The sequence below is a fragment of the Oryza sativa genome, chromosome 5, assembly GCF_034140825.1.
Source record: "Oryza sativa Japonica Group chromosome 5, ASM3414082v1".
NCBI lineage: Eukaryota > Viridiplantae > Streptophyta > Magnoliopsida > Poales > Poaceae > Oryza > Oryza sativa.
In genome coordinates, this window is record NC_089039.1 from 12,484,036 (window position 1) to 12,556,124 (window position 72,089).

At 45.3% G+C, this 72,089-nt stretch overlaps 2 protein-coding genes and 1 non-coding gene across 3 annotated transcripts; 2 read left to right on the forward strand and 1 right to left on the reverse strand.

Moving 5' to 3' along the window:
• Positions 1-11,904: 11,904 nt before the first annotated feature.
• LOC4338297 (phosphatidylinositol:ceramide inositolphosphotransferase) lies at positions 11,905-16,475 on the forward strand. Its single transcript, XM_015785030.2, has 13 exons — positions 11,905-12,165; positions 12,323-12,498; positions 12,626-12,715; positions 12,987-13,073; positions 13,203-13,271; positions 14,793-14,873; positions 14,955-15,026; positions 15,118-15,178; positions 15,281-15,383; positions 15,495-15,590; positions 15,667-15,713; positions 15,794-15,918; positions 16,009-16,475. The coding sequence occupies exons 2-13, from the start codon at positions 12,463-12,465 to the stop codon at positions 16,081-16,083; spliced, it is 942 nt and encodes a 313-aa protein (XP_015640516.1). The 5' UTR covers positions 11,905-12,165; positions 12,323-12,462; the 3' UTR covers positions 16,084-16,475.
• A 6,067-nt stretch (positions 16,476-22,542) lies between these two features.
• On the forward strand, positions 22,543-24,765 carry LOC136356632 (uncharacterized). The gene is made up of 3 exons (XM_066310878.1): positions 22,543-22,661; positions 22,736-23,121; positions 23,261-24,765. The coding sequence occupies exons 1-3, from the start codon at positions 22,543-22,545 to the stop codon at positions 24,763-24,765; spliced, it is 2,010 nt and encodes a 669-aa protein (XP_066166975.1).
• Positions 22,908-23,014, reverse strand: LOC112939119 (small nucleolar RNA R71). The gene has a single exon (XR_003242661.1). It is a non-coding gene; the product is annotated as a small nucleolar RNA R71 (small nucleolar RNA).
• Positions 24,766-72,089: the final 47,324 nt, after the last annotated feature.

The window sequence follows — 72,089 nt, forward strand, 5'->3', positions numbered from 1 at the left end:
GCAGTTCATGTGGGCATCCTTGGATAATTGCTTGATTACAATATTCCTTTCTGCTCAATGCATCGGCCACTATGTTTGCTTTTACCTAGATGATATTAAATATTCACATCATAGTCCTTTATTAATTCCAACCATCAGCGTTGCCTGAAGTTCAAATTGGGTTGAGTAAAAACATACTTCGAACTTTTATGATCTGTATAAACCTCACAGTTTTCAGCATGGTAGATGCCTTAGCTAATCTAATCTAGTAAGACAATTTAACCGAAACCAGCATAAACCCTAAAGCGAGCAGCAGCCGATAGAGCTAAATTGATAAGCTAAGAATATATTAACTAAGGCATATGATAGCAATTGTCACACCCGGAGATTTCCCCTTTTCCGTAGTTTCTAAATCATTGCTAAATCATCTATAGAAAATACTTTGTTAACATGGAGGAAACCCTAATTAACAATACGGTTAGTAGTTGGAATTGTCAGGGATAATTTTTTTCGAATTCTCTTTGCTTTAAATCATTAACAGGACATTTAGAGGAATATTCAGAGCAGAGGAAGTAATAAAGATTTTCAAGAGGAAGGAAGGTGACGGAGCTCGTGGCTCCTCACCGGGAGACCGCGCAGGCCCCCCTTTGCCGGTTCGGCCGGGGGCTTAGGGTGAAATCTCAAGCTCTCTCGGTATGTGGAAAGATCGTCAGCTAGGAAGAAACGTGTGACGCGGGCGATGTATACAGGTTCGGGCCGCTGGGAAGCGTAATACCCTACTCCTGTGTTTTTGGTGGATCTGTGTATGAGCAAGTTACAAAATATCAACCAGCCCTCTCCTCTCCCGGGAAAATCCCGTCCCCTCTCTTTGTGGGCATGGTCCTCCTTTTATATCTTAAGGGGATACCACATGTACCCTTCCCTTTCCAAACTGGACTTTTCTTCTCTTTATGGACAGAGATTGGTATGGTTGCCGTCCGAATGACACTTCGATGGGACAGCCCACACCTACCTCCACTCCCGGCGGAGACAGGCGCAACGTGGGATCGTGGCTGTCTGCTGCTGACGCGACCAGTGTCAGACCGGTCACAGATCGGTCATTCTTGTCCTCTATGCGTCAGTTCAGCGATCTGCATGATCACCCTTCTTTTTGTAGCATCTTGCCTGTAATGGTTGGGATGAAACCTGGTATTCATCTAACCAGGGCTAACGTGCCATCTCTAAGAGGTAACACGCTAGCTCCGGCTGGAGACGTGTGCCTAGAGGCTCTCGTCTTGACGGGACGGGGCGAGGCGTGCGTCAGACCGCCAGTCGCCACCTAACCGTTGATCCGACCGGTCTGTGACTGGTCACAGACCGGATAAAAGAGCGCGCTGCATTGCGCTGCATGCAGCGTGACACGCTTGACCAGACCGCAATAAATGCGGTTAGGTGAGCCCTACCGTGTTCACCCAACCTATGTACATAGTGCAAACCCCACAGGGGGTCGGGGCACCTCGGCCCTCGGGGCCGGGGCAGGAGCAACCCGACCCCCCCTCGGGGAAATCAGGAGGAGGGCGGACACCTCACCCTCGGGCCCGACGTCCCCGAAGGTGCCAGGCCACGTGGGCGATTCCATCTGCCTCAAGCCTCCGGGCGCAATACTCCCGGTCCCATATCACCGACAGTAGCCCCCGGCGTTATGTCAGGGCGATCATCCTTCTCAAGGGAAGCGGTCGGGCATGACGCCACTCATAAAGCCTGGTGACAGGTGGGACCGGTCTCCGTGATTGGGCATAAACCCAACGGTCTCAAACCACGCATATCGGTAACGGTGTCTTGGCCGTCGCAAACACCGCGGTGCTAGATGGATTCAGCGCCCAGGTGGAGGCCTTGCGAGCGGAACGAGCGGAGCTCGAGGCCGCATGGGCGCGCGTCGAGGAGGGGCGGCGCTTGGTGGACGCCATGGTGGAGGTGGGCCGTAAGGCTCACCGCCGCCACATCTCGGAGCTTGAAGCCCGCAAGGCGGCGCTGGCGGAGATCGCCCGAGAGGTGGAGGAGGAGCGAGAGGCCGCCCTCATCGCCACCACCGCGATGATTGAGGCGCAGGACTCCCTCCGCCTTCAACACGGGAGCTGGGAGGCGGAGCTAAAGAAAAAGCTCGACGCCGCCCAGGGGGTCCTTGACGCCGCCGCTGCCCGAGAGCAGCGAGCAACGGAGGCTGAAGCGGCGTCCCGGCGGCGCGAAGAGGCCCTTGAGGCCCGTGCCATGGCGCTGGAAGATCATGCCGGCGCCGTGGAGACCAGCTTGGCGGACCGCGAGGCCGCCGCCGCTATCCGGGAGGCGACGCTGGCGGCGCACGAGGCCGCCTGCGCCGAAGAGGAGTCCGCGCTCCGGCTCCGCGAGGACGCGCTTGCTGAGCGGGAGCGAGCTCTTGAGGAGTCCGAGGCCGCGACACAACGGCTGGCGGACAGCCTGTCCCTCCGCGAGGCAGCGCAGGAGGAGCAGGCGCGCCGCAATCTGGAATGCGTCCGCGCCGAGAGAGCCGCGCTGGAGCAGCGGGCTGCTAACCTCGAGGCGCGAGAAAAGGAGCTGGACGCGAGGGAGCGCAGCGGCGGGGCGGCTACGGGCGAAAGCGACTTAGTCGCCCGCCTCGCAGCTGCCGAACACACCGTCGCGGACATGCAGCGCGCCCTGGACTCATCCACCGGGGAAGCCGAGGCCCTCCGCTTGTCGGGTGAGATAGGGCCCGGCATGTTTTGGGATGCAGTCTCCCGGCTGGATCGCGCCGGTCGGGAAGCGGGCCTCTGGAAAGGCCAGACAATTTCGCGCTCCACCAATCTGGAAGGCCTCGCCCCGCACCTTAGGAGGATGGCCTGGGCTGTCCAACAACTCCCCGAGGAGCTCGAGAAGACCATCAAGTCATCCTCGAGGGACCTCGCCCAAGGAGCGGTGGAACTCGTGTTAGCGAGTTACCAGGCCAGGGACCCCGGCTTCTCCCCATGGATGGCGCTGGAGGAGTTCCCTCCCGGGACCGAGGACGATGCGCGCGCGCGGGTCCGGGATGCCGCCAACCACATCGTCCAAAGCTTCGAGGGGTCGGCCCCTCGGCTCGCGTTCGCCCCTAGCTCCGACGAGGAGGGCGACGCCAGCGGTGAGGACGACGGTGGCGACGAGGCCGGCGACCCGGGCGCATTGGAATGAGCCCCCAGGCCCCCGCCAATCTCCAATTTTTTCTTTTTCTTTTTTCTTTTTGTATAGATCAACTTAATCTGCAATCAAAAATGATGAAAAATTTCTATGTTAACTTTATTTTGCTATGCATATGAGTTGAGGATGATTTGTGCCGTGGTCCTTTTGCATTTTAGCTTGATTTAAGGGCTCGTGCTCAAGTCCCGATCCTCAAATGGCTCGGGTCGGGGCTAGTGCCTGGGAGATCCACATGTCGAGACTGGCCAGGCCGGGAACATGGTGACCGAGGGTTATGGGTGACCCGATTGTGGGTTTTTGCCGATTCCCCCCCGGAGTTCACCACGCCCCGGGGCACGGCTCGGTTCTGGGCCCCGCTTGGCGATTTTAGCTGACCGAACCGAGCCCCCGAGGGCAAGGTTGAGCACGAGTGACCTTATTTCAAGTTAAGATTCTTCAGAAGGAAAAACGGCACAGACACAACCTTTAGGAAATTGAAACTGCTTTTATTGAAATGCTGAAATAAGAAAAGTAAGGCTGTGCATGTGTGGTAGCCCCCGGCTAACCCTGCACACCCGAGGGGGGTGCGGGGTTAGCCCGAGCCCGAAACCTGACACCCGACCCCCCCCCCTCAGGGGTAGAAGCGACGAAGGTGTTCGATGTTCCACGGGTTTGGCAGCTCAGTGCCGTCGCCCGTGGCCAGCCGTACGGAGCCCGGCCGGGGGACGCCGATCACTCGATACGGACCCTCCCACATTGGTGAGAGCTTGCTCAGTCCAGCACGCGTTTGGACGCGGCGTAGGACGAGGTCGTCGACGCAGAGTGATCGGGCCCGGACGTGGCGCTGATGGTAGCGCCGCAGGCTCTGCTGGTAGCGCGCGGCTCGGAGGGCCGCGCGCCGCCTTCGCTCTTCCAAGTAGTCGAGGTCATCTCTACGAAGCTGATCTTGATCAGCCTCGCAGTACATGGTGGCCCGAGGAGACCTCAGGGTGAGCTCGGATGGGAGAACTGCTTCTGCGCCGTAGACGAGGAAGAAAGGCGTTTCCCAGGTCGCTCGGCTTGGTGTGGTTCGGTTTGCCCAGAGCACCGCTGGCAACTCCTCGATCCATGAATCGCCGTGCTTCTTGAGAATATTGAAGGTCTTGGTTTTAAGGCCTTTGAGGATTTCTGCATTGGCGCGCTCCACTTGGCCATTGCTTCTGGGGTGGGCAGGTGAGGCGAAGCAGAGCTTGATGCCCATGTCTTCGCAGTAGTCGCCGAAGAGTTCACTAGTGAATTGGGTGCCATTATCCGTAATAATACGGTTAGGCACTCCAAAACGGGCCGTGATGCCCTTAATGAATTTAAGAGCAGAGTGCTTATCGATCTTGACAACCGGATAAGCCTCGGGCCACTTAGTGAACTTGTCGATCGCAACATACAGATACTCAAACCCGCCCGGGGCCCGTTTGAACGGTCCCAGGATATCAAGCCCCCAGACAGCAAACGGCCATGACAGTGGTATGATCTGCAGGGCCTGGGCCGGCTGATGGATTTGCTTGGCTTGGAACTGACACGCTCTGCATCGCCGGACCAGATCGACTGCATCATTGAGAGCTGTCGGCCAATAAAATCCTTGACGAAAGGCCTTGCCAACCAGGGTGCGCGAGGCGGAATGGGCTCCGCACTCGCCCTCATGGATGTCAGCAAGAAGCTCAACGCCTTGTTCCTGAGGAATGCACTTCAGGAGGATTCCGTTAGCCGCGCGCCGATAGAGGGTCCCTTCTACCAGCACATAGCGTTTGGAAATGCGTTGTACGCGTTCACTCCCTTCGCGGTCCTCAGGTAGAGTCTTATCTGTGAGGTATGTTTGGATCTCAGAGATCCAAGCAATCAATCTAAGGGAGCTTGGAGCGCTCCCTTCGGGTCCCGAGGCCTGGACTCCGACGGGCCTCGGGGGCCGGTCAGGCGCATCCGTCTCCCCTAAGGGGTCGGGTCGCGCCGACGGCTGGGTAAGCCTTTCTTCAAAGGCGCCCGGTGGGGTCTGGGCTCGCGAGGACGCGAGCCGTGAGAGTTCGTCGGCTATCATGTTATCCCGTCTGGGCACATGCCGAAGCTCTATCCCGTCAAAATGGCGCTCCATACGCCGCACTTGGCGTACATAGGCGTCCATTTGCGGGTCAGAGCACCGGTACTCCTTACAGACCTGGTTAACGACCAGCTGGGAATCGCCTAACACCAGGAGACGGCGGATCCCCAGTCCGGCTGCCACCCTGAGTCCGGCAAGGAGTCCCTCGTACTCTGCCATATTATTGGTCGCTCGAAAGTCGAGGCGGACCAGATATCTAAGGACGTCTCCGGTCGGGGAGGTTAACGTGACCCCTGCACCGGCACCCTGGAGGGACAGAGAACCATCGAACTGCATCACCCAGTGGGTGGTGTAAGGCAGCTGCGAGGGGTTCGTGCTAGCCTCGGGGATTGAGACGGTCTCTGGAGCCGGGGTCCACTCTGCCACAAAATCGGCGAGGGCCTGGCTCTTGATAGCGTGGCGTGGTTCAAAGTGCAGATCGAACTCAGAAAGCTCGATTGCCCATTTTACCACCCGTCCTGTACCCTCTCGATTATGCAAGATTTGACCGAGGGGGTAAGACGTAACCACAGTGACCCTATGTGCCTGAAAATAATGGCGCAGTTTCCTCGAGGCCATCAGAATAGCGTAAAGCATCTTCTGGGCCTGAGGGTATCGGGTCTTAGCGTCCCGGAGGGCCTCACTAACAAAGTAGACAGGCCGCTGCACCCTTCGGTGGGGCCGATCCTCTCTGCTAGGGGCCGTATCCCCGGGGCGTTCTTCGTTCAAGTGGCCTTTCGGGGCGCACTTGTCTTCTGTGCCGATGACCTCGGGGTCGGAGGATGAAAGGGGCGGCCTTCCCTCAGTGGCCTCGGGGCCGTCCTGGGGGTCGGGGGCTCCTGGCATCGTCGGACAAGCGGGCAAAGGGCCAACTCCGGTCGTCAGGGGCCTCTGGCCTCCGTTCGGCTCGGGGGCCTCTTCTCCCTGCTCTTTCCCGGGTCGAGTCAGCACAGGGTTAGCCTCGGGGTCAAAGGGCGTTAAGTGCGGCCTTCCCGCAGTGGCCTTGGGGCCCTCCTGAGGGTCGGGGGCACCTAGCACCGTCTGACAAGCGGGCAGAGGGCCGACTCCGGTCGTCAGGGGCCGTAGGCCACCGTCCGACTCGGGGGCCTCTCCTCCCCGCTCGCTCCCGGGCCAAGTTAGCACAGAATGGGGGTGCACGAAATGAGGATTGTCTTCATCGCGCTCCACAACCAACGCTGCACTAACTACTTGGGGGGTCGCCGCTAAGTAAAGTAGCAGGGACTCATTTGGCTCCGGGGCGACTAGAACCGGGGGAGAGCTGAGATATGCCTTTAACTGAGTGAGGGCATGTTCAGCTTCCTCCGTCCAAGTAAACGGCCCCGAGCGCTTGAGGAGCTTAAACAAGGGTAGCGCCTTCTCTCCCAGCCTTGATATGAAACGACTTAGGGCGGCCATGCAACCGGTGACGCATTGCACATCCCTAAGTTTGCTGGGGGGGCGCATCCGCTCGATAGCTCGAATCTTCTCGGGGTTGACCTCAATGCCTCGGGCAGAGACCAAGAACCCGAGAAGCTTGCCCGCAGGTACACCAAACACACACTTATCGGGGTTCAGCTTTATGCGGGCGGAGCGGAGGTTCTCAAAAGTTTCCGCTAGATCTGAAAGTAAAGTTTCTTGGTTGCGCGTTTTTACAACCAAGTCATCGACATAAGCCTCAACATTACGTCCTATTTGGCTACCCAAAGAAATTCGAGTAGTACGTTGAAAAGTAGGACCTGCATTCTTTAACCCGAAGGGCATTGATGTATAACAATAGGTTCCTACGGGGGTAATGAACGCAGTTTTTTCCTCATCCTCCCTAGCCATGCGAATCTGATGGTAACCAGAGTATGCATCTAGAAAACACAAAAGGTCGCTCCCCGCAGTGGAGTCGACGATCTGATCTATGCGAGGCAAGGGGTAAGGATCCTTAGGACATGCCTTGTTAAGGTCGGTGTAGTCGATGCACATCCGAAGCTTGCCGTTCGCCTTGGGAACGACCACCGGGTTCGCCAGCCACTCCGGATGGATGACTTCACGGATGAATCCGGCCTCCAGAAGTCTCGCCACCTCCTCGCGGATGAAGGCTTGACGTTCCGGGGCCTGCCGCCGCACTTTCTGCCGGACCGGCCTTGCGCCCGGCCGCACGGCGAGACGGTGCTCAATCACCTCCCTGGGGACCCCGGGCATGTCCGCTGGTCTCCATGCGAAGACGTCAGCGTTTGCCCGCAGGAAGGAGACGAGCGCGTCTTCCTATTTGCCATCCAGAAGACCACCGATCCGTGTGGTCTTGGATGGGCCGTCGCCCAAGGCAACCTCCTTGACCGGGACCTCGTCGCATGTGGCAATCCGCTGCCTCGGGGCGGTGGGGGCGGAGGTGCCAAGCCTCTCGTCACCACCCTCGGGCTTGGTCGCAGCAGCGAGGTGGTCCGCGCGCTGCTCCATGCAAGCGAGCGCGACTTTAAGGTCGCCACGGACAGAGATGGGGCCACCGGGGCCCGGCATCTTCATCTGGAGGTAGGCGTAGTGGACCGCCGCCATGAACTTCACCAACGCGGGTCTCCCCAGGACCGCGTTGTAGGGCAGACTGAGGTCCGCCACATCGAAGTTCACCCGCTCCGTGCGGAAGTTGGCTGATCCACCAAAGGTGACCGGTAGGTCGATGTGACCTAACGGCCATGTGTGCCCCGGCGTCACACCGATGATCGGTTGAGACGGCTGGAGCACCATCCCCGGGGCCTTGATAGCATCAAAGGCCGCGGGGGAAAGGATGTTGAGAGCCGCTCCTCCATCTATGAGGACACGCCCCAACTTCACATTGCAGATGGTGGGGGAAACCACCATCGCAATCTGCCCTCCCCGGGCAACGCACGGTGGGTGGTCGGTCTGGTCAAAGGTGAGGGCCACCTCCGACCACCGCGCCCGACGCGTCGCCTCATGAGTAGGGGCCGCGGCGAGAAGCTCTCGCCTCATGGCCTTGAAACTCCGGCGAGAAACGTGAGCACACGCTCCCCCGTCGACAGTGGCAATGGTGGCCCCAGGTTCTTGGAAACCTAGGTCATCATCACCGTCATCGATGTCAACGGCGGGGGCCTTCTGTTTGGCCTCACTTCGCCGTTTACCGGAGGGAACTGCCGCGGACTTGCCCTCACGGCGTTCCTGCCTCCTGTCCTCCTCCCACTTCCTCGTTCGCTCAGCCAAGTTTTTGACTGCGCGACAGTCCGCGAGATCGTGGAGGGAGGTGTTGTGGACGGAGCACCACTTGCTGGCTGGGCGCTCCCTGCTGGGAGTACCAGCCTCTTTCTTTTTGTCGCTCGCAGGCCTCCCCTTTCGGGTGGCCCGCGGAGCGCCCTCGACGGCGAGGACGTGACCCTCGTCGCCGGAATGGACCGACCTTTTCTTGCTCCTCCTGTCACGCCGCCCTGTCTGAGCGGCGGATCCGGGGGCGGCCGAAGCTGCCACACCGGAACCGGAGGGGTTCCAGGTCCAGGCCTCCTCCTTACGAGCCACTCGGTCCGCGAGCTGAAAAAGCTCTGCGGTAGTCTGGGGCTCTTTGGAGGCAATCTTTTCGAGCATGCGGTTGTGCCGCACACCCCCCCTGAACGCGTAGATCACCGCGTGTGCAGGGATGCAAGGTATAGTATTGCGGACTTGGCAGAAACGCTGAATGTACGAGCGAAGGGATTCATCATCCCCTCGCTGTACTGCGTGCAAGTCCGCTTCTTCACCTGGGCGTGGATAGGTGCCTTGAAAGTTCATGGTGAACTGCTGGCACAGATCCTCCCAGGAGTGGACCGACGCGGGTGGCAGGTTCATTAGCCAACCCCGCGCCTGTCCCTTCAGGGCCATGGGAAAGAAATTCGCCATGACCCTGTCGTCTCCCCCAGCGGCCTCGATCCCGGTCGTATAGACCTGGAGAAACTCGGTGGGGTTGACGCTCCCATCATACTTCTCGGTGATGGTGGGCCGGAACCTTGGGGGCCAACGGACATTCCGAAGACTCGCCACAAAGGCTCTACAGCCAACACCACCAACCGGGGGCACGGAGGGCTGGTCCTCACGTCCATGTCGAGGTGACACCCTGGACGAAGAGGCACCCTCCGTTGCGCGGGGAGCACGCCGATCACTACGTCGGCGCTCAATGTGGAGGCGGGCATCCGGCTCTTCATGCTGATCCTCCCGAGTCGGAGGCGCCGACGAGGGAGTGGTAGCCGAATGGCGTGCAGCAGCCGCCGCTCGCCGCGCCCTCCGCCTTGATGACACAGAGCCGGAGGTGGCGGCGCCGGAGGTCCTGGTGGTGGCGGACCGTCCACCAGCACCCAGGCGCTGCTGTGCCGTCATGACCAAGTTGGCCACGTCGTCCAGCCATCGCTGGGCTAGAGACTCCGGGTCAGGGACGACGGGCGGGTGACGTAGGAGCGCGCCAGCAGCCTGAAGCGCTCCCTGGGGCGTGCTGCCGTCACCGTAGACGAGGAGGCGACGCTCCCCGTCTCGCCGCTCTCCTGCATCACCTGCGACTGGTGATGCTGTGGGTTTTTCAACCCTCTCGAGCGCCTCCCCCCGCTTAGGACTTTGGTGCGGAGGAGGTGGGGGAGTACGAGCTCGATGGCGCGGGTTTGGCTCCCCGTCGTCGCCGCTCACACTCGGAGAGAGGTCGTGCGCCTTTGCTTGCTCGGCCATTAGGCTGAACAAGGGAAACTTGGCGCACACGGAAGAGTATGAGAGCTCAGAAAACACACGCTGAGTCCCCTACCTGGCGCGCCAGATGACGGAGCTCGTGGCTCCTCACCGGGAGACCGCGCAGGCCCCCCTTTGCCGGTTCGGCCGGGGGCTTAGGGTGAAATCTCAAGCTCTCTCGGTATGTGGAAAGATCGTCAGCTAGGAAGAAACGTGTGACGCGGGCGATGTATACAGGTTCGGGCCGCTGGGAAGCGTAATACCCTACTCCTGTGTTTTTGGTGGATCTGTGTATGAGCAAGTTACAAAATATCAACCAGCCCTCTCCTCTCCCGGGAAAATCCCGTCCCCTCTCTTTGTGGGCATGGTCCTCCTTTTATATCTTAAGGGGATACCACATGTACCCTTCCCTTTCCAAACTGGACTTTTCTTCTCTTTATGGACAGAGATTGGTATGGTTGCCGTCCGAATGACACTTCGATGGGACAGCCCACACCTACCTCCACTCCCGGCGGAGACAGGCGCAACGTGGGATCGTGGCTGTCTGCTGCTGACGCGACCAGTGTCAGACCGGTCACAGATCGGTCATTCTTGTCCTCTATGCGTCAGTTCAGCGATCTGCATGATCACCCTTCTTTTTGTAGCATCTTGCCTGTAATGGTTGGGATGAAACCTGGTATTCATCTAACCAGGGCTAACGTGCCATCTCTAAGAGGTAACACGCTAGCTCCGGCTGGAGACGTGTGCCTAGAGGCTCTCGTCTTGACGGGACGGGGCGAGGCGTGCGTCAGACCGCCAGTCGCCACCTAACCGTTGATCCGACCGGTCTGTGACTGGTCACAGACCGGATAAAAGAGCGCGCTGCATTGCGCTGCATGCAGCGTGACACGCTTGACCAGACCGCAATAAATGCGGTTAGGTGAGCCCTACCGTGTTCACCCAACCTATGTACATAGTGCAAACCCCACAGGGGGTCGGGGCACCTCGGCCCTCGGGGCCGGGGCAGGAGCAACCCGACCCCCCCTCGGGGAAATCAGGAGGAGGGCGGACACCTCACCCTCGGGCCCGACGTCCCCGAAGGTGCCAGGCCACGTGGGCGATTCCATCTGCCTCAAGCCTCCGGGCGCAATACTCCCGGTCCCATATCACCGACAGAAGGGTTTTACAGAGGCCGGCAAAAAATCTTCCTACCCTAGGGTAGGGAATGCTCTTTTGCATGCGGCCCCCACCCAGGAGGGGCGCGCCAAGCAAGTTAGCAGGCAACCCCCACTTGGCGATAATTCGCCCAAGCGTAGGGCGAGAAGGGGCCACCTGTAAAAATGCCGCGGCACGCCTCTTTCCTGACCTATCACGTCACTTTCCCGCCCTAGGGCGATTTTTATTCCCCACCCTACGGGAGGGCGGGTGGAGTATAGTTTTGTAAAATTTTGTAACGGGAATTGAGTTTTGTAAATCTTTTAAAAAAATTAATATAAAAATAAAAAATTCTGCATCTTTCCTTGTGTCCCTGCTGCAATATTGCCAGCCAAGTGCTGGACGATAATCCTAGAAAATGGTGTGTGTGACCGTAATAACGAATTATGTCTATTAACTTAACATTGTGTGTTGGACCGGCATTATGTTTCTGCACAGGCTACGTAAAGGAAAAGTAACAATGTTAGAGGAAAATTCAGATCTTCTCCGAAGAATTTCGACGATAAACTGAACAATCCCATCTTTGGTTGCTGGAGCAAAATAGACGGAGAGAGAAGTGGGTGGAAGGAGGAGAAATCACGGCTGTTCATTTCTGATAGACGGAGCAGATTAGCGCTAATGCATAAAGCTGGAGTACTCCTTTTTCTCTCTACGGTGGTAGTCAGCCGCCCCCACAGCAAAACGGTCAAAGTCAAATTTGGCCGGCCAAGCCGCGTCCAACCTGTCAATTCCAATTGCCAGCGCACGCTTTTCTTCTGGAAGTGTGCTTGTTTTCTTCTGTTCTGGCAGCGCCAGACATGTCATACTGACATTTCCCTTCCATACACTAATCAAATTTTCACTACTATCATACTGATAATAAAAACAAGGGCAGATACAAGAGAGAAGGTAGACGATAGAAGAGGCAGAGAGAAGGGAAGATCGAAGAGAGGGAATCGAAATCTCTATCTGGAAAGGCCATTGGAATCCTTTGCTGGCTCCAACTCCAGATAGAAAAATAAGCGGAGAGGAGGCCTAATTTCTTCCAGCTAGCGCATGCGGTATCCGCTCCTCTTCCTCCGAACAATCCGCCGGCTCCCCCTTTCTCGCTGCTGTTTTTTTAGCTCGTGCCTGTCTGGTCCGGCCAGCCCTGCGTTCCCGTTTCTAAATTAATTTTTTTCCCCCTTCTTCTCTCTTCCTCTTTCCTCTGCTGTAAAGAGGAAGGGAAAGAGGGGAAGAGCACGCCGTGGAGGAGGAGGAACGGGAGCAATCCTTGGAGAGAGTACCATAGCGCTCTCCCCCTCCTTCCTCGTATCGGTCCGTTCGTGAGGAGAGCGCCGCCGCTCGCCAGATTGGGCATGTCGGCCTTGTACCTTGCTCGCGGTGCTTCCAAGGTGTGTGTGTGGAATGCTGGATTGGTTTGTTCGTTTTCGTTTTGTGTTGATTTCTTTTCCGTTTTCGTGTGTGGAGGATTTCGGAGGAGATTGAGTTGGCTTTGGATCGTGTTGTCACTGTACGCAGGTGGTCAGGAGAATCACCTCGGAGACGTCGGTCGAGCTCAAGATTCTCACTGAGAAATGGCAACTCCTACTCGCGGGCCTCGTCTTCCAGGTATTTCGTCCGATTAATTTATGTCTTCTTCGCTCTTGCTGGCTATGATTTATTCGCAATATTACAATTTCTCCCTCCTCTGTGCCAACGTGTGATGAGCCCCAACAATCAGAGTTCAAAAACGTTGTAAATTCGAATATTCAACTCTTCCTTTTCTCGTATCATTACGAACATCGAGCTTTCTAGATTGGGTGGGTTGCATATAGATGTACTGAGCATGGTATTTGGAATTTCTTGGATTCAAAACTAATCTGCATTTGGTTGCAAACAGTACATTCATGGTTTGGCTGCTCGTGGGGTCCATTATCTGCACCGGCCAGGGCCTACCCTCCAAGATCTTGGATTCATGATTCTTCCCGTATGTGCAATATACTACTACCGTATTTTCTGACTCCGTCGCAGATGGTTTGACACAGCAAGTAATTGCCAATTATCTTAGAGTGGAAATGATTTCTTATATTGCTTTTGGTTATTCTGCACACTCCAGGAGCTTGGGAAAGAAAGGGGCTACATCAGTGAGACGCTGTTTACTTTCATCTTCCTCTCCTTTGTTCTGGTAATTTCTCTGTTAGTTTTATCTATTTTTTTATTCTATTCTCCATTCAGCTAACTTCCTTTGCTCTATCTTCTTCTCCTTTGTTCTTGTAATTTTCCTATTGCATGCCTATGATCTAAACTTGATGACAACACCATGCAAATCTATTATATTATCAAGACAGGTTTGAAAGGAGGCACCACGTTTGGTTTAGAGCAAAGAAATTCTCACATTAATCGTAGAAATAAGAAAATTACAATTATATCTATATAAATAGAAGTTAAGACTTAAGAGTTGTATCTGAAATCTGAGCCTATAGAAATATAATCTAATAGTTGTATATGAAGTCGAGAGCTTATATAAACAGAAGCTAAGAATTATATATGAAACCCAAATATACTTCTACATATAATGGAACTGAGTTGTATTAAATCTAACTGTACGTGAATTACCTAGCTCCGTGCAAAACTGTGTGGGGGCAACCCCCTAGTTATTTATATGATGGTTTTCTTTTCCTTCATGGTTTCATATGCAATGTTCTAGTATTTATTGTTGTACTGTTCTTAGAGCATCTTAGGGCCTGCTTGGGATCTCTGGAAGTTTTTTCCCCTGTAATAGAAATACATTTGTAATCTTTGGGTACCTGAAATTACAAGTGAAATAAAAACCCCTGCAACTAATGCTGTTTGGGAGAAGATTGCCGGGATTTTCATCAGAAATTGAACATTCTGTAAAATGAGCACTGTTAAAAAACAGGGATGATAATGAACATCACTCAATCCTTGATTTGAGGAGCTAAATGAAAATCAACAAGATTACCGATGTAAATTTTTGAGGTAGAGGACAAGATGTTCCAAATCCTGCGACGACACAGAAATTAGAGAAAAAGTATTCACCACAAGATAGAAAAAATTGAGGCAACAAGTTCCAAATCCTAAAGCATCAAAACTCGTATCAAACCCACTGATGATACAGGGCATGGAGGTCATTGTTGATCTCCATATTATGAATAGATCTGAGAAGTCGAGCTATCGAACAACACCTCAATCTCGATGTGCTGTGTTGGTTGCCACCCGAGCAGAAGAGGCAGCGGTGAAGACACTGATGGTGGTAGTTCGGTTTATGTGGCGGAGCGCGGCACCTGAGTTGGCGGCAGCAGCACGAAGTGGAGACACGGTCACACCAGAAGCAGAGTAGGCAGAGGCCGTGACGGTGGAAGATGCAATGACGCGTATGCGAGCAAGAAAGCACGCTCGCTTGCTGGGCCTCAGCCAAGAGCTCGACATTTCTCAGAAAATAGTGTGGTCTCCTTAGACCACAGTTTTTTTTTTTTACGTTGGATTAGGCCATAAACATGGGTAAATTTAGCGTGTTACCCCCCATACCGGTGTTGGGTGAATTTGAGTCCAGCGAGGAGTAATATTACGGGCCTGTAATTTACAACAGTGGCTAAATACCGGCTTCCAAGCAGGCCCTTAATTTTTGGTTTCTACCTAGAAGTTTAAGCTTGCCCACTGTAACAGCAGACTGTTTACCTTGCAGTGGACATTTCATCCTTTCATCCTTCAAACCAAGCGCTTCTACACTGTTCTTATTTGGCGTAGAGTTCTTGCCTTCTTATGTGTAAGTGTTTCCATATATGTTGATCTGTTGCATGTAATACAGTGCTACTAGCGTATTTCCGATGCCTATTGTATTTCTCAGGCTTCTCAATTCTTACGGATAGTCACATTCTATTCCACACAACTTCCAGGGCCCAACTATCATTGCCGTGAGGTAAGGTGTCTTGTCAGGGCTGACATCCATTCATAATGGCAGATTTAGATGAAAACCAGGTTTTAATGGGCACTTCATATATCTTATGCAGGGCTCAGCTCTTGCCAGATTACCACATCCTCAAAATGTAGCAGAGGTGCTTCTCATTAATTGTAAGAGCCCACCTTGTAGTTTTTCTGTTTTCCATCTTATCAAATTGAACTGCCCCTATATTTTTCTTGGATACTTAAGTTTGTTTTGTTTTATGACTGCAGTCCCAAGAGGAGTAATTTACGGGTGCGGTGACTTGATATTTTCATCCCACATGATTTTCACTATAGTCTTCGTTGTAACATACCAGAAATATGGAAATATAAGGTGATGTTTTTGTATTGAGAGGATCCCTCACAGGAATTCTTGCGAGAAATTCAGTCTGTCTAGGAAATACAACAATCTAAGATTCTGTATTTTTTTCAAAACTCATTTCAGGTTTATAAAGATGCTTGCATGGTGCATAGCTATTGCTCAGAGTCTTCTTATCATAGCCTCTCGCAAGCATTACAGTGTTGATGTTGTTGTTGCATGGTGGGTAGTATGTCATTATCATTTATTTATTTGCTGTGCCTCTTGCTCCTTGTTTTAATGCATATTCCTTGCTCAGGTATACGGTAAACTTGGTTGTTTTCTTTGTGGACAAGAAGCTTACAGGTAGAAAAAGAATTTCTTGCCATTTTTTTTAGTTTTATTCCTACTCTCTTCCATAATCAGACTGCACATCTTTTGTACAGAACTTCCTGACCGATCAGCTGGATCAACATCTGTACTACCTGTGAGCATAAAGGAGAAAGACAGCAAGTTGAAAGAGGATAAGACTAGAATGTTGAATGGTAACTCTGTTGATTCTGCTGATTGGGTATGAGTCCGTTACCTCCAAAAATATATTGCTGGAAATTCAATTGTTGCATTAGCTTGACATTGAGGAATACTGCTGTGATGCGTGCAGAGACCATGGACACAAATGAATGGGAAGCACATTGAGAATGGGAACCATCTTGATACCGAAACAACAAAAACATGATGTTTTATGCTGTTGGATCAATGTTTGCTATTGTAATGCTTTATCCCAAAGGTCTAGGGAGTATACGTCGAATGGCATCTAAAATCTTTCATACCTAGAAATGTGATGGCTTCAGTCCTATAGTTCAGAAGGAAGAGGAATTGGTGCCCTGTGAATTGGTTCTATCCTGTAGAAGTTTTTTTTTCCTACGCATTATCTCACTGTTTTTTGATAGCATCAGCCCTTTCTCTTTTTCTTTTTTGGTTCCCTAATCTTTCAACATGTAATTAGATTATGCATTATAGAAAATGTCTATTGTTTTGAATTCATTCAGATTCTTTGCCAAGTGTAATTACCTGGAAAAGCTTACCCTGGCCCCCTGAAATTGGAAGTCCCATTAACCTTTTGATTTATTGGCTTCTTTCTGTGTACATTCTGGCCCATTGCACGGGAATAATTTGTGCCATTGTTTTTCCATTGAATAGTCCATGCTTTTACGTGTCAAATATATTTTTCACAATCAATGGTATCAAAACATTTTATATAAGAAAAACACGTATCAGGTGTTTCGAGCGATTCCATGCGCGCATCCTAAACATTCTTTTGTGTCTAACATCTCGTTTTTTTTTTCAATCAGTTATACCAAACCATTCCCATATTCCAATAACAATTATGAGAGGTCTTAGCAATTTTATACACGCACCACGGACTTTTCCACGGGTCTACACGCTCATTAAAAAAATCTTCCTGTAACCAACGGTGCCAAAATATTCTCATATGCGTAAAAACACTTATAAGCGGTTTGCGCGCAACGCAAACTTTCTCACGGGCCCACCAACTCGCATAAAAAATATTAAAAACATGTTAGAAGGGTTATGAGCGAATACTCGCGCGCACCACTAATGCCAATATTGGCACACGTGTGTACGATGTTTTTTACCGGAATGAAAAAGTTCAAAAAGCACCAAAACATGAGTTTTAGGCTTATTGGAGTGCAATGGGTGCGTTCGTCTCGAAAAATCAATCTGTGACTCGCGCGGCGAACTTTTGTCATTTAATGCTAATATTGAAACACATGGGTGTAATGTTTTTTACCGGAATGAAAAAGTTCAAAAAGCAACCAAACATGATTTTTGGACATATTGGAGTCTATTGGGAGCGTGCGTGGCAAAAAATCATTTCGTGACTCGCGCAGCTAACTTTTGATAACTAATGCCAATGTAGACATATATTGGCACACGTGGATGCGATGTTTCTTACCGGAATGAAAAAGTTCAAAAAGCACTAAAATATGATTTTTGACATATTGGAGTGTATTGAGTGCATGCGTGGCAAAAAAAAAGCACTGTGACTCGCGAAGCTAACTTTTGTCAATTAATGACAATATCTACATATATTGGTACACGTGGGTGCAATGTTTTCACCGGAATGAAAAAGTTCAAAAAGCACCAAAACATGATTTTTTTAACATATTGGAGTGTATTAGGTGCGTCCATTTCGAAAAATCAATCCGTGACTTGCGCGGCGAAACTTCTGTCATTTAATGCCAATATTGGCACACGTGTGAACGATGTTTTTCACCGGATTAAAAAACTTCAAAACGCACCGAAACATGATTTTTGGGCATATTGGAGTGTATTGGGTGTGTTCATGTCGAAAAATTAATCCGTGACTCGCGTGGCGAACTTTTGTCATTTAATGCCAATATTGGAACACATGGGTGCGATGTTTTTCACTGGAATGTAAAATTTCAAAAAGCACCAAAGAATGATTTTTGGACATATTGGAGTGTATTAGGTGCGCGCGTGGCAAAAAATCACTTCGTGACTCGCGCGGCGAACTTTTGTCAATTAATGCCAATATTGGCAGACGTGGGTGCGATGTTTTTCACTAGAATGAAATAGTTCACAAAGCACCAAAATATGATTTTTTGGACATATTGGAGTGTATTGGATGCGTGGGTGGTGAAAAATCACTTCGTGACTCGCACGGCGAACTTTTGTCAATTTATGCCAATATTGTCATATATTGGCACACGTGCATGCGATGATTTTCACCGGAATGAAAAAGTTTAAAAAGCACCAAATACATGATTTTTGGACATATTGGAGTGTATTGGGTGCGTGCGTGGAAAAAAATCACTTCGTGACTCGAGCGGTGAACTTTTGTCCATTAATGCCAATATTGGCATATATTGGCACATGTGGGCGCTATGTTTTTCACCGGAATGAAAAAGTTCGAAAAGCACCAAAACATGATTTTTTGACATATTGGAGAGTATTGGGTGCGTCCATTTTGAAAAATTAATCCGTGACTCGCAAGGCGAACTTTTGTCAATTAATTCCAATATGCCATATATTGGCACACTTGGGTGTGATGTTTTCCACCGGAAAGAAAGAATTAAAAAAGCACCGAAGCATGATTTTTGGGCATATTGGAATGTATTAGGTGTGTTCGTGTCGAAAAATCAATCCGTGACTCACGCGGTTCACTTTTGTCAATTAATGGCAATATTGCTATATATTGGCAAACGTGGGTGCGATGTTTTTCGCCGAAATGAAAAAGTTCAAAAAGCACAAAAACATGTTTTTGGCATATTGGGGTGTATTAGGTGCGTTCGTGTCGAAAAATCAATCCATGACTCGCGTGGTTTAGTTTTGTCGAAAAATCATGTTCCGGTGAAAATCAATCCATGACTTCGTGACTCGAGCGGTGAACTTTTGTCCATTAATGCCAATATTGGCATATATTGGCACATGTGGGCGCTATGTTTTTCACCGGAATGAAAAAGTTCGAAAAGCACCAAAACATGATTTTTTGACATATTGGAGAGTATTGGGTGCGTCCATTTTGAAAAATTAATCCGTGACTCGCAAGGCGAACTTTTGTCAATTAATTCCAATATGCCATATATTGGCACACTTGGGTGTGATGTTTTCCACCGGAAAGAAAGAATTAAAAAAGCACCGAAGCATGATTTTTGGGCATATTGGAATGTATTAGGTGTGTTCGTGTCGAAAAATCAATCCGTGACTCACGCGGTTCACTTTTGTCAATTAATGGCAATATTGCTATATATTGGCAAACGTGGGTGCGATGTTTTTCGCCGAAATGAAAAAGTTCAAAAAGCACAAAAACATGTTTTTGGCATATTGGGGTGTATTAGGTGCGTTCGTGTCGAAAAATCAATCCATGACTCGCGTGGTTTAGTTTTGTCAATTAATACCAATATTGCCATATATTGGCACACGTGGGTGCGATGTTTTTCACCGGAATAAAAAAGTTCAAAAAGGACCAAAACATAATTTTTAGGCATATTGGACTGTATTGGGTGCGTTCGTGTCGAAAAATCAATTTGTGACTCGCGCGGCGAACTTTTGTCATTTAATGCCAATATTGGAACACATGGGTGCCATACTTTTCACCGGAACGAAAAAGTTCAAAAAGCACAAAAACATGATTTTTGGGCATATTGGAGTGTATTGGGTGCGTGCGTGGCAAAAAATCACTTCGTGACTCGTGCGGTGAACTTTTGTCAATTAATGCCAATGTTTACAGACGTGGGTGCGCGATGTTTTTCACCGGAATGAAATAGTTCAAAAAGCACTAAAATATGATTTTTGGAGATATTGAAGTGTATTGGATGCGTGGGTGACGAAAAATCACTTCGTGGTCCGCACGGTGAACTTTTGTCAATTAATGCCAATATTGGCATATATTGGCACACGTGCGTGCGATGTTTTTCACCGTAGTAAAAAAGTTCAAAAAGCACCAAACACATGATTTTTGGACATATTGGAGTGTATTGGGTGCAAGGCAAAAAATCACTTCGTGACTCGCACGGTGAACTTTTGTCAATTAATGCCGATATTGGCATATATTGGCACACATGCGCGCGATGTTTTTCACCGGAATGAAAAAGTTCAAAAAGCACCAAAACAAGATTTTTGGACATATTGGAGAGTTTTGGGTGCGTCCGTTTTCAACAATTAATCCGTGACTCGCACGGCGAACTTTTATCAATTAATTCCAATATTGCCATATATTGTCACACTTGGGTGCGATGTTTTCCACCGGAAAGAAAGAATTAAAAAAAGCAACAAAACATGATTTTTGGGCATATTGGAGTGTATTAGGTGCGTTCGTGTCGAAAAATCAATCCGTGACTCACGCGGTTCACTTTTGTCAATTAATGCCAATATTGCCATATATTGGCACACGTGGGTGCGAGTTTTTTTACCGGAATGAAAAAGTTCAAAAAGCACCAAAACATGATTTTTGGTCATATTGGAGTGTATTAGGTGGGTTCGTGTCAAAAAATCAATCCGTGACTCACGCGGTTCACTTTTGTCAATTAATGCCAATATTGCCATATGTTGGCACACGTGGGTGCGAAGTTTTTCACCGGAATAAAAAAGTTTAAAAAGCACTAAAACTTGATTTTTGGCATATTGGAGTGTATTAGGTGCGTTCGTGTCGAAAAATTAATCCGTAACTCACGCGGTTCAGTTTTGTCAATTAATGCCAATATTGACATATATTGGCACACGTGGGTGTGATGTTTTTCACCAGAATGAAAAAGTTCAAAAGCACCAAAATATGATTTTTGGGCATATTGGAGTGTATTGGGTGCGTTCGTGGCAAAAATCACTACGTGACAAGCGCGGCGAACTTTTGTCAATTAATGCCAATACTGGCATATATTGGTACATGTTAACGGTCGTTATCGATCAGTTTCGACCATCAATATTACCAAAATAGAGGAGAACTAGTGATGTTTGCAATGCATATATATATGTTAGAGTAATAATATTCTACTAGTATTAGGTATGCTAACCTTTTGTAGAGAATAATCACAAAGTGGAGGAGAATCGACATCAACACAGATGATAAATCAATCAGACGATGTCGAGAACCATATTTATGTATGAATGGGCCAAGAATTCAGAATTGACATAACAAATTGGGCCAAAATTCACAAGTCTGCGAAGAAGAACAAAGGAGGAGGCCGCCAGCCGAAATTGGGCTGGACTGGGCCGGCCCCAGGTTCGGCCGAACCAAACCCTCCTAAGCGCCATCCGATCCAGGGTTTTGCCTGGACGGTGTGGATTAGCCCCCATTGATGGTTGGAGGGTATTTCCGACCATTCCAACCGTCACAACCGTCATTAGGAGGCTATAAAAGGAGTTCTCATCCTCACCTCACTTACACACCTCAAGCAATAGCTCTCTCATTTCTCTCAAGTTTAGTTTAGTACTATGTAGCTGGTGGAATAGAAATAGAATAGGAGTCAGGAGTCCGGAAGCCTTCGAAAGAGTTCGGGTATGGCTCTAGTAGCTTTTCTCTTCTCTTTTGTACTTTTATTAGAATACTCTTCTATATACATTTATGGTATTGAAATACTTACCGAGTATATGAGTACCTACTTTACATTATATTCATGTTATACTGAATATACGGCTAACTTATCTGGGAGATGCTTTGGTGCGGGTATAATGTTTGCTTATGCAATTACTCTATGTCATGACGATGATATTAGAGTAGTATCTGATAATTTAGACGTGGTGTCTAGATTATGAGATATCATTATTTGGGGTTATATATTGCGGATGAGAGGTGGGCCGCTGATGGTGACAGCTCAGTACGGGTATTCCTCCGCGCCTATATATAATTCTAAGTTAATTTCCTGGGGAGAGTATTCCTCCGTATTTAGCTCCGTTTGTATGGTCATAAAGGGTTATCGTAAGGAACTCGGCAGTCAGGGGTGGCTTCTCGAAGTACCAGGAGGGCATCGGACAGAGGGTATTAGCTAGTATATCAGTTGACTAGAATGTATGTATACTATGTATATTAGAAGTATAGGAACATATTTCCTTTCTCTTTTCTTTCCACTTAGCTTAGATGATATATTATGAGGATGAGTAGTTAATGCTTGTGTGTCACTCTACCCTTGGATTATCTTAACCCCTGCTAAGAATATGATTATTACAAGTAATATTTAAATTATTAGTTGAATTCTCTGTACATGATCTTCCCATGGGATAAAATAAATACGATACTGTTGGAATACTTTCAGGTGAAATGCTACAATGGTATATCCGTGCACTTGCGGATGAACTCTGTAACCATAATATACCAGAAGTATTTCTGCACCATTGCTGGGAATTATATTTCTAGTAACATCGTTAAGAAGTACCAACAAGCATTTCTGGCGCCGTTGCCGGGGAAGATTCATAATAGAGATTGCTTGAACTAATACTTTATATTTACCTTTGTGTAATCATTTCCTTTGCAGGCTAACCTTGGTTGTTTTCACTTGTTGTGGAAACAGGATAGTGCATGACTGGCTTCAACCTGCCAGAAAACTTCAAAGAAAATCCAGAAGCTTTCCTCCGGAGCGTCAGGCCGCGAGTCGTTGCTCTGCAGAAAACTCTACCGACAGAGAAACCAGCCGTACCAGCGCCACCGACCTTCAAGACTATGGCCAGCAAGACTCTTCGCGAGTTCGCTGCTCCCTCTGCTGACAATGTGGCCATTGGGCCGCAAGTCAACATAGGAGACGTGGATTTCGACTTGAAGTCCAGCCTCATCACGATGGCGTAGGCTAGCCTGTTCTTTGGAAGCCTTACGAGGATGCCAATGCTCATCTGCAACAGTTCCTGGAGATTTGTAGCACGTACACCATCAAGGGCGTCAGTCCCGACGCCGTCAGGCTGCGGTTGTTTCCGTTCTCCCTTCTCGGGAGAGCGAAGCAGTGGTTCTATGCCGACCGTGCTGCTGTCAACACCTGGGACAAATGCTCTTCGGCATTCCTCTCGAAGTTCTTCTCGATGGGCGAAACCAATGCCCTTTGTAGAAGGATTTCTAGTTTCCAGCAGACAAGGGATGAGTCTATTCCGGAAGCATGGGAGCGTCTACAGGAGTATGTGGCCGCCTATCCTCATCATGGGATGGACGACTGGCTGATCCTGCAGAATTTTTACAATGGACTCTCCCCAATGTCCCGCGATCACCTGGATGCGACAGCTGGAGGAGCCTTCTTCTCTAATATGGAAGATGGTCTCCAATATGGGTTGGAGCGAGGAATGACTCCAGACCCGTCAGCGAGGCATGCACACCGTCAAGGAGACGTAGTTACTTGTTGCCAAGCTGGATCTCCTCATAAAACGCTTGGACGACCATGAGAAATGGCCACAAGGCACCGTCAAGGCGTTGGACTCACACGTCACGTGTGAGGTCTACGGCGGCACAGGTCATTCTGGGAATGATTGCCCAGAAACCCGTGAGGAGGCGATGTACATGGGCAACAACAACGGGTACCATCCACAAGGAGGTCAGGGGTGGAACCAACCACGCCCATATTATCAAGGAGGTAGCAATAACGGTAACTTCTCTAACCAGCCCTCCTTGAAGGATCTTGTTTTTGTGCAAGCTAAAACCACCGATGCGCTAAGCAAAAAGCTTGCTGCTAATGATAAGATCCTAGAGAACATAAATGTCAAATTAGATGGCTTTGCTTCCGCATTTCAAAACCAGTTGAGCTTCAATAAGATGATAGAAACCCAGTTAGCTCAGCTGGCATCTTTAGTCCCTGCAAATGAAACTGGGAGGATTCTAGGGCAACCCGACTCTTCCATTGAAAATGTTAAAGCGATCACGACGAGGGGAGGTAAGTCCACTCGTGGTCCGCCATATCCTAACCCTGCAGGAACTGATAGGATATCAAAAGAAGCGCCATCTATTGACTTGGCTGACACACGATTGCTGCCATTCCCTCAGCGGAGTAGGAAACTGTCAGCGGACGAGCAGTTCGCTCGCTTTGTTGAAGTGATCCAAAAGATCCACATCAACGTGCCGTTGTTGGACGCTATGCAAGTGCCGACATACGCCCGTTATCTCAAGGACATACTCAACAACAAGAGACCGCTCCCAACAACGGAGGTGGTCAAGCTGACGGAACAATGCAACAATCTGATACTCCACAAGCTGCCGAAGAAGAAGAAAGATCCGGGGTGTCCTACGATCACCTGCTCGATCGGGGCACAACAATTCGACCAGGCCTTGTGCGACCTTGGAGCCAGCGTCAGCGTCATGCCAAAAGACGTTTTCGACAAATTCAACTTCACGGTGTTGTCACCAACACCGATGCGCCTCCAACTGGCTGACTCGTCAGTTCGTTATCCGGCAGGGATAGCGGAGGACGTGCCAGTCAAGATACGAGATTTCTTCATCTCGTTTGACTTTGTGGTGCTGGACATGGACACGGGGAAGGAGACGCCGCTCATCCTGGGGCGTCCGTTCCTTAGCACCGCAAGAGTCAATATTGACATGGGAACGGGGAGTATCCATTTTCATATCAACGGGAATGAGGAAAAGTTTGAGTTTCAACCGAGGACGGAACAATGCTCCATGGTTAGAACCAAGTACGGGCCAAACCCGCAGAATATTCGAGAGGTCGAAGTGGAGCCACCCAAAATGGATAGCCTGGTAAAATTTATGCAGAATTTCCTAGAAAAGGAAATAACGATGCCTAGGAACCGTTATTGGAGGACGCCGGTAAAATCACCTGTACCGGCCAAGAAGTTAGAGCAGACGGCTCAGAACAAGCCGTCTTCCACACCGAAATCAAAGAAGGTGTGGAAGGAAAAGCCAAAGACGCTCGCTCCATCACCTCCGGAGACGGGTGGAAAACCCGCGCACTGAACTGAAAGGAGGTACAGTCCTGCAAGTCCGACCTAAAACGACGCGACCTTCGCCAACAGGTAAATTGGTATGTATCCGCATATTTGCTTTCAGCAATTTGATATTTTGCATCATCACATGTTTGAATTTCAAAATTGCATTTAGGATTTTTTGAATTTGGAGGAAATTTTTCAAATGAATTTTTCAGAGCAAACCCAAATAAAATTTTTAACGAAAACTCACTGTGCCACGACCACACTGACCGGTTGATTCCAACGGCGGAAAGTGGGGCCGGTTGGGCCCACCATGGGTTCGGCCGAACACCCTGGTTCGGCCGAACACCCTGGTTCGGCCGAACCAACCAGGCAACGGTCGGCTGCCTCCCTTTTTGAGGCAACGGTTAGTGGGCCCCACAGGTCAGTTTTGACCGTTGTGGGTGCACTATTTAAGCCAACCGGCCTAGAGAGGGAATTCCATCGCATTTCAACACATTTTCGTTCCCTCAAATTCAAGCTTTGATAGTTTCCCTCTAATTCAAATCTTTAGTTGCATATATACAAGTTACTTTGGTGAAACTAACTGGCGGGTGAAACTCTTGTCACTCCTAACCCCCGCCGAGTTAGCCCGTTCTTGCTTCATTGTGCAGAATGAGGAGACGATTGTCTCATCCGTTCAAGGGGTCCGGCTCCTCATCAAGTCATCATGACGGGTCCAGTACTCGTTCATCAGCTGATGTCTCGATGGAAGACGCCGAAGCTCCACGACGACTCCTGAACGACACCGACATCGACCTTGTCAGCGATCGTGAGAGACAAGCCTACTACATGCTAAGTGACCGGGAGTATGCTCACACTCGAGAATACTCACCGGAGCTGCTGAAAAAGATAGGTATGGATGTTGAATTACGTACTATTTGGAAAGCTATTGGTTGGCAGAGATTTGCTGTGGTGGATGAGCCTGGTTCTCGTTTGCTTACTTTGCAATTTCTGTGCACTTTGAAAGAAATAGAAGATGGTATTTCTTTTCGGTTTTTCCGTGAGGAGTTCACGCTCACATGGAAAGGCTTAAGTACACTTCTTGGCTTTCACGATTCCTGTAAGATCGATCTCCAGAAAGGAATTTCTGGGTTCGAGAAAAATAGGTTTTGGGAAGATATTTCTGGTGCTCCAATTTGCAAGAAATCTAGGACGAATGATATCCATAATCCTACACTTAGGCTCATGCACAAATGGATTGCTATGACTTTGTTTCCTAGAGGTGATCTGAGACCCATTAGGGGAGATGAATTAATTATCATGTTTGCCATGGTTAGAAAGATCAAAATTGCTCCTGTGAAATGTATGATAAGGCAATGGTTAGAAAGTATAAAGTTCTCTGCTCCTGTTGAGTGCACTTCTCTGATTACTCGGATAGCAAAAGGGCTAGGGGTCGTTAGCGACCAAATTGCTTTTATCTCAGCCGCTCGTCCGTGTATTGATGAGAATTATCTAGTGCAAGGGCATATTTTGAAACATAGAGCAGATGGATCTTTGATATACTTTTTCCCTGGTTGTACAAATGAAATCCCGTTGCCAAATGTGGGGTATCATTTGTACAATTGCTATGAACTAACCATTCCCCTGCAGACCATAGAAGAATCTCGTGCAGGTGGAACATACAGGGAGACGCGCAACATGACAAGGAACGAACGAGAGAGTTCATCATCCTCAACACCCGTACAGATGTATGAGGCAGGTTGGGCACCAACTGGGGATGCACCCGGTGGACCCAAGCTCCACGCCATAGCATCGGAGTTTCAACCTGGACAAGTGCCAGTGAGGACCGGTGGAACGTGCCTCATGACATCCAATGGGGGGACAATTAACCTCCCAGATCAAGTGGTGTGCCTCCATCTCCAAGTGGATGGCGCTCAAGTTCCTCTCGTTGGGACTTGGGTGAAATCACTAGGAGAATGGACACCCTTGATATGCAGACGGGGGAGATCCAGTACAACCTCACGGAACACATAGGTCAAACACAAGAATGGCAACAATCTGCTGATGCTCAGTTCGCCAACATCAACAACATGATGCAGCAATAGCACGATGACCTTCAGGCGTACATTCGTTTTCAAGGGTTCAATCCTTATCAAGGACCCTGAGCGAAAGCTAAGCTTAGGTAACTTGTATCACATTGCATATTTCCCTTTCCAATTTCATATTTACTTTCCAATTGCATCTTATAAAAAATGAAAACAACAAAAAAATTTGCAAAATAGAAAATACCAAAAAGATAGGATAGGTTTGAGTCATGCTAGGTAAGACAAGCTAGTTCTCTTTGTTGAAATGATGAATAGTTGCTCTGTTTTATATCTCTAGTATATGGGTTCTTGGTAAATACTCTCTCAAAGATTAAATATAAGTAGCCAACAATTAAATAGAGTAAATATGAGTTGCTATGGTCCTGATACTAGTTTGACTTGAATTCCGGATGCTTTGTTTTTCAAAATGATAAAATTGAAAGTTCCTTATTTGATATAAATTCCTACCAGAGCCAAAAATATGCTATCATGATTAAACCATAAACATTTTGGTTGCTTGACATTCTATTGAACCTTGTCAAACTCTTGTGACTTGTGTAGATACTTCTCATGCTCTCTGATCAACATCATACACCCACATATATGCACATGCTAATCTCCTACACTGGGAGCTAAGAAATATTCCATTCCATTTCCATATTACCACCAAAATAAATTTTCCATGCTTTCATGTTCTTTCTTCTCCTAAAAAAAGGAAAAATCCTTTTGGAAAAAAAGAAAAATGTAGCCATGCCCTCTCCTAATCAATTATGCTCCATCAAGCATGAGCATGATGTTGAAAAAAAAATGTAGCCATGCCCTCTCCTAATCAATAAAAGAAGGATTTTTGGGAAAAGAAAGTAAGCACAAAGGAGAAGCATTTTTCTTTTATTTTTCCTCATATACCATTTGCACTATACGCCACACACACATTATGCACGATCTTGATCTTAAGTATGTTTAGTTATCTGCTTTAGTCTAAGTTTTTGACTTAGTAGTAAATGTGAATGCAAGTATGCCATGTTTGATCCCTACCGATCTCCACATATAAACCTTAGAGTAGGAATCAACAAGGCAACATTTGGTGAGGAATTTATGTTGATACACTTAGAGAGACTGAGTGAATCAATTGAGGAACTTGGCTTTCTTTTGCAAAATCATTTGGAAACTTCCGGAATAAGAGTTGAATAAAGATTGGGTGATTGGTGCTCTAATTGCTGTTCTGTCTTTCAACCACCCAAGGCAAAGAGAAGCAGTTTCTCGTGGGAATCAAGGGTAAGGGTAAGCCATTGTGCCAAAGATTGGTTCGGCCGAAATGGTGGGTTCGGTCGAACCCAAAAACTCTCCTCCCGGCCTCTCCTTCGGCCGGGAGGTTGCTTATTGGGTCCCCAACAACCTAGGCTATGTTTTGGCCCAATTCTAAATGGTTTTTATTGACTCATTGGGCCTCTAATGATGAACCCTGAGTTCCTCTCGACACTCAAGGCTGTTGTTGGCCCGATCTTTCGGTGAGTTGTGATAACTACGATTTGGGAGAAACGAACCCTGAGTTCCTCTCGACACTCAAGGCTGTTGTTGGCCCGATCTTTCGGTGAGTTGTGATAACTACGATTTGGGAGAAACGTTGACGATCCGACTACAACCGTACGAGACGTTGTGTTGCGCCTTAGCGATCGATACACCTCTCCGTGGGTTGCTGATCTTGCCGGTGCAGATCAACCCTATTCCTGCAAGCAAATCGAAGAAACAAGCAAGAACAAGATAAAAGCAATCTGATATTGCAAATAGGAATTTAATACAAATGATAAGTTGGGGTTCCGAAGAACAAGCAGACGGACGGTCTAGCCAACACGCGCGCTGCAAGCAAGTAGCAATGGCTAAACTTTAATCTAAGAAAACCCGAGAAACCCTGAAGGGGTAACTAGCTATATATAGGGGTGGGAGGACGACCTAGGGGTGCCTAGGGTCGTGCTCCACCAGCTTGGGGCGCACCCCACATGGGCCCCACCTGGGCCGGGTCCCAAATGAAGTTACAAGCCCATAGGCCCATTATAGGTGATGCAACACCTTGTTCCTGTGATTCTGGCCACACGAGATAGAATTCAGAGAAGAGGCTGGATCCGTTAGAAAGAGGGCTCCGAGAGCTTTCCATCAAGTACTCACGGGCCGAAAACGGAGGTCGTATGCAGATTCGGTGGCCGTTTGAAGTCAGCAGTGTAGTAGGTGGCCGAATCGGATTCCAGCACTTGGAGTACTTGATCTCGATATCTTCTTGTTCATCCATGATGTGAGCAATGGTTGCATCCGTGGTAGCCATGGTCACATCATCCTCCCCTTCTTCACGGAAAACCGTCCTCGGTTTTTCCATATGGTGCTCTTTGCGTAGTCCATTTACAACAACCTGTTTCTTCCAATCAAAACAAGGCAAACTCGAGACAATTTGGTTAGCAATAACATTTTTCTCTAGCTTGCATATTTTATCCACATGTACAGGAGGTTCTAAATCCGAGCAGATGTAAACTCTATGCACAAAATATATTCCAAGATCATTATATTCACCAAAGATGTGAAATATAACATTGGTTGGATATGGCAAATCAGACTTAGCAAATAATTTCTCCTTGAAATTATCGAGCTCACAAAAATCATCAAACTGAACATAGCCCAAAGTATTTAAAGAAGATCTCAATTCACGCTCCTCTACTTCATTAGCAATGTGAACAACATGCTTAAAATCAGTGCAGTATGAATTAACAGTAGGAATAGCATGTTCATTCACAAGTTGTGGCATGGATATAAGTGAAGCATTATCGCATAACTCTTCTTTATCACAAGGAACAGCAAACAAATCAATTTGTGACAAAGGAATCTCAGCAGTTGGTTCCACTAATGGTTGCTCTGCTATAGCATGAAAAGTGGACAAATTCAATTCATTAACAACACACTCACCTTTATTAATTTCAGCACCATTAAGTTTACCTTTGATGCCCTCTTCAGATAATGGAGGTGCCTCGACTTTGAGTGTGATCAATGGGACTGGCGGCTCTTTCATGTCTCTCTCCTCCTTTTCATGATTATGCACTTCCTGCAAATGGTTAGTAATAGAAGACAAAAACATAGCATGTTGCTTCTTCATGTCCTCCTCTATTTTACTTTCAGCATTGCAAGCAAGTTGTAACAAATGAGAAAGAGATGTATATCTTTGACAATCAAGCATGTCCTGAATTTCTTTGTTAAGCCCACATAAAAACCTCAATTCTTTAGCTTCTTCGCATTCATCTAAACCACAACTTAATAAACAAGCTTGCATATCATGATAGTATGAAGTAACAGTTCTGGTATCTTGTTTTAAACATTGCAGTTTGTTGAACAAAATGTCAGCATAATACATGGGAACATAAACATCTCTGAAATATCGTTTCAGGTCTTTCCAAGATTGTGGTATTTTGTTATGCCTACAAAGATGTTTCCAATCATTAGAAGCATGTTTAATTAAAACACTAGAGGCACACATAACCTTTTGTTTCTCCGACAAGACATGCTTTTGAAATTCACTATCAACCGCTAGCTCCCAATTAATGTAAGCACGAGGATCATAGTCTCCCTCGAAATAAGGCAGTGCAGATTTGATCTTACCTAGAACATCATCACTTACCTCATAATGGTCATGTTGATCCCTCCTCATGTCTCGACGAAGATGTCGATGTTGAGCGCAGCTATCCCAAATTATCTTGCGTATCCCTGCCATTGTTAGTAGAAAACAAGAAACATACACAAAAATATGTGCGTTCCTATTAACTACTAGGTAGTGGCAGCTCAAAAATCGCACACACTCAAGCTTTTAACCAAGCTCTTACAAGATCTTACCAATGCAAGTGGAATGGTGACATACACCGACTCAACCAAGCACCCCAATGAAGGTTGGATGTATCGATGCCTTGGCAAACACTTGCGGTACAGCTGTAATCAAATATGTGGAGCTCTGGGTAGGCTTAAATATGTAGCAAAGGAATAGCAAATGCTCAAATCAGATAATGCAAAGTTGAATAATTGTTCAAAGTCAAGTACCGTGCTGGTCCTAGGCTAGAACGTACTAGAGACGCGAGCCTAGACACAAACGATACCACAAGATAGCACTAGGAACAACTCATGCACAACTCTGATATATGAAGTTCAGCTCAAACATAACAGTATTTTCTCTTTTCTTTCTTTCTTCTTTCTTCTTTTCTTTTTTTTTTTCTTTCCTTTTCTTTTCTGTTTTTTTTTTGGTGCGGCTTTTTTTTTCTTTTTTTTTGCACCTTTCTGCCTTTTTTTTCACTTTTTACTTGATTTTTTTTAACAAAAACTGACTCAAGGACCTTAATGTAAGATTACAGGGACTCAAACATAAATATAAAATTTACAGGGACTCAAATGTAAAAGTCTAAACCCAAAATTAAAATTATACAAAAAATGGAATGCTGAATTTATGCCGGTTCCGTTTTTCCAAACAGATCTCGAAACCGACACCAAACAAAAATTCGCCAAGGTGTTTGACACAACTCGGAACCGTGGAAGAGAGGGAGGGAGTCGGACTCGGCCAAAGGGGCGAGTGGGACTCGGCCAGGAGGTGGAGTGGATGGCAGCCGAATTTGGTGTATGGGATAAAAAGGAAACTTATTTTTAACCAATCCAATCTACTATATCTTTCCAAAACAATCTTGACTACTTCCAAAATCAGATATGGTAAGTCACCTTCCTCCTCTCGTGCACGACACAGGCACGGCCAAAACAAACACACACAAGGATCGGCAAACTCTAGATGCAACTCAAGAACTCCAAAACTAACTGACAGAAACTTCTGAAAACTACAAAAATAGAACCGTGGCAGCGAGCCGATTCCGTTTTCGTAGGTCCCGACAACAACAGAGACACGGTGGCAGCGACGACTGTGGTACAAAACGTGACCAGAACTCGAAACTCTAAACGAACTAGACGCTAAGACCAGCAACACGACGTGACGATGCAACACAAAATTCAACAAAGCAAAAACTGAAAAGAACAATGCAATGGCACAATATGGCTAGGTAAATGATACGAATTTTTTTGTATGGCTATTTTCTGGTTATAGGAAGATAAAAACTCACCGAGCAACGAAAGCTCTGATACCACCTGATGAACCCTGAGTTCCTCTCGACACTCAAGGCTGTTGTTGGCCCGATCTTTCGGTGAGTTGTGATAACTACGATTTGGGAGAAACGTTGACGATCCGACTACAACCGTACGAGACGTTGTGTTGCGCCTTAGCGATCGATACACCTCTCCGTGGGTTGCTGATCTTGCCGGTGCAGATCAACCCTATTCCTGCAAGCAAATCGAAGAAACAAGCAAGAACAAGATAAAAGCAATCTGATATTGCAAATAGGAATTTAATACAAATGATAAGTTGGGGTTCCGAAGAACAAGCAGACGGACGGTCTAGCCGACACGCGCGCTGCAAGCAAGTAGCAATGGCTAAACTTTAATCTAACAAAACCCGAGAAACCCTGAAGGGGTAACTAGCTATATATAGGGGTGGGAGGACGACCTAGGGGTGCCTAGGGTCGTGCTCCACCAGCTTGGGGCGCACCCCACATGGGCCCCACCTGGGCCGGGGTCCCAAATGAAGTTACAAGCCCATAGGCCCATTATAGGTGATGCAACACCTTGTTCCTGTGATTCTGGCCACACGAGATAGAATTCAGAGAAGAGGCTGGATCCGTTAGAAAGAGGGCTCCGAGAGCTTTCCATCAAGTACTCACGGGCCGAAAACGGAGGTCGTATGCAGATTCGGTGGCCGTTTGAAGTCAGCAGTGTAGTAGGTGGCCGAATCGGATTCCAGCACTTGGAGTACTTGATCTCGATATCTTCTTGTTCATCCATGATGTGAGCAATGGTTGCATCCGTGGTAGCCATGGTCACATCATCTAATCCGTGTAAACGCGTCCTGAATGCGCGGAGGTGCATTTTGTCACATGACGGATGAGTTTTCTCCACAAATTACACCTACATACATATATTTCACCAACACTAGTGGAAATGATTAGAAATAATCCCTACCACTAAGTTGGATACCATGTTTTATTTCATTATATGCAGGTATTGACGGTCAGATATTATGATTTAAGGGCCGTCAACAATACACTTAGAGAGACTGAGTGAATCAATTTTTGGACATAACGGAGTCTACTGGGTGCGTTCGTGGCAAAAACTCACTTCGTGACTCGCGCGGCGAACTTTTGTCAATTAATGCCGATATTGGCACACGTAGGTGCGACGTTATATAACGGAATGAAAAAGTTAGAAAAGCACCAAAAACATGATTTTTGGACATATTGGAGTGTATTGGGTGCGTTCGTGGCAAAAACTCACTTCGTGGCTCGCGTGGCGAACTTTTGTCAATTAATGCCGATATTGGCACATGTGCGTGCGTTGTTTTTAACCGGAATGAAAAAGCTAGAAAAGCACCAAAATATCATTTTTGGACATATTGGAGTGTATTGGGTGCGTCCGTGGCAAAAACTCAATTCGTGACTCGCGCGGCGAACTTTTGTCAAATAATGCCGATATTGGCACACGTAGGTGCGACGTTATATAACGGAATGAAAAAGTTAGAAAAGCACCAAAAACATGATTTTTGGACATATTGGAGTGTATTGGGTGCCTTCGTGGCAAAAACTCACTTCGTGGCTCGCGCGGCGAACTTTTGTCAATTAATGCCGATATTGGCACACACGCGTGCGTTGTTTTTAACCGGAACGAAACAGCTCAAAAAGCAGAAAAACATTATTTTTGGACATATTGGAGTGTATTGGGTGTGTTCGAGGCAAAAAAGCACTTCGTGACTCGCGCGGCGAACTTTTGTCAATTAATGCCGATATTGGCACACGTGCGTGCGTTGTTTTTTAACCGGAATGAAAAAGTTCTAAAAGGAGAAAAACTTGATTTTTTGACATATTGGAGGGTATTGCGTGTGTTCGTGACAAAAACTCACTCCGTGACTCGTGCGGCGAACTTTTGTCAATTAATGCCGATATTGGCACACGTAGGTGCGACGTTATATAACGGAATGAAAAAGTTAGAAAAGCACCAAAAACATGATTTTTGGACATATTAGAGTGTATTGGGTGCGTTCGTGGCAAAAACTCACTTCGTGGCTCGCGCGGCGAACTTTTGTCAATTAATGCCGATATTGGCACATGTGCGTGCGTTGTTTTTAACCGGAATGAAAAAGCTTGAAAAGCACCAAAATATCATTTTTGGACATATTGGAGTGTATTGGGTGCGTCCGTGGCAAAAACTCAATTCGTGACTCGCGCGGCGAACTTTTGTCAATTAATGCCGATATTGGCACACGCGCGTGCGTTGTTTTTAACCGGAATGAAAAAGTTCAAAAAGCAAAAAAAATGAGTTTTGGACATAATGGAGTCTACTGGGTGCGTTCGTGGCAAAAACTCACTTGGTGACTCGCGCGGCGAAGTTTTCTCAGTTAATGCCGACATCGGCACACGTGCGTGCGTTGTTTTCAAGCGGAATGAAAAAGTTCTAAATGCACCAAAACATGATTTTTGGACATATTGGAGTGTATTGGGTGCGTTCGTGGCACAAACTCACTTCGTGACTCACGCGGCAAACTTTTCTCAATTAATGCAGATATTGGCACACGTGCGTGCGTTGTTTTTAACCGGAATGAAAAAGTTCAAAAAGCAAAAAAAAATGACTTTTGGACATATTGGACTGTATTGGGTGCGTTCGTGGCAAAAACTCACTTCGTGATTCGCGCGGCGAACTTTTGTCAATTAATGCCAATATTGGCACACGAGGGTGCGATGTTTTTGACCGGAATTAAAAAGTTTAAAGAGCACCAAAACATGAGTTTTGGACATATTGGAGTGTATTGGGTGCGTTCGTGGCAAGAACTCACTTCGTGGCTCGCGCGGCGAACTTTTGTCAATTAATGCCGATATTGGCACATGTGCGTGCGTTGTTTTTAACCGGAATGAAAAAGCTAGAAAAGCACCAAAATATCATTTTTGGGCATATTGGAGTGTATTGGGTGCGTTCGAGGCAAAAACGCACTTCGTGACTCGCGCGCCAAACTTTTGTCAATTAATGTCGATATTGGCACACGTGGGTGCGTTGTTATATACCGGAATGAAAAAGTTCAAAAAGCGCCAAAACATCATTTTTGGACATATAGGAGTGTATTAGGTGCGTTCGTGGCAAAAACTCACTTCGTGACTCGCGCGGCGAACTTTTGTCAATTAATGCCGATATTGGCACACGTCCGTGCGCTGTTTTTAACCGGAATGAAAAAGTTCAAAAAGCAAAAAAAAATGATTTTTGGACATATTGGAGTGTATTGGGTGCGTTCGTGGGCAAAACTCACTTCGTGACTCGCGCGGCGAACTTTTGTCAATTAATGCCGATATTGGCACACGTAGGTGCGACGTTATATAACGGAATGAAAAAGTTAGAAAAGCACCAAAAACATGATTTTTGGACATATTGGACTGTATTGGGTGCGTTCGTGGCAAAAACTCACTTCGTGGCTCGCGCGGCGAACTTTTGTCAATTAATGCCGATATTGGCACACACGCGTGCGTTGTTTTTAACCGGAACGAAACAGCTCAAAAAGCAGAAAAACATTATTTTTGGACATATTGGAGTGTATTGGGTGTGTTCGAGGCAAAAACGCACTTCGTGACTCGCGCGGCGAACTTTTGTCAATTAATGCCGATATTGGCACACGTGCGTGCGTTGTTTTTAACCGGAATGAAAAAGTTCTAAAAGGAGAAAAACTTGATTTTTTGACATATTGGAGGGTATTGCGTGTGTTCGTGACAAAAACTCACTTCGTGACTCGCGCGGCGAACTTTTGTCAATTAATGCCGATATTGGCACACGTAGGTGCGACGTTATATAACGGAATGAAAAAGTTAGAAAAGCACCAAAAACATGATTTTTGGACATATTGGAGTGTATTGGGTGCGTTCGTGGCAAAAACTCACTTCGTGGCTCGCGCGGCGAACTTTTGTCAATTAATGCCGATATTGGCACACACGCGTGCGTTGTTTTTAACCGGAACGAAACAGCTCAAAAAGCAGAAAAACATTATTTTTGGACATAGTGGAGTGTATTGGGTGTGTTCGAGGCAAAAACGCACTTCGTGACTCGCGCGGCGAACTTTTGTCAATTAATGCCGATATTGGCACACGCGCGTGCGTTGTTTTTAACCGGAATGAAAAAGTTCTAAAAGGAGAAAAACTTGATTTTCTGACATATTGGAGGGTATTGCGTGTGTTCGTGACAAAAACTCACTTCGTGACTCGTGCGGTGAACTTTTGTCAATTAATGCCGATATTGGCACACGTAGGTGCGACGTTATATAACGGAATGAAAAAGTTAGAAAAGCACCAAAAACATGATTTTTGGACATATTGGAGTGTATTGGGTGCGTTCGTGGCAAAAACTCACTTCGTGGCTCGCGCGGCGAACTTTTGTCAATTAATGCCGATATTGGCACATGTGCGTGCGTTGTTTTTAACCGGAATGAAAAAGCTAGAAAAGCACCAAAATATCATTTTTGGACATATTGGAGTGTATTGGGTGCGTCCGTGGCAAAAACTCAATTCGTGACTCGCGCGGCGAACTTTTGTCAATTAATGCCGATATTGGCACACGCGCGTGCGTTGTTTTTAACAGGAACGAAACAGTCCAAAAAGCAGAAAAACATAATTTTTGGACATAATGGAGTCTACTGGGTGCGTTCGTGGCAAAAACTCACTTCGTGACTCGCGCGGCGAACTTTTGTCAATTAATGCCGATATTGGCACACGTGCGTGCGTTGTTTTTAACCGGAATGAAAAAGTTCAAAAAGCAAAAAAAATGAGTTTTGGACATAATGGAGTGTATTTGGAGCGTTCGTGGCCAAAACTCACTTGGTGACTCGCGCGGCGAAGTTTTCTCAGTTAATGCCGACATCGGCACACGTGCGTGCGTTGTTTTCAAGCGGAATGAAAAAGTTATAAATGCACGAAAACATGATTTTTGGACATATTGGAGTGTATTGGGTGCGTTCGTGGCACAAACTCACTTCGTGACTCACGCGGCAAACTTTTCTCAATTAATGCACATATTGGCACACGTGCGTGCGTTGTTTTTAACCGGAATGAAAAAGTTCAAAAAGCAAAAAAAAATGACTTTTGGACATATTGGACTGTATTGGGTGCGTTCGTGGCAAAAACTCACTTCGTGATTCGCGCGGCGAACTTTTGTCAATTAATGCCAATATTGGCACACGAGGGAGCGATGTTTTTGACCGGAATTAAAAAGTTTAAAGAGCACCAAAACATGAGTTTTGGACATATTGGAGTGTATTGGGTGCGTTCGTGGCAAAAACTCACTTCGTGACTCGCGCGGCGAACTTTTGTCAATTAATGCCGATATTGGCACACGTAGGTGCGACGTTATATAACGGAATGAAAAAGTTGGAAAAGCACCAAAAACATGATTTTTGGACATATTGGAGTGTATTGGGTGCGTTCGTGGCAAAAACTCACTTCGTGGCTCGCGTGGCGAACTTTTGTCAATTAATGCCGATATTGGCACATGTGCGTGCGTTGTTTTTAACCGGAATGAAAAAGCTAGAAAAGCACCAAAATATCATTTTTGGACATATTGGAGTGTATTGGGTGCGTCCGTGGCAAAAACTCAATTCGTGACTCGCGCGGCGAACTTTTGTCAAATAATGCCGATATTGGCACACGTAGGTGCGACGTTATATAACGGAATGAAAAAGTTAGAAAAGCACCAAAAACATGATTTTTGGACATATTGGAGTGTATTGGGTGCATTCGTGGCAAAAACTCACTTCGTGGCTCGCGCGGCGAACTTTTGTCAATTAATGCCGATATTGGCACACACGCGTGCGTTGTTTTTAACCGGAACGAAACAGCTCAAAAAGCAGAAAAACATTATTTTTGGACATATTGGAGTGTATTGGGTGTGTTCGAGGCAAAAAAGCACTTCGTGACTCGCGCGGCGAACTTTTGTCAATTAATGCCGATATTGGCACACGTGCGTGCGTTGTTTTTTAACCGGAATGAAAAAGTTCTAAAAGGAGAAAAACTTGATTTTTTGACATATTGGAGGGTATTGCGTGTGTTCGTGACAAAAACTCACTCCGTGACTCGTGCGGCGAACTTTTGTCAATTAATGCCGATATTGGCACACGTAGGTGCGACGTTATATAACGGAATGAAAAAGTTAGAAAAGCACCAAAAACATGATTTTTGGACATATTAGAGTGTATTGGGTGCGTTCGTGGCAAAAACTCACTTCGTGGCTCGCGCGGCGAACTTTTGTCAATTAATGCCGATATTGGCACATGTGCGTGCGTTGTTTTTAACCGGAATGAAAAAGCTTGAAAAGCACCAAAATATCATTTTTGGACATATTGGAGTGTATTGGGTGCGTCCGTGGCAAAAACTCAATTCGTGACTCGCGCGGCGAACTTTTGTCAATTAATGCCGATATTGCCACACGCGCGTGCGTTGTTTTTAACCGGAATGAAAAAGTTCAAAAAGCAAAAAAAATGAGTTTTGGACATAATGGAGTCTACTGGGTGCGTTCGTGGCAAAAACTCACTTGGTGACTCGCGCGGCGAAGTTTTCTCAGTTAATGCCGACATCGGCACACGTGCGTGCGTTGTTTTCAAGCGGAATGAAAAAGTTCTAAATGCACCAAAACATGATTTTTGGACATATTGGAGTGTATTGGGTGCGTTCGTGGCACAAACTCACTTCGTGACTCACGCGGCAAACTTTTCTCAATTAATGCAGATATTGGCACACGTGCGTGCGTTGTTTTTAACCGGAATGAAAAAGTTCAAAAAGCAAAAAAAAATGACTTTTGGACATATTGGACTGTATTGGGTGCGTTCGTGGCAAAACTCACTTCGTGACTCGCGCGGCGAACTTTTGTCAATTAATGCCGATATTGGCACACGTAGGTGCGACGTTATATAACGGAATGAAAAAGTTAGAAAAGCACCAAAAACATGATTTTTGGACATATTGGACTGTATTGGGTGCGTTCGTGGCAAAAACTCACTTCGTGGCTCGCGCGGCGAACTTTTGTCAATTAATGCCGATATTGGCACATGTGCGTGCGTTGTTTTTAACCGGAATGAAAAAGCTAGAAAAGCACCAAAATATCATTTTTGGGCATATTGGAGTGTATTGGGTGCGTTCGAGGCAAAAACGCACTTCGTGACTCGCGCGCCAAACTTTTGTCAATTAATGTCGATATTGGCACACGTGGGTGCGTTGTTATATACCGGAATGAAAAAGTTCAAAAAGCGCCAAAACATCATTTTTGGACATATAGGAGTGTATTAGGTGCGTTCGTGGCAAAAACTCACTTCGTGACTCGCGCGGCGAACTTTTGTCAATTAATGCCGATATTGGCACACGTCCGTGCGCTGTTTTTAACCGGAATGAAAAAGTTCAAAAAGCAAAAAAAAATGATTTTTGGACATATTGGAGTGTATTGGGTGCGTTCGTGGGCAAAACTCACTTCGTGACTCGCGCGGCGAACTTTTGTCAATTAATGCCGATATTGGCACACGTAGGTGCGACGTTATATAACGGAATGAAAAAGTTAGAAAAGCACCAAAAACATGATTTTTGGACATATTGGACTGTATTGGGTGCGTTCGTGGCAAAAACTCACTTCGTGGCTCGCGCGGCGAACTTTTGTCAATTAATGCCGATATTGGCACACACGCGTGCGTTGTTTTTAACCGGAACGAAACAGCTCAAAAAGCAGAAAAACATTATTTTTGGACATATTGGAGTGTATTGGGTGTGTTCGAGGCAAAAACGCACTTCGTGACTCGCGCGGCGAACTTTTGTCAATTAATGCCGATATTGGCACACGTGCGTGCGTTGTTTTTAACCGGAATGAAAAAGTTCTAAAAGGAGAAAAACTTGATTTTTTGACATATTGGAGGGTATTGCGTGTGTTCGTGACAAAAACTCACTTCGTGACTCGCGCGGCGAACTTTTGTCAATTAATGCCGATATTGGCACACGTAGGTGCGACGTTATATAACGGAATGAAAAAGTTAGAAAAGCACCAAAAACATGATTTTTGGACATATTGGAGTGTATTGGGTGCGTTCGTGGCAAAAACTCACTTCGTGGCTCGCGCGGCGAACTTTTGTCAATTAATGCCGATATTGGCACACACGCGTGCGTTGTTTTTAACCGGAACGAAACAGCTCAAAAAGCAGAAAAACATTATTTTTGGACATAGTGGAGTGTATTGGGTGTGTTCGAGGCAAAAACGCACTTCGTGACTCGCGCGGCGAACTTTTGTCAATTAATGCCGATATTGGCACACGCGCGTGCGTTGTTTTTAACCGGAATGAAAAAGTTCTAAAAGGAGAAAAACTTGATTTTCTGACATATTGGAGGGTATTGCGTGTGTTCGTGACAAAAACTCACTTCGTGACTCGTGCGGTGAACTTTTGTCAATTAATGCCGATATTGGCACACGTAGGTGCGACGTTATATAACGGAATGAAAAAGTTAGAAAAGCACCAAAAACATGATTTTTGGACATATTGGAGTGTATTGGGTGCGTTCGTGGCAAAAACTCACTTCGTGGCTCGCGCGGCGAACTTTTGTCAATTAATGCCGATATTGGCACATGTGCGTGCGTTGTTTTTAACCGGAATGAAAAAGCTAGAAAAGCACCAAAATATCATTTTTGGACATATTGGAGTGTATTGGGTGCGTCCGTGGCAAAAACTCAATTCGTGACTCGCGCGGCGAACTTTTGTCAATTAATGCCGATATTGGCACACGCGCGTGCGTTGTTTTTAACAGGAACGAAACAGTCCAAAAAGCAGAAAAACATAATTTTTGGACATAATGGAGTCTACTGGGTGCGTTCGTGGCAAAAACTCACTTCGTGACTCGCGCGGCGAACTTCTGTCAATTAATGCCGATATTGGCACACGTGCGTGCGTTGTTTTTAACCGGAATGAAAAAGTTCAAAAAGCAAAAAAAATGAGTTTTGGACATAATGGAGTGTATTTGGAGCGTTCGTGGCCAAAACTCACTTGGTGACTCGCGCGGCGAAGTTTTCTCAGTTAATGCCGACATCGGCACACGTGCGTGCGTTGTTTTCAAGCGGAATGAAAAAGTTATAAATGCACGAAAACATGATTTTTGGACATATTGGAGTGTATTGGGTGCGTTCGTGGCACAAACTCACTTCGTGACTCACGCGGCAAACTTTTCTCAATTAATGCACATATTGGCACACGTGCGTGCGTTGTTTTTAACCGGAATGAAAAAGTTCAAAAAGCAAAAAAAAATGACTTTTGGACATATTGGACTGTATTGGGTGCGTTCGTGGCAAAAACTCACTTCGTGATTCGCGCGGCGAACTTTTGTCAATTAATGCCAATATTGGCACACGAGGGAGCGATGTTTTTGACCGGAATTAAAAAGTTTAAAGAGCACCAAAACATGAGTTTTGGACATATTGGAGTGTATTGGGTGCGTTCGTGGCAAAAACTCACTTCGTGGCTCGCGCGGCGAACTTTTGTCAATTAATGCCGATATTGGCATATGTGCGTGCGTTGTTTTTAACCGGAATGAAAAAGCTAGAAAAGCACCAAAATATCATTTTTGGACATATTGGAGTGTATTGGGTGCGTTCGAGGCAAAAACGCACTTCGTGACTCGCGCGGCAAACTTTTGTCAATTAATGTCGATATTGGCACACGTGGGTGCGTTGTTATATACCGGAATGAAAAAGTTCAAAAAGCGCCAAAACATCATTTTTGGACATATAGGAGTGTATTAGGTGCGTTCGTGTCAAAGACTCACTTCGTGACTCGCGCGGCGAACTTTTGTCAATTAATGCCGATATTGGCACACGTCCGTGCGCTGTTTTTAACCGGAATGAAAAAGTTCAAAAAGCAAAAAAAAATGATTTTTGGACATATTGGAGTGTATTGGGTGCGTTCGTGGGCAAAACTCACTTCGTGACTCGCGCGGCGAACTTTTGTCAATTAATGCCGATATTGGCACACGTAGGTGCGACGTTATATAACGGAATGAAAAAGTTAGAAAAGCACCAAAAACATGATTTTTGGACATATTGGAGTGTATTGGGTGCGTTCGTGGCAAAAACTCACTTCGTGGCTCACGCGGCGAACTTTTGTCAATTAATGCCGATATTGGCACACACGCGTGCGTTGTTTTTAACCGGAACGAAACAGCTCAAAAAGCAGAAAAACATTATTTTTGGACATAGTGGAGTGTATTGGGCGTGTTCGAGGCAAAAACGCACTTCGTGACTCGCGCGGCGAACTTTTGTCAATTAATGCCGATATTGGCACACGCGCGTGCGTTGTTTTTAACCGGAATGAAAAAGTTCTAAAAGGAGAAAAACTTGATTTTTTGACATATTGGACGGTATTGCGTGTGTTCGTGACAAAAAATCACTTCGTGACTCGTGCGGCGAACTTTTGTCAATTAATGCCGATATTGGCACACGTAGGTGCGACGTTATATAACGGAATGAAAAAGTTAGAAAAGCACCAAAAACATGATTTTTGGACATATTGGAGTATAGTGGGTGCGTTCGTGGCAAAAAATCACTTCGTGGCTCGCGCGGCGAACTTTTGTCAATTAATGCCGATATTGGCACATGTGCGTGCGTTGTTTTTAACCGGAATGAAAAAGCTAGAAAAGCACCAAAATATCATTTTTGGACATATTGGAGTGTATTGGGTGCGTCCGTGGCAAAAACTCAATTCGTGACTCGCGCGGCGAACTTTTGTCAATTAATGCCGATATTGGCACACGCGCGTGCGTTGTTTTTAACAGGAACGAAACAGTCCAAAAAGCAGAAAAACATAATTTTTGGACATAATGGAGTCTACTGGGTGCGTTCGTGGCAAAAACTCACTTCGTGACTCGCGCGGCGAACTTTTGTCAATTAATGCCGATATTGGCACACGTGCGTGCGTTGTTTTTAACCGGAATGAAAAAGTTCAAAAAGCAAAAAAAATGAGTTTTGGACATAATGGAGTGTATTTGGAGCGTTCGTGGCCAAAACTCACTTGGTGACTCGCGCGGCGAAGTTTTCTCAGTTAATGCCGACATCGGCACACGTGCGTGCGTTGTTTTCAAGCGGAATGAAAAAGTTCTAAATGCACGAAAACATGATTTTTGGACATATTGGAGTGTATTGGGTGCGTTCGTGGCACAAACTCACTTCGTGACTCACGCGGCAAACTTTTCTCAATTAATGCACATATTGGCACACGTGCGTGCGTTGTTTTTAACCGGAATGAAAAAGTTCAAAAAGCAAAAAAAAATGACTTTTGGACATATTGGACTGTATTGGGTGCGTTCGTGGCAAAAACTCACTTCGTGATTCGCGCGGCGAACTTTTGTCAATTAATGCCAATATTGGCACACGAGGGAGCGATGTTTTTGACCGGAATTAAAAAGTTTAAAGAGCACCAAAACATGAGTTTTGGACATATTGGAGTGTATTGGGTGCGTTCGTGGCAAAAACTCACTTCGTGGCTCGCGCGGCGAACTTTTGTCAATTAATGCCGATATTGGCATATGTGCGTGCGTTGTTTTTAACCGGAATGAAAAAGCGAGAAAAGCACCAAAATATCATTTTTGGACATATTGGAGTGTATTGGGTGCGTTCGAGGCAAAAACGCACTTCGTGACTCGCGCGGCAAACTTTTGTCAATTAATGTCGATATTGGCACACGTGGGTGCGTTGTTATATACCGGAATGAAAAAGTTCAAAAAGCGCCAAAACATCATTTTTGGACATATAGGAGTGTATTAGGTGCGTTCGTGGCAAAGACTCACTTCGTGACTCGCGCGGCGAACTTTTGTCAATTAATGCCGATATTGGCACACGTCCGTGCGCTGTTTTTAACCGGAATGAAAAAGTTCAAAAAGCAAAAAAAAATGATTTTTGGACATATTGGAGTGTATTGGGTGCGTTCGTGGGCAAAACTCACTTCGTGACTCGCGCGGCGAACTTTTGTCAATTAATGCCGATATTGGCACACGTAGGTGCGAAGTTATATAACGGAATGAAAAAGTTAGAAAAGCACCAAAAACATGATTTTTGGACATATTGGAGTGTATTGGGTGCGTTCGTGGCAAAAACTCACTTCGTGGCTCACGCGGCGAACTTTTGTCAATTAATGCCGATATTGGCACACACGCGTGCGTTGTTTTTAACCGGAACGAAACAGCTCAAAAAGCAGAAAAACATTATTTTTGGACATAGTGGAGTGTATTGGGCGTGTTCGAGGCAAAAACGCACTTCGTGACTCGCGCGGCGAACTTTTGTCAATTAATGCCGATATTGGCACACGCGCGTGCGTTGTTTTTAACCGGAATGAAAAAGTTCTAAAAGGAGAAAAACTTGATTTTCTGACATATTGGAGGGTATTGCGTGTGTTCGTGACAAAAACACACTTCGTGACTCGTGCGGTGAACTTTTGTCAATTAATGCCGATATTGGCACACGTAGGTGCGACGTTATATAACGGAATGAAAAAGTTAGAAAAGCACCAAAAACATGATTTTTGGACATATTGGAGTGTATTGGGTGCGTTCGTGGCAAAAACTCACTTCGTGGCTCGCGCGGCGAACTTTTGTCAATTAATGCCGATATTGGCACATGTGCGTGCGTTGTTTTTAACCGGAATGAAAAAGCTAGAAAAGCACCAAAATATCATTTTTGGACATATTGGAGTGTATTGGGTGCGTCCGTGGCAAAAACTCAATTCGTGACTCGCGCGGCGAACTTTTGTCAGTTAATGCCGATATTGGCACACGCGCGTGCGTTGTTTTTAACAGGAACGAAACAGTCCAAAAAGCAGAAAAACATAATTTTTGGACATAATGGAGTCTACTGGGTGCGTTCGTGGCAAAAACTCACTTCGTGACTCGCGCGGCGAACTTTTGTCAATTAATGCCGATATTGGCACACGTGCGTGCGTTGTTTTTAACCGGAATGAAAAAGTTCAAAAAGCAAAAAAAATGAGTTTTGGACATAATGGAGTGTATTTGGAGCGTTCGTGGCCAAAACTCACTTGGTGACTCGCGCGGCGAAGTTTTCTCAGTTAATGCCGACATCGGCACACGTGCGTGCGTTGTTTTCAAGCGGAATGAAAAAGTTATAAATGCACGAAAACATGATTTTTGGACATATTGGAGTGTATTGGGTGCGTTCGTGGCACAAACTCACTTCGTGACTCACGCGGCAAACTTTTCTCAATTAATGCACATATTGGCACACGTGCGTGCGTTGTTTTTAACCGGAATGAAAAAGTTCAAAAAGCAAAAAAAAATGACTTTTGGACATATTGGACTGTATTGGGTGCGTTCGTGGCAAAAACTCACTTCGTGATTCGCGCGGCGAACTTTTGTCAATTAATGCCAATATTGGCACACGAGGGAGCGATGTTTTTGACCGGAATTAAAAAGTTTAAAGAGCACCAAAACATGAGTTTTGGACATATTGGAGTGTATTGGGTGCGTTCGTGGCAAAAACTCACTTCGTGGCTCGCGCGGCGAACTTTTGTCAATTAATGCCGATATTGGCATATGTGCGTGCGTTGTTTTTAACCGGAATGAAAAAGCTAGAAAAGCACCAAAATATCATTTTTGGACATATTGGAGTGTATTGGGTGCGTTCGAGGCAAAAACGCACTTCGTGACTCGCGCGGCAAACTTTTGTCAATTAATGTCGATATTGGCACACGTGGGTGCGTTGTTATATACCGGAATGAAAAAGTTCAAAAAGCGCCAAAACATCATTTTTGGACATATAGGAGTGTATTAGGTGCGTTCGTGTCAAAGACTCACTTCGTGACTCGCGCGGCGAACTTTTGTCAATTAATGCCGATATTGGCACACGTCCGTGCGCTGTTTTTAACCGGAATGAAAAAGTTCAAAAAGCAAAAAAAAATGATTTTTGGACATATTGGAGTGTATTGGGTGCGTTCGTGGGCAAAACTCACTTCGTGACTCGCGCGGCGAACTTTTGTCAATTAATGCCGATATTGGCACACGTAGGTGCGAAGTTATATAACGGAATGAAAAAGTTAGAAAAGCACCAAAAACATGATTTTTGGACATATTGGAGTGTATTGGGTGCGTTCGTGGCAAAAACTCACTTCGTGGCTCACGCGGCGAACTTTTGTCAATTAATGCCGATATTGGCACACACGCGTGCGTTGTTTTTAACCGGAACGAAACAGCTCAAAAAGCAGAAAAACATTATTTTTGGACATAGTGGAGTGTATTGGGCGTGTTCGAGGCAAAAACGCACTTCGTGACTCGCGCGGCGAACTTTTGTCAATTAATGCCGATATTGGCACACGCGCGTGCGTTGTTTTTAACCGGAATGAAAAAGTTCTAAAAGGAGAAAAACTTGATTTTTTTGACATATTGGAGGGTATTGCGTGTGTTCGTGACAAAAACTCACTTCGTGACTCGTGCGGCGAACTTTTGTCAATTAATGCCGATATTGGCACACGTAGGTGCGACGTTATATAACGGAATGAAAAAGTTAGAAAAGCACCAAAAACATGATTTTTGGACATATTGGAGTGTATTGGGTGCGTTCGTGGCAAAAACTCACTTCGTGGCTCGCGCGGCGAACTTTTGTCAATTAATGCCGATATTGGCACATGTGCGTGCGTTGTTTTTAACCGGAATGAAAAAGCTAGAAAAGCACCAAAATATCATTTTTGGACATATTGGAGTGTATTGGGTGCGTCCGTGGCAAAAACTCAATTCGTGACTCGCGCGGCGAACTTTTGTCAATTAATGCCGATATTGGCACACGCGCGTGCGTTGTTTTTAACAGGAACGAAACAGTCCAAAAAGCAGAAAAACATAATTTTTGGACATAATGGAGTCTACTGGGTGCGTTCGTGGCAAAAACTCACTTCGTGACTCGCGCGGCGAACTTTTGTCAATTAATGCCGATATTGGCACACGTGCGTGCGTTGTTTTTAACCGGAATGAAAAAGTTCAAAAAGCAAAAAAAATGAGTTTTGGACATAATGGAGTGTATTTGGAGCGTTCGTGGCCAAAACTCACTTGGTGACTTGCGCGGCGAAGTTTTCTCAGTTAATGCCGACATCGGCACACGTGCGTGCGTTGTTTTCAAGCGGAATGAAAAAGTTCTAAATGCACCAAAACATGATTTTTGGACATATTGGAGTGTATTGGGTGCGTTCGTGGCAAAAACTCACTTCGTGGCTCACGCGGCGAACTTTTGTCAATTAATGCCGATATTGGCACACACGCGTGCGTTGTTTTTAACCGGAACGAAACAGCTCAAAAAGCAGAAAAACATTATTTTTGGACATAGTGGAGTGTATTGGGCGTGTTCGAGGCAAAAACGCACTTCGTGACTCGCGCGGCGAACTTTTGTCAATTAATGCCGATATTGGCACACGCGCGTGCGTTGTTTTTAACCGGAATGAAAAAGTTCTAAAAGGAGAAAAACTTGATTTTTTGACATATTGGAGGGTATTGCGTGTGTTCGTGACAAAAACTCACTTCGTGACTCGTGCGGCGAACTTTTGTCAATTAATGCCGATATTGGCACACGTAGGTGCGACGTTATATAACGGAATGAAAAAGTTAGAAAAGCACCAAAAACATGATTTTTGGACATATTGGAGTGTATTGGGTGCGTTCGTGGCAAAAACTCACTTCGTGGCTCGCGCGGCGAACTTTTGTCAATTAATGCCGATATTGGCACATGTGCGTGCGTTGTTTTTAACCGGAATGAAAAAGCTAGAAAAGCACCAAAATATCATTTTTGGACATATTGGAGTGTATTGGGTGCGTCCGTGGCAAAAACTCAATTCGTGACTCGCGCGGCGAACTTTTGTCAATTAATGCCGATATTGGCACATGCGCGTGCGTTGTTTTTAACAGGAACGAAACAGTCCAAAAAGCAGAAAAACATAATTTTTGGACATAATGGAGTCTACTGGGTGCGTTCGTGGCAAAAACTCACTTCGTGACTCGCGCGGCGAACTTTTGTCAATTAATGCCGATATTGGCACACGTGCGTGCGTTGTTTTTAACCGGAATGAAAAAGTTCAAAAAGCAAAAAAAATGAGTTTTGGACATAATGGAGTGTATTTGGAGCGTTCGTGGCCAAAACTCACTTGGTGACTTGCGCGGCGAAGTTTTCTCAGTTAATGCCGACATCGGCACACGTGCGTGCGTTGTTTTCAAGCGGAATGAAAAAGTTCTAAATGCACCAAAACATGATTTTTGGACATATTGGAGTGTATTGGGTGCGTTCGTGGCAAAAACTCACTTCGTGGCTCACGCGGCGAACTTTTGTCAATTAATGCCGATATTGGCACACACGCGTGCGTTGTTTTTAACCGGAACGAAACAGCTCAAAAAGCAGAAAAACATTATTTTTGGACATAGTGGAGTGTATTGGGCGTGTTCGAGGCAAAAACGCACTTCGTGACTCGCGCGGCGAACTTTTGTCAATTAATGCCGATATTGGCACACGCGCGTGCGTTGTTTTTAACCGGAATGAAAAAGTTCTAAAAGGAGAAAAACTTGATTTTTTGACATATTGGAGGGTATTGCGTGTGTTCGTGACAAAAACTCACTTCGTGACTCGTGCGGCGAACTTTTGTCAATTAATGCCGATATTGGCACACGTAGGTGCGACGTTATATAACGGAATGAAAAAGTTAGAAAAGCACCAAAAACATGATTTTTGGACATATTGGAGTGTATTGGGTGCGTTCGTGGCAAAAACTCACTTCGTGGCTCGCGCGGCGAACTTTTGTCAATTAATGCCGATATTGGCACATGTGCGTGCGTTGTTTTTAACCGGAATGAAAAAGCTAGAAAAGCACCAAAATATCATTTTTGGACATATTGGAGTGTATTGGGTGCGTCCGTGGCAAAAACTCAATTCGTGACTCGCGCGGCGAACTTTTGTCAATTAATGCCGATATTGGCACACGCGCGTGCGTTGTTTTTAACAGGAACGAAACAGTCCAAAAAGCAGAAAAACATAATTTTTGGACATAATGGAGTCTACTGGGTGCGTTCGTGGCAAAAACTCACTTCGTGACTCGCGCGGCGAACTTTTGTCAATTAATGCCGATATTGGCACACGTGCGTGCGTTGTTTTTAACCGGAATGAAAAAGTTCAAAAAGCAAAAAAAATGAGTTTTGGACATAATGGAGTGTATTTGGAGCGTTCGTGGCCAAAACTCACTTGGTGACTTGCGCGGCGAAGTTTTCTCAGTTAATGCCGACATCGGCACACGTGCGTGCGTTGTTTTCAAGCGGAATGAAAAAGTTAGAAAAGCACCAAAAACATGATTTTTGGACATATTGGAGTGTATTGGGTGCGTTCGTGGCAAAAACTCACTTCGTGGCTCACGCGGCGAACTTTTGTCAATTAATGCCGATATTGGCACACACGCGTGCGTTGTTTTTAACCGGAACGAAACAGCTCAAAAAGCAGAAAAACATTATTTTTGGACGTAGTGGAGTGTATTGGGTGTGTTCGAGGCAAAAACGCACTTCGTGACTCGCGCGGCGAACTTTTGTCAATTAATGCCGATATTGGCACACGCGCGTGCGTTGTTTTTAACCGGAATGAAAAAGTTCTAAAAGGAGAAAAACTTGATTTTTGACATATTGGAGGGTATTGTGTGTGTTCGTGACAAAAACTCACTTCGTGACTCGTGCGGCGAACTTTTGTCAATTAATGCCGATATTGGCACACGTAGGTGCGACGTTATATAACGGAATGAAAAAGTTAGAAAAGCACCAAAAACATGATTTTTGGACATATTGGAGTGTATTGGGTGCGTTCGTGGCAAAAACTCACTTCGTGGCTCGCGCGGCGAACTTTTGTCAATTAATGCCGATATTGGCACATGTGCGTGCGTTGTTTTTAACCGGAAAGAAAAAGCTAGAAAAGCACCAAAATATCATTTTTGGACATATTGGAGTGTATTGGGTGCGTCCGTGGCAAAAACTCAATTCGTGACTCGCGCGGCGAACTTTTGTCAATTAATGCCGATATTGGCACACGCGCGTGCGTTGTTTTTAACAGGAACGAAACAGTCCAAAAAGCAGAAAAACATAATTTTTGGACATAATGGAGTCTACTGGGTGCGTTCGTGGCAAAAACTCACTTCGTGACTCGCGCGGCGAACTTTTGTCAATTAATGCCGATATTGGCACACGTGCGTGCGTTGTTTTTAACCGGAATGAAAAAGTTCAAAAAGCAAAAAAAATGAGTTTTGGACATAATGGAGTGTATTTGGAGCGTTCGTGGCCAAAACTCACTTGGTGACTCGCGCGGCGAAGTTTTCTCAGTTAATGCCGACATCGGCACACGTGCGTGCGTTGTTTTCAAGCGGAATGAAAAAGTTCTAAATGCACCAAAACATGATTTTTGGACATATTGGAGTGTATTGGGTGCGTTCGTGGCACAAACTCACTTCGTGACTCACGCGGCAAACTTTTCTCAATTAATGCAGATATTGGCACACGTGCGTGCGTTGTTTTTAACCGGAATGAAAAAGTTCAAAAAGCAAAAAAAAATGACTTTTGGACATATTGGACTGTATTGGGTGCGTTCGTGGCAAAAACTCACTTCGTGATTCGCGCGGCGAACTTTTGTCAATTAATGCCAATATTGGCACACGAGGGTGCGATGTTTTTGACCGGAATTAAAAAGTTCAAAGAGCACCAAAACATGAGTTTTGGACATATTGGAGTGTATTGGGTGCGTTCGAGGCAAAAACGCACTTCGTGACTCGCGCGGCAAACTTTTGTCAATTAATGTCGATATTGGCACACGTGGGTGCGTTGTTATATACCGGAATGAAAAAGTTCAAAAAGCGCCAAAACATCATTTTTGGACATATAGGAGTGTATTAGGTGCGTTCGTGGCAAAACCTCACTTCGTGACTCGCGCGGCGAACTTTTGTCAATTAATGCTGATATTGGCACACGTCCGTGCGCTGTTTTTAACCGGAATGAAAAAGTTCAAAAAGCAAAAAAAAATGATTTTTGGACATATTGGAGTGTATTGGGTGCGTTCGTGGGCAAAACTCACTTCGTGGCTCACGCGGCGAACTTTTGTCAATTAATGTCGATATTGGCACACGTGGGTGCGTTGTTATATACCGGAATGAAAAAGTTCAAAAAGCGCCAAAACATCATTTTTGGACATATAGGAGTGTATTAGGTGCGTTCGTGGCAAAAACTCACTTCGTGACTCGCGCGGCGAACTTTTGTCAATTAATGCCGATATTGGCACACGTAGGTGCGACGTTATATAACGGAATGAAAAAGTTAGAAAAGCACCAAAAACATGATTTTTGGACATATTGGAGTGTATTGGGTGCGTTCGTGGCAAAAACTCACTTCGTGGCTCGCGCGGCGAACTTTTGTCAATTAATGCCGATATTGGCACACACGCGTGCGTTGTTTTTAACCGGAACGAAACAGCTCAAAAAGCAGAAAAACATTATTTTTGGACATATTGGAGTGTATTGGGTGCGTTCGAGGCAAAAACGCACTTCGTGACTCGCGCGGCGAACTTTTGTCAATTAATGCCGATATTGGCACACGTGCGTGCGTTGTTTTTAACCGGAATGAAAAAGTTCTAAAAGGAGAAAAACTTGATTTTTTGACATATTGGAGGGTATTGCGTGTGTTCGTGACAAAAACTCACTTCGTGACTCGTGCGGCGAACTTTTGTCAATTAATGCCGATATTGGCACACGTAGGTGCGACGTTATATAACGGAATGAAAAAGTTAGAAAAGCACCAAAAACATGATTTTTGGACATATTGGAGTGTATTGGGTGCGTTCGTGGCAAAAACTCACTTCGTGGCTCGCGCGGCGAACTTTTGTCAATTAATGCCGATATTGGCACATGTGCGTGCGTTGTTTTTAACCGGAATGAAAAAGCTAGAAAAGCACCAAAATATCATTTTTGGACATATTGGAGTGTATTGGGTGCGTCCGTGGCAAAAACTCAATTCGTGACTCGCGCGGCGAACTTTTGTCAATTAATGCCGATATTGGCACACGCGCGTGCGTTGCTTTTAACAGGAACGAAACAGTCCAAAAAGCAGAAAAACATAATTTTTGGACATAATGGAGTCTACTGGGTGCGTTCGTGGCAAAAACTCACTTCGTGACTCGCGCGGCGAACTTTTGTCAATTAATGCCGATATTGGCACACGTGCGTGCGTTGTTTTTAACCGGAATGAAAAAGTTAGAAAAGCACCAAAATATCATTTTTGGACATATTGGAGTGTATTGGGTGCGTTCGTGGCAAAAACTCACTTCGTGGCTCACGCGGCGAACTTTTGTCAATTAATGCCGATATTGGCACACACGCGTGCGTTGTTTTTAACCGGAACGAAACAGCTCAAAAAGCAGAAAAACATTATTTTTGGACATAGTGGAGTGTATTGGGTGTGTTCGAGGCAAAAACGCACTTCGTGACTCGCGCGGCGAACTTTTGTCAATTAATGCCGATATTGGCACACGCGCGTGCGTTGTTTTTAACCGGAATGAAAAAGTTCTAAAAGGAGAAAAACTTGATTTTTGACATATTGGAGGGTATTGCGTGTGTTCGTGACAAAAACTCACTTCGTGACTCGTGCGGCGAACTTTTGTCAATTAATGCCGATATTGGCACACGTAGGTGCGACGTTATATAACGGAATGAAAAAGTTAGAAAAGCACCAAAAACATGATTTTTGGACATATTGGAGTGTATTGGGTGCGTTCGTGGCAAAAACTCACTTCGTGGCTCGCGCGGCGAACTTTTGTCAATTAATGCCGATATTGGCACATGTGCGTGCGTTGTTTTTAACCGGAATGAAAAAGCTAGAAAAGCACCAAAATATCATTTTTGGACATATTGGAGTGTATTGGGTGCGTCCGTGGCAAAAACTCAATTCGTGACTCGCGCGGCGAACTTTTGTCAATTAATGCCGATATTGGCACACGCGCGTGCGTTGTTTTTAACAGGAACGAAACAGTCCAAAAAGCAGAAAAACATAATTTTTGGACATAATGGAGTCTACTGGGTGCGTTCGTGGCAAAAACTCACTTCGTGACTCGCGCGGCGAACTTTTGTCAATTAATGCCGATATTGGCACACGTGCGTGCGTTGTTTTTAACCGGAATGAAAAAGTTCAAAAAGCAAAAAAAATGAGTTTTGGACATAATGGAGTGTATTTGGAGCGTTCGTGGCCAAAACTCACTTGGTGACTCGCGCGGCGAAGTTTTCTCAGTTAATGCCGACATCGGCACACGTGCGTGCGTTGTTTTCAAGCGGAATGAAAAAGTTCTAAATGCACCAAAACATGATTTTTGGACATATTGGAGTGTATTGGGTGCGTTCGTGGCACAAACTCACTTCGTGACTCACGCGGCAAACTTTTCTCAATTAATGCAGATATTGGCACACGTGCGTGCGTTGTTTTTAACCGGAATGAAAAAGTTCAAAAAGCAAAAAAAAATGACTTTTGGACATATTGGACTGTATTGGGTGCGTTCGTGGCAAAAACTCACTTCGTGATTCGCGCGGCGAACTTTTGTCAATTAATGCCAATATTGGCACACGAGGGTGCGATGTTTTTGACCGGAATTAAAAAGTTCAAAGAGCACCAAAACATGAGTTTTGGACATATTGGAGTGTATTGGGTGCGTTCGAGGCAAAAACGCACTTCGTGACTCGCGCGGCAAACTTTTGTCAATTAATGTCGATATTGGCACACGTGGGTGCGTTGTTATATACCGGAATGAAAAAGTTCAAAAAGCGCCAAAACATCATTTTTGGACATATAGGAGTGTATTAGGTGCGTTCGTGGCAAAACCTCACTTCGTGACTCGCGCGGCGAACTTTTGTCAATTAATGCTGATATTGGCACACGTCCGTGCGCTGTTTTTAACCGGAATGAAAAAGTTCAAAAAGCAAAAAAAAAATGATTTTTGGACATATTGGAGTGTATTGGGTGCGTTCGTGGGCAAAACTCACTTCGTGGCTCACGCGGCGAACTTTTGTCAATTAATGTCGATATTGGCACACGTGGGTGCGTTGTTATATACCGGAATGAAAAAGTTCAAAAAGCGCCAAAACATCATTTTTGGACATATAGGAGTGTATTAGGTGCGTTCGTGGCAAAAACTCACTTCGTGACTCGCGCGGCGAACTTTTGTCAATTAATGCCGATATTGGCACACGTAGGTGCGACGTTATATAACGGAATGAAAAAGTTAGAAAAGCACCAAAAACATGATTTTTGGACATATTGGAGTGTATTGGGTGCGTTCGTGGCAAAAACTCACTTCGTGGCTCGCGCGGCGAACTTTTGTCAATTAATGCCGATATTGGCACACACGCGTGCGTTGTTTTTAACCGGAACGAAACAGCTCAAAAAGCAGAAAAACATTATTTTTGGACATATTGGAGTGTATTGGGTGCGTTCGAGGCAAAAACGCACTTCGTGACTCGCGCGGCGAACTTTTGTCAATTAATGCCGATATTGGCACACGTGCGTGCGTTGTTTTTAACCGGAATGAAAAAGTTCTAAAAGGAGAAAAACTTGATTTTTTGACATATTGGAGGGTATTGCGTGTGTTCGTGACAAAAACTCACTTCGTGACTCGTGCGGCGAACTTTTGTCAATTAATGCCGATATTGGCACACGTAGGTGCGACGTTATATAACGGAATGAAAAAGTTAGAAAAGCACCAAAAACATGATTTTTGGACATATTGGAGTGTATTGGGTGCGTTCGTGGCAAAAACTCACTTCGTGGCTCGCGCGGCGAACTTTTGTCAATTAATGCCGATATTGGCACATGTGCGTGCGTTGTTTTTAACCGGAATGAAAAAGCTAGAAAAGCACCAAAATATCATTTTTGGACATATTGGAGTGTATTGGGTGCGTCCGTGGCAAAAACTCAATTCGTGACTCGCGCGGCGAACTTTTGTCAATTAATGCCGATATTGGCACACGCGCGTGCGTTGTTTTTAACAGGAACGAAACAGTCCAAAAAGCAGAAAAACATAATTTTTGGACATAATGGAGTCTACTGGGTGCGTTCGTGGCAAAAACTCACTTCGTGACTCGCGCGGCGAACTTTTGTCAATTAATGCCGATATTGGCACACGTGCGTGCGTTGTTTTTAACCGGAATGAAAAAGTTCAAAAAGCAAAAAAAATGAGTTTTGGACATAATGGAGTGTATTTGGAGCGTTCGTGGCCAAAACTCACTTGGTGACTCGCGCGGCGAAGTTTTCTCAGTTAATGCCGACATCGGCACACGTGCGTGCGTTGTTTTCAAGCGGAATGAAAAAGTTCTAAATGCACCAAAACATGATTTTTGGACATATTGGAGTGTATTGGGTGCGTTCGTGGCACAAACTCACTTCGTGACTCACGCGGCAAACTTTTCTCAATTAATGCAGATATTGGCACACGTGCGTGCGTTGTTTTTAACCGGAATGAAAAAGTTCAAAAAGCAAAAAAAAATGACTTTTGGACATATTGGACTGTATTGGGTGCGTTCGTGGCAAAAACTCACTTCGTGATTCGCGCGGCGAACTTTTGTCAATTAATGCCAATATTGGCACACGAGGGTGCGATGTTTTTGACCGGAATTAAAAAGTTCAAAGAGCACCAAAACATGAGTTTTGGACATATTGGAGTGTATTGGGTGCGTTCGAGGCAAAAACGCACTTCGTGACTCGCGCGGCAAACTTTTGTCAATTAATGTCGATATTGGCACACGTGGGTGCGTTGTTATATACCGGAATGAAAAAGTTCAAAAAGCGCCAAAACATCATTTTTGGACATATAGGAGTGTATTAGGTGCGTTCGTGGCAAAACCTCACTTCGTGACTCGCGCGGCGAACTTTTGTCAATTAATGCTGATATTGGCACACGTCCGTGCGCTGTTTTTAACCGGAATGAAAAAGTTCAAAAAGCAAAAAAAAATGATTTTTGGACATATTGGAGTGTATTGGGTGCGTTCGTGGGCAAAACTCACTTCGTGGCTCACGCGGCGAACTTTTGTCAATTAATGTCGATATTGGCACACGTGGGTGCGTTGTTATATACCGGAATGAAAAAGTTCAAAAAGCGCCAAAACATCATTTTTGGACATATAGGAGTGTATTAGGTGCGTTCGTGGCAAAAACTCACTTCGTGACTCGCGCGGCGAACTTTTGTCAATTAATGCCGATATTGGCACACGTAGGTGCGACGTTATATAACGGAATGAAAAAGTTAGAAAAGCACCAAAAACATGATTTTTGGACATATTGGAGTGTATTGGGTGCGTTCGTGGCAAAAACTCACTTCGTGGCTCGCGCGGCGAACTTTTGTCAATTAATGCCGATATTGGCACACACGCGTGCGTTGTTTTTAACCGGAACGAAACAGCTCAAAAAGCAGAAAAACATTATTTTTGGACATATTGGAGTGTATTGGGTGCGTTCGAGGCAAAAACGCACTTCGTGACTCGCGCGGCGAACTTTTGTCAATTAATGCCGATATTGGCACACGTGCGTGCGTTGTTTTTAACCGGAATGAAAAAGTTCTAAAAGGAGAAAAACTTGATTTTTTGACATATTGGAGGGTATTGCGTGTGTTCGTGACAAAAACTCACTTCGTGACTCGTGCGGCGAACTTTTGTCAATTAATGCCGATATTGGCACACGTAGGTGCGACGTTATATAACGGAATGAAAAAGTTAGAAAAGCACCAAAAACATGATTTTTGGACATATTGGAGTGTATTGGGTGCGTTCGTGGCAAAAACTCACTTCGTGGCTCGCGCGGCGAACTTTTGTCAATTAATGCCGATATTGGCACATGTGCGTGCGTTGTTTTTAACCGGAATGAAAAAGCTAGAAAAGCACCAAAATATCATTTTTGGACATATTGGAGTGTATTGGGTGCGTCCGTGGCAAAAACTCAATTCGTGACTCGCGCGGCGAACTTTTGTCAATTAATGCCGATATTGGCACACGCGCGTGCGTTGCTTTTAACAGGAACGAAACAGTCCAAAAAGCAGAAAAACATAATTTTTGGACATAATGGAGTCTACTGGGTGCGTTCGTGGCAAAAACTCACTTCGTGACTCGCGCGGCGAACTTTTGTCAATTAATGCCGATATTGGCACACGTGCGTGCGTTGTTTTTAACCGGAATGAAAAAGTTAGAAAAGCACCAAAATATCATTTTTGGACATATTGGAGTGTATTGGGTGCGTTCGTGGCAAAAACTCACTTCGTGGCTCACGCGGCGAACTTTTGTCAATTAATGCCGATATTGGCACACACGCGTGCGTTGTTTTTAACCGGAACGAAACAGCTCAAAAAGCAGAAAAACATTATTTTTGGACATAGTGGAGTGTATTGGGTGTGTTCGAGGCAAAAACGCACTTCGTGACTCGCGCGGCGAACTTTTGTCAATTAATGCCGATATTGGCACACGCGCGTGCGTTGTTTTTAACCGGAATGAAAAAGTTCTAAAAGGAGAAAAACTTGATTTTTGACATATTGGAGGGTATTGCGTGTGTTCGTGACAAAAACTCACTTCGTGACTCGTGCGGCGAACTTTTGTCAATTAATGCCGATATTGGCACACGTAGGTGCGACGTTATATAACGGAATGAAAAAGTTAGAAAAGCACCAAAAACATGATTTTTGGACATATTGGAGTGTATTGGGTGCGTTCGTGGCAAAAACTCACTTCGTGGCTCGCGCGGCGAACTTTTGTCAATTAATGCCGATATTGGCACATGTGCGTGCGTTGTTTTTAACCGGAATGAAAAAGCTAGAAAAGCACCAAAATATCATTTTTGGACATATTGGAGTGTATTGGGTGCGTCCGTGGCAAAAACTCAATTCGTGACTCGCGCGGCGAACTTTTGTCAATTAATGCCGATATTGGCACACGCGCGTGCGTTGTTTTTAACAGGAACGAAACAGTCCAAAAAGCAGAAAAACATAATTTTTGGACATAATGGAGTCTACTGGGTGCGTTCGTGGCAAAAACTCACTTCGTGACTCGCGCGGCGAACTTTTGTCAATTAATGCCGATATTGGCACACGTGCGTGCGTTGTTTTTAACCGGAATGAAAAAGTTCAAAAAGCAAAAAAAATGAGTTTTGGACATAATGGAGTGTATTTGGAGCGTTCGTGGCCAAAACTCACTTGGTGACTCGCGCGGCGAAGTTTTCTCAGTTAATGCCGACATCGGCACACGTGCGTGCGTTGTTTTCAAGCGGAATGAAAAAGTTCTAAATGCACCAAAACATGATTTTTGGACATATTGGAGTGTATTGGGTGCGTTCGTGGCACAAACTCACTTCGTGACTCACGCGGCAAACTTTTCTCAATTAATGCAGATATTGGCACACGTGCGTGCGTTGTTTTTAACCGGAATGAAAAAGTTCAAAAAGCAAAAAAAAATGACTTTTGGACATATTGGACTGTATTGGGTGCGTTCGTGGCAAAAACTCACTTCGTGATTCGCGCGGCGAACTTTTGTCAATTAATGCCAATATTGGCACACGAGGGTGCGATGTTTTTGACCGGAATTAAAAAGTTCAAAGAGCACCAAAACATGAGTTTTGGACATATTGGAGTGTATTGGGTGCGTTCGAGGCAAAAACGCACTTCGTGACTCGCGCGGCAAACTTTTGTCAATTAATGTCGATATTGGCACACGTGGGTGCGTTGTTATATACCGGAATGAAAAAGTTCAAAAAGCGCCAAAACATCATTTTTGGACATATAGGAGTGTATTAGGTGCGTTCGTGGCAAAACCTCACTTCGTGACTCGCGCGGCGAACTTTTGTCAATTAATGCTGATATTGGCACACGTCCGTGCGCTGTTTTTAACCGGAATGAAAAAGTTCAAAAAGCAAAAAAAAATGATTTTTGGACATATTGGAGTGTATTGGGTGCGTTCGTGGGCAAAACTCACTTCGTGGCTCACGCGGCGAACTTTTGTCAATTAATGTCGATATTGGCACACGTGGGTGCGTTGTTATATACCGGAATGAAAAAGATCAAAAAGCGCCAAAACATCATTTTTGGACATATAGGAGTGTATTAGGTGCGTTCGTGGCAAAAACTCACTTCGTGACTCGCGCGGCGAACTTTTGTCAATTAATGCCGATATTGGCACACGTAGGTGCGACGTTATATAACGGAATGAAAAAGTTAGAAAAGCACCAAAAACATGATTTTTGGACATATTGGAGTGTATTGGGTGCGTTCGTGGCAAAAACTCACTTCGTGGCTCGCGCGGCGAACTTTTGTCAATTAATGCCGATATTGGCACACACGCGTGCGTTGTTTTTAACCGGAACGAAACAGCTCAAAAAGCAGAAAAACATTATTTTTGGACATATTGGAGTGTATTGGGTGTGTTCGAGGCAAAAACGCACTTCGTGACTCGCGCGGCGAACTTTTGTCAATTAATGCCGATATTGGCACACGCGCGTGCGTTGTTTTTAACCGGAATGAAAAAGTTCTAAAAGGAGAAAAACTTGATTTTTTGACATATTGGAGGGTATTGCGTGTGTTCGTGACAAAAACTCACTTCGTGACTCGTGCGGCGAACTTTTGTCAATTAATGCCGATATTGGCACACGTAGGTGCGACGTTATATAACGGAATGAAAAAGTTAGAAAAGCACCAAAAACATGATTTTTGGACATATTGGAGTGTATTGGGTGCGTTCGTGGCAAAAACTCACTTCGTGGCTCGCGCGGCGAACTTTTGTCAATTAATGCCGATATTGGCACATGTGCGTGCGTTGTTTTTAACCGGAATGAAAAAGCTAGAAAAGCACCAAAATATCATTTTTGGACATATTGGAGTGTATTGGGTGCGTCCGTGGCAAAAACTCAATTCGTGACTCGCGCGGCGAACTTTTGTCAATTAATGCCGATATTGGCACACGCGCGTGCGTTGCTTTTAACAGGAACGAAACAGTCCAAAAAGCAGAAAAACATAATTTTTGGACATAATGGAGTCTACTGGGTGCGTTCGTGGCAAAAACTCACTTCGTGACTCGCGCGGCGAACTTTTGTCAATTAATGCCGATATTGGCACACGTGCGTGCGTTGTTTTTAACCGGAATGAAAAAGCTAGAAAAGCACCAAAATATCATTTTTGGACATATTGGAGTGTATTGGGTGCGTTCGTGGCAAAAACTCACTTCGTGGCTCACGCGGCGAACTTTTGTCAATTAATGCCGATATTGGCACACACGCGTGCGTTGTTTTTAACCGGAACGAAACAGCTCAAAAAGCAGAAAAACATTATTTTTGGACATAGTGGAGTGTATTGGGTGTGTTCGAGGCAAAAACGCACTTCGTGACTCGCGCGGCGAACTTTTGTCAATTAATGCCGATATTGGCACACGCGCGTGCGTTGTTTTTAACCGGAATGAAAAAGTTCTAAAAGGAGAAAAACTTGATTTTTGACATATTGGAGGGTATTGCGTGTGTTCGTGACAAAAACTCACTTCGTGACTCGTGCGGCGAACTTTTGTCAATTAATGCCGATATTGGCACACGTAGGTGCGACGTTATATAACGGAATGAAAAAGTTAGAAAAGCACCAAAAACATGATTTTTGGACATATTGGAGTGTATTGGGTGCGTTCGTGGCAAAAACTCACTTCGTGGCTCGCGCGGCGAACTTTTGTCAATTAATGCCGATATTGGCATATGTGCGTGCGTTGTTTTTAACCGGAATGAAAAAGCTAGAAAAGCACCAAAATATCATTTTTGGACATATTGGAGTGTATTGGGTGCGTCCGTGGCAAAAACTCAATTCGTGACTCGCGCGGCGAACTTTTGTCAATTAATGCCGATATTGGCACACGCGCGTGCGTTGTTTTTAACAGGAACGAAACAGTCCAAAAAGCAGAAAAACATAATTTTTGGACATAATGGAGTCTACTGGGTGCGTTCGTGGCAAAAACTCACTTCGTGACTCGCGCGGCGAACTTTTGTCAATTAATGCCGATATTGGCACACGTGCGTGCGTTGTTTTTAACCGGAATGAAAAAGTTCAAAAAGCAAAAAAAATGAGTTTTGGACATAATGGAGTGTATTTGGAGCGTTCGTGGCCAAAACTCACTTGGTGACTCGCGCGGCGAAGTTTTCTCAGTTAATGCCGACATCGGCACACGTGCGTGCGTTGTTTTCAAGCGGAATGAAAAAGTTCTAAATGCACCAAAACATGATTTTTGGACATATTGGAGTGTATTGGGTGCGTTCGTGGCACAAACTCACTTCGTGACTCACGCGGCAAACTTTTCTCAATTAATGCAGATATTGGCACACGTGCGTGCGTTGTTTTTAACCGGAATGAAAAAGTTCAAAAAGCAAAAAAAAATGACTTTTGGACATATTGGACTGTATTGGGTGCGTTCGTGGCAAAAACTCACTTCGTGATTCGCGCGGCGAACTTTTGTCAATTAATGCCAATATTGGCACACGAGGGTGCGATGTTTTTGACCGGAATTAAAAAGTTCAAAGAGCACCAAAACATGAGTTTTGGACATATTGGAGTGTATTGGGTGCGTTCGAGGCAAAAACGCACTTCGTGACTCGCGCGGCAAACTTTTGTCAATTAATGTCGATATTGGCACACGTGGGTGCGTTGTTATATACCGGAATGAAAAAGTTCAAAAAGCGCCAAAACATCATTTTTGGACATATAGGAGTGTATTAGGTGCGTTCGTGGCAAAACCTCACTTCGTGACTCGCGCGGCGAACTTTTGTCAATTAATGCTGATATTGGCACACGTCCGTGCGCTGTTTTTAACCGGAATGAAAAAGTTCAAAAAGCAAAAAAAAATGATTTTTGGACATATTGGAGTGTATTGGGTGCGTTCGTGGGCAAAACTCACTTCGTGGCTCACGCGGCGAACTTTTGTCAATTAATGTCGATATTGGCACACGTGGGTGCGTTGTTATATACCGGAATGAAAAAGTTCAAAAAGCGCCAAAACATCATTTTTGGACATATAGGAGTGTATTAGGTGCGTTCGTGGCAAAAACTCACTTCGTGACTCGCGCGGCGAACTTTTGTCAATTAATGCCGATATTGGCACACGTAGGTGCGACGTTATATAACGGAATGAAAAAGTTAGAAAAGCACCAAAAACATGATTTTTGGACATATTGGAGTGTATTGGGTGCGTTCGTGGCAAAACCTCACTTCGTGACTCGCGCGGCGAACTTTTGTCAATTAATGCTGATATTGGCACACGTCCGTGCGCTGTTTTTAACCGGAATGAAAAAGTTCAAAAAGCAAAAAAAAATGATTTTTGGACATATTGGAGTGTATTGGGTGCGTTCGTGGGCAAAACTCACTTCGTGGCTCACGCGGCGAACTTTTGTCAATTAATGTCGATATTGGCACACGTGGGTGCGTTGTTATATACCGGAATGAAAAAGTTCAAAAAGCGCCAAAACATCATTTTTGGACATATAGGAGTGTATTAGGTGCGTTCGTGGCAAAACCTCACTTCGTGACTCGCGCGGCGAACTTTTGTCAATTAATGCTGATATTGGCACACGTCCGTGCGCTGTTTTTAACCGGAATGAAAAAGTTCAAAAAGCAAAAAAAATGATTTTTGGACATATTGGAGTGTATTGGGTGCGTTCGTGGGCAAAACTCACTTCGTGGCTCACGCGGCGAACTTTTGTCAATTAATGTCGATATTGGCACACGTGGGTGCGTTGTTATATACCGGAATGAAAAAGTTCAAAAAGCGCCAAAACATCATTTTTGGACATATAGGAGTGTATTAGGTGCGTTCGTGGCAAAAACTCACTTCGTGACTCGCGCGGCGAACTTTTGTCAATTAATGCCGATATTGGCACACGTAGGTGCGACGTTATATAACGGAATGAAAAAGTTAGAAAAGCACCAAAAACATGATTTTTGGACATATTGGAGTGTATTGGGTGCGTTCGTGGCAAAAACTCACTTCGTGGCTCGCGCGGCGAACTTTTGTCAATTAATGCCGATATTGGCACACACGCGTGCGTTGTTTTTAACCGGAACGAAACAGCTCAAAAAGCAGAAAAACATTATTTTTGGACATATTGGAGTGTATTGGGTGTGTTCGAGGCAAAAACGCACTTCGTGACTCGCGCGGCGAACTTTTGTCAATTAATGCCGATATTGGCACACGCGCGTGCGTTGTTTTTAACCGGAATGAAAAAGTTCTAAAAGGAGAAAAACTTGATTTTTTGACATATTGGAGGGTATTGCGTGTGTTCGTGACAAAAACTCACTTCGTGACTCGTGCGGCGAACTTTTGTCAATTAATGCCGATATTGGCACACGTAGGTGCGACGTTATATAACGGAATGAAAAAGTTAGAAAAGCACCAAAAACATGATTTTTGGACATATTGGAGTGTATTGGGTGCGTTCGTGGCAAAAACTCACTTCGTGGCTCGCGCGGCGAACTTTTGTCAATTAATGCCGATATTGGCACATGTGCGTGCGTTGTTTTTAACCGGAATGAAAAAGCTAGAAAAGCACCAAAATATCATTTTTGGACATATTGGAGTGTATTGGGTGCGTCCGTGGCAAAAACTCAATTCGTGACTCGCGCGGCGAACTTTTGTCAATTAATGCCGATATTGGCACACGCGCGTGCGTTGCTTTTAACAGGAACGAAACAGTCCAAAAAGCAGAAAAACATAATTTTTGGACATAATGGAGTCTACTGGGTGCGTTCGTGGCAAAAACTCACTTCGTGACTCGCGCGGCGAACTTTTGTCAATTAATGCCGATATTGGCACACGTGCGTGCGTTGTTTTTAACCGGAATGAAAAAGCTAGAAAAGCACCAAAATATCATTTTTGGACATATTGGAGTGTATTGGGTGCGTTCGTGGCAAAAACTCACTTCGTGGCTCACGCGGCGAACTTTTGTCAATTAATGCCGATATTGGCACACACGCGTGCGTTGTTTTTAACCGGAACGAAACAGCTCAAAAAGCAGAAAAACATTATTTTTGGACATAGTGGAGTGTATTGGGTGTGTTCGAGGCAAAAACGCACTTCGTGACTCGCGCGGCGAACTTTTGTCAATTAATGCCGATATTGGCACACGCGCGTGCGTTGTTTTTAACCGGAATGAAAAAGTTCTAAAAGGAGAAAAACTTGATTTTTGACATATTGGAGGGTATTGCGTGTGTTCGTGACAAAAACTCACTTCGTGACTCGTGCGGCGAACTTTTGTCAATTAATGCCGATATTGGCACACGTAGGTGCGACGTTATATAACGGAATGAAAAAGTTAGAAAAGCACCAAAAACATGATTTTTGGACATATTGGAGTGTATTGGGTGCGTTCGTGGCAAAAACTCACTTCGTGGCTCGCGCGGCGAACTTTTGTCAATTAATGCCGATATTGGCACATGTGCGTGCGTTGTTTTTAACCGGAATGAAAAAGCTAGAAAAGCACCAAAATATCATTTTTGGACATATTGGAGTGTATTGGGTGCGTCCGTGGCAAAAACTCAATTCGTGACTCGCGCGGCGAACTTTTGTCAATTAATGCCGATATTGGCACACGCGCGTGCGTTGTTTTTAACAGGAACGAAACAGTCCAAAAAGCAGAAAAACATAATTTTTGGACATAATGGAGTCTACTGGGTGCGTTCGTGGCAAAAACTCACTTCGTGACTCGCGCGGCGAACTTTTGTCAATTAATGCCGATATTGGCACACGTGCGTGCGTTGTTTTTAACCGGAATGAAAAAGTTCAAAAAGCAAAAAAAATGAGTTTTGGACATAATGGAGTGTATTTGGAGCGTTCGTGGCCAAAACTCACTTGGTGACTCGCGCGGCGAAGTTTTCTCAGTTAATGCCGACATCGGCACACGTGCGTGCGTTGTTTTCAAGCGGAATGAAAAAGTTCTAAATGCACCAAAACATGATTTTTGGACATATTGGAGTGTATTGGGTGCGTTCGTGGCACAAACTCACTTCGTGACTCACGCGGCAAACTTTTCTCAATTAATGCAGATATTGGCACACGTGCGTGCGTTGTTTTTAACCGGAATGAAAAAGTTCAAAAAGCAAAAAAAAATGACTTTTGGACATATTGGACTGTATTGGGTGCGTTCGTGGCAAAAACTCACTTCGTGATTCGCGCGGCGAACTTTTGTCAATTAATGCCAATATTGGCACACGAGGGTGCGATGTTTTTGACCGGAATTAAAAAGTTCAAAGAGCACCAAAACATGAGTTTTGGACATATTGGAGTGTATTGGGTGCGTTCGAGGCAAAAACGCACTTCGTGACTCGCGCGGCAAACTTTTGTCAATTAATGTCGATATTGGCACACGTGGGTGCGTTGTTATATACCGGAATGAAAAAGTTCAAAAAGCGCCAAAACATCATTTTTGGACATATAGGAGTGTATTAGGTGCGTTCGTGGCAAAACCTCACTTCGTGACTCGCGCGGCGAACTTTTGTCAATTAATGCTGATATTGGCACACGTCCGTGCGCTGTTTTTAACCGGAATGAAAAAGTTCAAAAAGCAAAAAAAAATGATTTTTGGACATATTGGAGTGTATTGGGTGCGTTCGTGGGCAAAACTCACTTCGTGGCTCACGCGGCGAACTTTTGTCAATTAATGTCGATATTGGCACACGTGGGTGCGTTGTTATATACCGGAATGAAAAAGTTCAAAAAGCGCCAAAACATCATTTTTGGACATATAGGAGTGTATTAGGTGCGTTCGTGGCAAAAACTCACTTCGTGACTCGCGCGGCGAACTTTTGTCAATTAATGCCGATATTGGCACACGTAGGTGCGACGTTATATAACGGAATGAAAAAGTTAGAAAAGCACCAAAAACATGATTTTTGGACATATTGGAGTGTATTGGGTGCGTTCGTGGCAAAAACTCACTTCGTGGCTCGCGCGGCGAACTTTTGTCAATTAATGCCGATATTGGCACACACGCGTGCGTTGTTTTTAACCGGAACGAAACAGCTCAAAAAGCAGAAAAACATTATTTTTGGACATATTGGAGTGTATTGGGTGTGTTCGAGGCAAAAACGCACTTCGTGACTCGCGCGGCGAACTTTTGTCAATTAATGCCGATATTGGCACACGCGCGTGCGTTGTTTTTAACCGGAATGAAAAAGTTCTAAAAGGAGAAAAACTTGATTTTTTGACATATTGGAGGGTATTGCGTGTGTTCGTGACAAAAACTCACTTCGTGACTCGTGCGGCGAACTTTTGTCAATTAATGCCGATATTGGCACACGTAGGTGCGACGTTATATAACGGAATGAAAAAGTTAGAAAAGCACCAAAAACATGATTTTTGGACATATTGGAGTGTATTGGGTGCGTTCGTGGCAAAAACTCACTTCGTGGCTCGCGCGGCGAACTTTTGTCAATTAATGCCGATATTGGCACATGTGCGTGCGTTGTTTTTAACCGGAATGAAAAAGCTAGAAAAGCACCAAAATATCATTTTTGGACATATTGGAGTGTATTGGGTGCGTCCGTGGCAAAAACTCAATTCGTGACTCGCGCGGCGAACTTTTGTCAATTAATGCCGATATTGGCACACGCGCGTGCGTTGCTTTTAACAGGAACGAAACAGTCCAAAAAGCAGAAAAACATAATTTTTGGACATAATGGAGTCTACTGGGTGCGTTCGTGGCAAAAACTCACTTCGTGACTCGCGCGGCGAACTTTTGTCAATTAATGCCGATATTGGCACATGTGCGTGCGTTGTTTTTAACCGGAATGAAAAAGCTAGAAAAGCACCAAAATATCATTTTTGGACATATTGGAGTGTATTGGGTGCGTTCGAGGCAAAAACTCACTTCGTGGCTCGCGCGGCGAACTTTTGTCAATTAATGTCGATATTGGCACATGTGCGTGCGTTGTTTTTAACCGGAATGAAAAAGCTAGAAAAGCACCAAAATATCATTTTTGGACATATTGGAGTGTATTGGGTGCGTTCGAGGCACAAACGCACTTCGTGACTCGCGCGGCAAACTTTTGTCAATTAATGTCGATATTGGCACACGTGGGTGCGTTGTTATATACCGGAATGAAAAAGTTCAAAAAGCGCCAAAACATCATTTTTGGACATATAGGAGTGTATTAGGTGCGTTCGTGGCAAAAACTCACTTCGTGACTCGCGCGGCGAACTTTTGTCAATTAATGCTGATATTGGCACACGTCCGTGCGCTGTTTTTAACCGGAATGAAAAAGTCCAAAAAGCAAAAAAAAATGATTTTTGGACATATTGGAGTGTATTGGGTGCGTTCGTGGGCAAAACTCACTTCGTGACTCGCGCGGCGAACTTTTGTCAATTAATGCCGATATTGGCACACGTAGGTGCGACGTTATATAACGGAATGAAAAAGTTAGAAAAGCACCAAAAACATGATTTTTGGACATATTGGAGTGTATTGGGTGCGTCCGTGGCAAAAACTCAATTCGTGACTCGCGCGGCGAACTTTTGTCAATTAATGCCGATATTGGCACACGCGCGTGCGTTGTTTTTAACAGGAACGAAACAGTCCAAAAAGCAGAAAAACATAATTTTTGGACATAATGGAGTCTACTGGGTGCGTTCGTGGCAAAAACTCACTTCGTGACTCGCGCGGCGAACTTTTGTCAATTAATGCCGATATTGGCACACGTGCGTGCGTTGTTTTTAACCGGAATGAAAAAGCTAGAAAAGCACCAAAATATCATTTTTGGACATATTGGAGTGTATTGGGTGCGTTCGAGGCAAAAACGCACTTCGTGACTCGCGCGGCAAACTTTTGTCAATTAATGTCGATATTGGCACACGTGGGTGCGTTGTTATATACCGGAATGAAAAAGTTCAAAAAGCGCCAAAACATCATTTTTGGACATATAGGAGTGTATTAGGTGCGTTCGTGGCAAAAACTCACTTCGTGACTCGCGCGGCGAACTTTTGTCAATTAATGCCGATATTGGCACATGTGCGTGCGTTGTTTTTAACCGGAATGAAAAAGCTAGAAAAGCACCAAAATATCATTTTTGGACATATTGGAGTGTATTGGGTGCGTCCGTGGCAAAAACTCAATTCGTGACTCGCGCGGCGAACTTTTGTCAATTAATGCCGATATTGGCACACGCGCGTGCGTTGCTTTTAACAGGAACGAAACAGTCCAAAAAGCAGAAAAACATAATTTTTGGACATAATGGAGTCTACTGGGTGCGTTCGTGGCAAAAACTCACTTCGTGACTCGCGCGGCGAACTTTTGTCAATTAATGCCGATATTGGCACACGTGCGTGCGTTGTTTTTAACCGGAATGAAAAAGCTAGAAAAGCACCAAAATATCATTTTTGGACATATTGGAGTGTATTGGGTGCGTTCGAGGCAAAAACTCACTTCGTGGCTCGCGCGGCGAACTTTTGTCAATTAATGTCGATATTGGCACATGTGCGTGCGTTGTTTTTAACCGGAATGAAAAAGCTAGAAAAGCACCAAAATATCATTTTTGGACATATTGGAGTGTATTGGGTGCGTTCGAGGCACAAACGCACTTCGTGACTCGCGCGGCAAACTTTTGTCAATTAATGTCGATATTGGCACACGTGGGTGCGTTGTTATATACCGGAATGAAAAAGTTCAAAAAGCGCCAAAACATCATTTTTGGACATATAGGAGTGTATTAGGTGCGTTCGTGGCAAAAACTCACTTCGTGACTCGCGCGGCGAACTTTTGTCAATTAATGCCGATATTGGCACACGTCCGTGCGCTGTTTTTAACCGGAATGAAAAAGTTCAAAAAGCAAAAAAAAATGATTTTTATACATATTGGAGTGTATTGGGTGCGTTCGTGGGCAAAACTCACTTCGTGACTCGCGCGGCGAACTTTTGTCAATTAATGCCGATATTGGCACACGTAGGTGCGACGTTATATAACGGAATGAAAAAGTTAGAAAAGCACCAAAAACATGATTTTTGGACATATTGGAGTGTATTGGGTGCGTTCGTGGCAAAAACTCACTTCGTGGCTCGCGCGGCGAACTTTTGTCAATTAATGCCGATATTGGCACACACGCGTGCGTTGTTTCTAACCGGAACGAAACAGCTCAAAAAGCAGAAAAACATTATTTTTGGACATATTGGAGTGTATTGGGTGTGTTCGAGGCAAAAACGCACTTCGTGACTCGCGCGGCGAACTTTTGTCAATTAATGCCGATATTGGCACACGTGCGTGCGTTCTTTTTAACCGGAATGAAAAAGCTAGAAAAGCACCAAAATATCATTTTTGGACATATTGGAGTGTATTGGGTGCGTTCGAGGCAAAAACTCACTTCGTGGCTCGCGCGGCGAACTTTTGTCAATTAATGTCGATATTGGCACATGTGCGTGCGTTGTTTTTAACCGGAATGAAAAAGCTAGAAAAGCACCAAAATATCATTTTTGGACATATTGGAGTGTATTGGGTGCGTTCGAGGCACAAACGCACTTCGTGACTCGCGCGGCAAACTTTTGTCAATTAATGTCGATATTGGCACACGTGGGTGCGTTGTTATATACCGGAATGAAAAAGTTCAAAAAGCAAAAAAAAATGACTTTTGGACATATTGGACTGTATTAGGTGCGTTCGTGGCAAAAACTCACTTCGTGACTCGCGCGGCGAACTTTTGTCAATTAATGCTGATATTGGCACACGTCCGTGCGCTGTTTTTAACCGGAATGAAAAAGTTCAAAAAGCAAAAAAAAAATGATTTCTGGACATATTGGAGTGTATTGGGTGTGTTCGTGGGCAAAACTCACTTCGTGACTCGCGCGGCGAACTTTTGTCAATTAATGCCGATATTGGCACACGTAGGTGCGACGTTATATAACGGAATGAAAAAGTTAGAAAAGCACCAAAAACATGATTTTTGGACATATTGGAGTGTATTGGGTGCGTTCGTGGCAAAAACTCACTTCGTGGCTCGCGCGGCGAACTTTTGTCAATTAATGCCGATATTGGCACATGTGCGTGCGTTGTTTTTAACCGGAATGAAAAAGCTAGAAAAGCACCAAAATATCATTTTTGGACATATTGGAGTGTATTGGGTGCGTTCGAGGCAAAAACGCACTTCGTGACTCGCGCGGCAAACTTTTGTCAATTAATGTCGATATTGGCACACGTGGGTGCGTTGTTATATACCGGAATGAAAAAGTTCAAAAAGCGCCAAAACATCATTTTTGGACATATAGGAGTGTATTAGGTGCGTTCGTGGCAAAAACTCACTTCGTGACTCGCGCGGCGAACTTTTGTCAATTAATGCTGATATTGGCACACGTGCGTGCGTTGTTTTTAACCGGAATGAAAAAGTTCAAAAAGCAAAAAAAATGAGTTTTGGACATAATGGAGTGTATTTGGAGCGTTCGTGGCCAAAACTCACTTGGTGACTCGCGCGGCGAAGTTTTCTCAGTTAATGCCGACATCGGCACACGTGCGTGCGTTGTTTTCAAGCGGAATGAAAAAGTTCTAAATGCACCAAAACATGATTTTTGGACATATTGGAGTGTATTGGGTGCGTTCGTGGCACAAACTCACTTCGTGACTCACGCGGCAAACTTTTCTCAATTAATGCAGATATTGGCACACGTGCGTGCGTTGTTTTTAACCGGAATGAAAAAGTTCAAAAAGCAAAAAAAAATGACTTTTGGACATATTGGACTGTATTGGGTGCGTTCGTGGCAAAAACTCACTTCGTGATTCGCGCGGCGAACTTTTGTCAATTAATGCCAATATTGGCACACGAGGGTGCGATGTTTTTGACCGGAATTAAAAAGTTCAAAGAGCACCAAAACATGAGTTTTGGACATATTGGAGTGTATTGGGTGCGTTCGTGGCAAAAACTCACTTCGTGGCTCGCGCGGCGAACTTTTGTCAATTAATGCCGATATTGGCACATGTGCGTGCGTTGTTTTTAACCGGAATGAAAAAGCTAGAAAAGCACCAAAATATCATTTTTGGACATATTGGAGTGTATTGGGTGCGTTCGAGGCAAAAACGCACTTCGTGACTCGCGCGGCAAACTTTTGTCAATTAATGTCGATATTGGCACACGTGGGTGCGTTGTTATATACCGGAATGAAAAAGTTCAAAAAGCGCCAAAACATCATTTTTGGACATATAGGAGTGTATTAGGTGCGTTCGTGGCAAAAACTCACTTCGTGACTCGCGCGGCGAACTTTTGTCAATTAATGCTGATATTGGCACACGTCCGTGCGCTGTTTTTAACCGGAATGAAAAATTTCAAAAAGCAAAAAAAAATGATTTTTGGACATATTGGAGTGTATTGGGTGCGTTCGTGGGCAAAACTCACTTCGTGACTCGCGCGGCGAACTTTTGTCAATTAATGCCGATATTGGCACACGTAGGTGCGACGTTATATAACGGAATGAAAAAGTTAGAAAAGCACCAAAAACATGATTTTTGGACATATTGGAGTGTATTGGGTGCGTTCGTGGCAAAAACTCACTTCGTGGCTCGCGCGGCGAACTTTTGTCAATTAATGCCGATATTGGCACACACGCGTGCGTTGTTTTTAACCGGAACGAAACAGCTCAAAAAGCAGAAAAACATTATTTTTGGACATATTGGAGTGTATTGGGTGTGTTCGAGGCAAAAACGCACTTCGTGACTCGCGCGGCGAACTTTTGTCAATTAATGCCGATATTGGCACACGTGCGTGCGTTGTTTGTAACCGGAATGAAAAAGTTCTAAAAGGAGAAAAACTTGATTTTTTGACATATTGGAGGGTATTGCGTGTGTTTGTGACAAAAACTCACTTCGTGACTCGTGCGGCGAACTTTTGTCAATTAATGCCGATATTGGCACACGTAGGTGCGACGTTATATAACGGAATGAAAAAGTTAGAAAAGCACCAAAAACATGATTTTTGGACATATTGGTGTGTATTGGGTGCGTTCGTGGCAAAAACTCACTTCGTGGCTCGCGCGGCGAACTTTTATCAATTAATGCCGATATTGGCACATGTGCGTGCGTTGTTTTTAACCGGAATGAAAAAGCTAGAAAAGCACCAAAATATCATTTTTGGACATATT

Bases quoted from the DNA above. Each gene is read 5' to 3' on its own strand.
- LOC4338297 (XM_015785030.2), top strand. From the start codon at position 12,463: ATGTCGGCCTTGTACCTTGCTCGCGGTGCTTCCAAG. The intron at 15,384-15,494 runs GTGATGTTTTTG...AACTCATTTCAG, and splicing joins CAGAAATATGGAAATATAAG to GTTTATAAAGATGCTTGCAT. The intron at 15,591-15,666 runs GTGGGTAGTATG...TTCCTTGCTCAG, and splicing joins GTTGATGTTGTTGTTGCATG to GTATACGGTAAACTTGGTTG.
- LOC136356632 (XM_066310878.1), top strand. From the start codon at position 22,543: ATGGCCAGCAAGACTCTTCGCGAGTTCGCTGCTCCCTCTGCTGACAAT. The intron at 22,662-22,735 runs GTAGGCTAGCCT...GGAGATTTGTAG, and splicing joins TCCAGCCTCATCACGATGGC to CACGTACACCATCAAGGGCG. The intron at 23,122-23,260 runs GTCTCCAATATG...AATGGCCACAAG, and splicing joins CTTCTCTAATATGGAAGATG to GCACCGTCAAGGCGTTGGAC.